The 60461-nt window shown below is 38.1% G+C and overlaps 1 protein-coding gene across 2 annotated transcripts; it reads left to right on the top strand.

The window, feature by feature from the left end:
• The first annotated feature begins 21935 nt into the window (after positions 1 to 21935).
• Positions 21936 to 55570, top strand: LOC105072822 (argonaute RISC component 4). 2 transcript variants are annotated; one of them, XM_074376868.1, is made up of 18 exons: positions 21936 to 22352; positions 27678 to 27843; positions 32150 to 32270; positions 33413 to 33594; positions 33779 to 33915; positions 34019 to 34153; positions 34847 to 34934; positions 36986 to 37133; positions 37396 to 37515; positions 37643 to 37771; positions 38017 to 38150; positions 39177 to 39361; positions 40398 to 40557; positions 43208 to 43523; positions 43674 to 43808; positions 49070 to 49171; positions 49432 to 49631; positions 51701 to 55570. In XM_074376868.1, exons 1-18 carry the CDS (start codon positions 22334 to 22336, stop codon positions 51807 to 51809), a joined length of 2586 nt encoding a protein of 861 aa, XP_074232969.1. In that variant the 5' UTR covers positions 21936 to 22333; the 3' UTR covers positions 51810 to 55570. The 2 variants fall into 2 exon arrangements, with proteins under 2 accessions (XP_074232969.1, XP_074232970.1); XM_074376869.1 differs by lacking the exon at positions 21936 to 22352 and adding an exon at positions 32715 to 32736 and having other exon boundaries at positions 27686 to 27843.
• The last annotated feature ends 4891 nt before the right edge of the window (positions 55571 to 60461 follow it).

Below are 60461 nucleotides of genomic sequence, written 5' to 3'. Positions count from 1 at the left end.
AGGTGCTGGGTTCAATCCCCAGTACCTCCTCAGAAAATAAATAAATAAATAAATCTAATCACCTCCCAAAATAAAATAAAATGAGAAAGATTAATAAATAAATAATAAATAAGACATGGGAATGTAATGTACAGCATGTGGACTATAGTTAGTAATACTGTATGGCATATTTGAAAGTTGCTAAGAGAGAAATCTTTACAAAGCTCATCACAAGAAAAAAATTGTAGCTGTGTATGGTGATGGATGTTAGCTAGACTCATTGTGGTGATTATTTCACAATATATATATATAAATATCAAATCATTATGTTGTACACCTGAAACTTATATAATGTTGTGTGTCAACTATACAATTTTTTAAATGTTTATTTTAGAAAGGGGGTTAGAGGATGACAGGTGTGGTTGGGAGCAAAGGAAAAGAGATGCTATTTTAGAAAAATAAATCCTTTGAAGAAAATATGAAAATATTCTAGAAAAGAGATTTTCATGCCTGATGTTAACTATCAAGAAGTTTTTCTGTTTTCTAACCCCAATCCTTCTAACTGCATTAAAATCCATTTATAGATTCATGGAATAAACTTTAGAAGTCAGTTCATCCTATCTCCTTACATAAACAAACTGAACCCCAGAGAAGGTGTTATGGTGTCTATAATTTACATATATTAAATATTATAATATGTAATATAAAATAGATGATGTATAATATGTTAATGTGATATGTATTTAAATATTCTGGGCTAGAAAGTTTGAGATACATGTGTGTCAACTCCTTTTAGTGTAAACCTTGGAGGCTATTAGTTAACATTTGAAGTACTCTAATAAGAAATACATACTCTAGGAGTTAGTATCTAAGAAATTCTAGTCAATAGTCCACATTCCAGTAGCAGTTACAACAAGAACTTCAACTACCTTCATCTTAAATCAGCAGTAGAAGGCTGTTAAATATGGTTAGAAGTTAGATGTGTTTTCTTCATGGGTGAGATAAAAAGTGTCTAGATATGTGATTTGGCTAGAAGTACTGTATTATGTAGGTACCTCCACCCTTGCTTGGCCAAGGTATAAGAATCTAGTGAGCCCAGCAACTAGGTTCTTCAGAGTGATGTTATGAGCTAGGAACTATTTGGTCCTTTTCTTCCTCTTAGTGGAGGATCCGGTCATCAGATTCTAACTAGCAGGTTAAATGAATCCTGCTGCTAGAATATGGTCTTATTTACTTACAATAAACCTTTCATGCAAAGTACTTGGCACTGTGTCTAAAAGGATGAAGGGCTGGGACTTCATTGAGCTTACAAGTTGTATGACTGGTTTTGCCTGCTTATTAATAAATATTTTGAACATGTGGCAGATTTCAGTTTGAGACTTGCTTTCATTGTAACACACCACTTGGCAGTAAGGTTTTGAGAAAGAACTTATGGCCTATCTCTCACTGTTAGGGGCTGCTACTATCTGCCCCTCACCTCTGCAATAACAACAATCCAAAATACCACTCAATAATGAATAAATAAATGTTTATTAATATAATATACTTAATAAATGAGTAAGTTGGCTTGGGTCAGTTTGTGACAGGAGATGATCTGCCTAAGATCACATAGCAAATTGATTCTTGTCACCATCAAATGCCAAACAAACGACTTGGACCCACAGTACCAAAAAGAAGCCAACCAGTGTTGAGTCAAGGTAGACAATGCAGTGTTTTAGGAAGTTCAGTTTGCTGCCATCAAAGAATGGGTTGGGAAGAGAAACCCTGGAGACAGGAACACCAGTGCTATATCACTGCTATATCGCCCAGGTGAGGCACAGGCCAGAAGGGCAGCATGGTGCAATGGAGCAAGTGTGGGCACTGGCATCACAGAGATCTTTCTTTGTTCACAGTCTGGCTCTGCCACTTATCAGCCATGCAACTGGGAGGAAATCGCTTCCCTTTTCTGAGTCCATTTCCCCAAATGAAATAACCATTAAATGAGATGGTATATGTTAAGACCCCTAACTCACTGATTGGCACGTGGTAGGCATTAAATAAATGCTAATTCCTTTCATCATCATTAAACCATAAGGTAGAAAGATGGAATGGATGCAGAAAAAAGACTAATCTAAACCTAAAGCAAGGGCTTAACCTCTTGCCTGTAGCAAACATTAGAAGCAAAACTTGGGCTCTAATTTGCTAGAATTCTATTGTTCTTCTTGCTTGACAAGATCATTTCAAATAAACAAACTTTTGTTAAGCAGAGTACTTAGTCTTATTCAAAGTGCAGAGATGATAAATAAAAATGACGTCTGTCTTCAAGGAGCGTCTAGTCTTAATATTTTCTTTGTGTCTATTAATGCTTTAATTTCTCCCCCTTTGAGCTACCACTAGCCTTCCAAATACTGTGACATCAGATTCAACTATTATTTTTTAGAAAGAACTGATGTGCCAGGCACTAGACTAGACCTCTCACGTACATTGTTTAATCAACACAACAAACCTTCAAGGTCTGTACTGTTATTATCCCCATTTTATAGATGGAAACTAAAACAGATAGGGAAAGAGGGTTTATTATCCAGGGTCACATAGTTAATTAACAGCATAGCTAGGATCCGAATCTAATCTAACTCCAAGTCCAATGCTCTTTCAATGGTTCCAGGATGTTTCTTTTCTGTATTTATAGATACATGACTTCACTGTCTTATCAGAAGTCAGATATCAACTCTGTTAAAAATGCCAAGTTTTTAGGGGGCTTTTAGATATAAGAGTTCCTAGTATAACAATATGTATTTGATCAATAACCCCAGAGCTACCAATAATACTTGAATAAATTACCAAATGAAATATCTGGCTTTGCTATAATTTTTTTCTTCTCATGGAAGCAAATGAGACTTATACATTATGATCATTACTCAAAGTACAGCTATCACAATCCTCTACCATTTCTTACAAGGTATCCGCATGAATGAATGAAGAGAGATAGATGAACAAATGCAAATACCCTTTCTAAAGGTCCTTTATTTGGAAATCCTGGCTTTTTTATTTTCCAGCATGAAAAAAAATGTTTAATTGGAGTGCTTGATCTGTTTACATTTAACATAATTATTAATGTGTTTGAGTTTAAGTCTGTCATCTTGGTATTTGATTTCCCTTGGTCTCATCTGTTCCTCATTTCCTGCTTTCTTTTGGGTGAATTTAATATTCCATTTATTTCCTCTACTTTTGGCTATAATTCTTTTAACATGCATTTGTAACTTATCACAATCTACCTTCAAATGATACTGTACTCTTTTATGAATAATGTAAGAAATATTACGATAGTATTATTTCATAAACCTACATCTCCCCATTGAATCTTTGTCTTATATTTGTAAATCCCACAATACATTATACACTTACATTACATATATGTTATATATATAAATAAAATTAGATATTATTTTTGAAAAAGTATTCTATATTTATTCAGATATTTAGCATTTCTGGTGCTCTTCATTTTTTTCCTGCAGATTTGAATTTTTACCTGGTATCATTTCCTATCAGCTTCTAGAACTTCTTTTAGCGTTTCTTGTTATGCAGGTCTGTCTGAAATAAATTCTCTTAGCATTGTGTACCTGCAAATGTTTTTATTTCATCTTCAGTTTTGAAGAATATTTTGTTTTTTATTTCTAGCACTTTAAAGATGTCACTCATTGTCTTTTGGCCTCCATTTCTGATAAGTCATCCATCCTTTGTATCATTACTTCCCTGTATGTAATATGTCTTTTTTCCTTCTGGTTCCTTTTATTTATTTATTTATTTTTATTTTTACTTAAAAAAATTTTTTTTTGTCTTGAGGGGAGGTAGTTAGGTTTATTTATTTATTTTAATGGAGGTACTGGGGATTGAACCCAGGACCTTGGGCATGCTAGGCATGTGCTCTGCCACTGAACTATACCCTCCCCCTCTTTCTGGTTCCTTTCAAATGTTACTTTTATGTTTGGTTTTCAGTAATTTGAGTAGGATATGTCTAGGTGCATTTTATTTTTTGTTGTTGTTGATGATTTACAATATTGTATTCATTTTTGGTATACAGCAAAATGATTCAGTTATACATATGTATTTCTTTTTCATATTCTTTTCCGTTATGGTTTATTACAAGATATTGAATATAGTTCCTTGTGCTATACAGTAGAACACTGTTGCTTATGTATTTTATATATAGTTGTTTGTATTTGCTAATTCTAAACTTCTAAATTATCTCTCCCCTCTACCCTTTCCCCTTTGGTAACCATAAGCTTGTTTTCTATGTCTGTGGATCACTTCTGTTTTGTAAGTAAGTTCATTTATATCATATTTTAGATTCCACATATAAGTGATATCATATGATATTTGTCTTTCTGTCTGACTTACTTCACTTACTATAATAATCTCTAGGTCCATCCATGTTGCCGCAAATGGCATTATTTCATTCTTTTTTTATGGCTGAGTGGTATTCCATTGTATAAGTATACCACATCTTCTTTATCCATTTGTCTATCAATGCGCATTTAGGTTGCTTCCATGTCTTGTTATTGTAAATAGTGCTGCTATGAACAGTGGGGTGCATGTGTATTTCCAAATTAGAGTTTTCTCCAGATATACGCCCAAGAGTGTGATTGCTAGGTCATATGGTAGGTGTATTTTTAGTTTTTTAAGGAACCTAGATACTATTTTCCATAGTGGCTGCACCAATTTACATTCCCAACAACAGTGTAGAAGGGTTCCCTTTTCTCCATACCCTCTTTAGCATTTATTATTTGTAGACTTTTTAATGATGGCCATTCTGACTGGTGTGAGGTGATACCTCATTGTAGTTTTGATTTGCACTTCTCTAATAATTAGTGATATTGAGCATCTTTTCATATGCCTATTGGCCATCTGTAAGTCTTCTTTGGAGAAATGTCTATTTAGGTCTTCTGTCCATTTTTTGACTGAGTTGGGGTTTTGTTGTTGTTGTTGTTATTGAGTTGTATGAGCTCTTTGTATATTCTGAAAATTAAGCCCTTGTCAGTTGCATCATTTGCAAATGTTTTCTCCCAGTCTGTAAGTCGTCTTTTTATTTTTTTATGGTTTTCTTTACTGTGCAAAAGTTTTTATAAGTTTGATTAGGTCCCATTTGTTTATATTTGCTTTTTTTACTATTACCCTGGGAGACTGACCTAAGAAAACATTGCCTCAATTTATGTCAGAGTATTTTGCCTATATTCTCTTCTGGGAGTTTTATGTGTCATGTCTTATATTTAAGTCTTTATGCCATTTTAAATTTATTTTTGTATATGGTGTGAGGGAGTGTTCTAACTTCATTGATTTACATGTGGCTGTCCAGCTTTCCCAGTACCACTTATTGAAGAGATTGTCTTTTCTCTATTTATATATTCTTCTTTTGTCTAAGATTAATTGACCATAGCTGTGTGAGTTTATTTCTGGCTCTCTTAGGTGTGGTTTTATATGTATTTATCCTGCTTAGGATTTGCTAAGCTTCTTGAAACTGTACATTTTATCTTTCATCTATTTTAGAAAAATCTCAGCTATTACCTCTTCAAATACTTTTTTGTTGTTGATTTTTCTCTCCCCTCTTTGTCTGGGACTCCAATTACACATATGTTAGAATATTTAATTTTGTCTCAGTTCTTGGACACTTTGTTCCATACTTTTTGCTCTTTTTTCTCCTGTTTGTGTTTAGTTTGGATAATTTATACTGACCTGCATTCAAGCAACTGATTCTTTCCTCTGCTGTGTTGTGTCTGCTGTTAAGCCCATTAAAAAACATTCTTCATTTCTTACATCTAATTTTTCATTTCTAGCACTTCCATTTGGTTCTTTTTTATAGTTTATATCTCTCTGCTAAAATTCTCCATCTGTTCATGCATTTTATCCACCTTTTCCCTAGAACACTCACTTATTTATCATAGCTATTTTAAAGTCCTATCTGATCATTTAAAATCTGAGCTATCACTTTATCTGCTTCTAGCACTATTAACATTCTTAGCCATGGGTCTTTTTTTTTTTTTTTGGTTCATTGTGTGTCTCATAATTTTTACTTATATATTTTTGTGTAAAAGAACTGTAGAAATGAATATAAATAAAAAAGTGCACCCCTTTTTTGTCAAGTTACTAGTGTGGGGGAAATTAGTCAATCTACCTATAGTTGAGCTGGGTCTGAGCATTGTTGTAGCTCTAGGTCAGTTCACTACTGGTTTCAAGTGTTTTGAAGGTGGATCAGGGCTTTCCCTTCAGCAAGACTTGGACTGTGAGCATCAGTGATATTCTGGTAAACTCCTTATGCTTTAAGCCAGTTCCCAGCTGAAATGTGGGAGATCTCTTTCTACTTTACAATTTAGATGATAGATTTGGGAGTTACTGGAGAGTTAGTCTCATGTCTGATTTTCTGTGCCTCAGGAGATCTCTGCTCACCCTGCTGCTCTGTTTCCAGTTTTTGTAAAGTGGCCGCAGTATCCTTTGTTGAGGCCTGCAGTACTCCTGCTCACCCCCCCTCCCCCAATGGATGCATCCATAAATAGATGAAGATAAATTTTTTCCTTTTATATCTCAAATAAGAAAAAAGGAAATTATAATTGACTTTTAGTATGGGCCTGCAAACTCTGCTCCTGGGAAAATATTGAAAATGATCAGAATGACCCTTCCTGCTTGTTGGAACTGCAACCTGAATCAAGTGCTTACATACTCAGAGGCTGTGTTGTAAGGTTGCAGACATCCATTCCATCACTGACTCCAATTGCAGGGAAGTAATACCACCTCTAGGGGCCAGGACTATTCAGATGGTTGACAAATCCCAGTTTAAAGCAGAAGGCTAAAATCATGGAGAGTACCATCAAGACGTGGTCTGGGTGTCAAATTTAATAATACATAAATGGTATTGAAAAACTTTGATTGGTTTCTGAGACTCAGCAGTATAAAATTTTTCATCGGATGAGTTAAAGAAGGCAAAATATGATCTTGCCATAAGAAGAGAGGCAGCATAGGCTAATGGTTGAGCATCTGGGCTCTGGAGTTTGAATGTCTCGATTCAGTTCCCTTCACCTTAGCTTTGCATTTAACTCCCATGTGCTTTAGTTTCTTGAGTGGTGAATTGGAGAAAATGGTAGAACCTACTTCATAGGGCTGTTGAGGATTGTGTAGTTAATACATAATTATTTATTTTACAAGTTAATAGACAAACACTTAAAATAGTACCGGCTCATAGCAAGCATTATAGAAATGTTTCCAGTTATTATTAGCACCAACTTTAGCAGATTCAGAATCACCAGGATGTGTAGATAATGATATGAAATAAAATTTATGGCCTGAGTCTCACACTCTCAACCTGTAGTTTCCAAATATTTTCCCCATATAACTTAGAGATTCCTTTTCATGGCTTACCATCACTTCCCAGACTTAACAGACTTGTGCATGTATATTCTTCCTGTGTGCATATCACGGGCATAGAAGGATTGATAAAAGGGAGAAATTAACCTAAGTTGGCTCTTTGGCAAGTAGGAAATGCCTCCACAGTCAGGCAGCTGGGAAATAGATGAATTAAATAGGCAGAAATACTTCTGGTCCAGTTCTAGCCTCTGGAAAAAATAAAATAAGAGATACTCTAGAAGACCAGAGACATGAAGAATTCAAGTAATGTGGCTTCTCCAGGGAAGAATTTACACCTCTCTTGAAATTCTGGTCTGAGAACCTAGAAAACTGCTATATATTTGATGGTCTCAAAATACTATTGTTGAGAAAGAAAAATGGTAGTTTGAACATGTGTTTATCTCTTTTCCTTCTTAGAACCCCACACAAATGAAAGCAAGTGAATCAGACCAGAATAAACCCACAAGGATAAAGAGAGTGGGACAGGAGACAGAGTATGAGAAGGTGGGAAGCCACTTGGGAAAGTTAGCAGGGCTGAGAAAGCTGCTTGCCAAGTGTCTGCAGAGGTGGTGCTTGTGAAAAGCAAGCCATTTCCCATCATTCAAAAGCCCACAAACAATAAGTGCTGGAGAGGCTGTGGAGAAAATGGAGCTCTCCTACACTGTTGGTAGAAATGTAGTTTGGTGCTATGGAATACAGTATGAGGACTCCTCAAAAAACTAAAAATAGACCTACCATATGATGCGGCAATCCCATTCCTGGGCATATATCCAGAGGGAACCTTAATTCAAAAAGATACATGCACCCCAATGTTCATTGCATCACTATTTACAATAGCCATGACTTGGAAACAACATAAATATCCATCGACAGATGACTGGATAAAGAAGTTGTGATATATTTATACAATGGAATACTACTCAGCCATAAAAATAGTAAGATAATGCCATTTGCAGCAACATGGATAGCCCTGGAGAATGTCATTCTAAGTGGAGTAAGGCAGAAAGAGAAAGAAAAACACCATATGATGTCACTCATATGTGGAATCTTAAGAAAAAAAAGGACAAACAAACTTATTTACAAAACAGAAATAGACTCACAGACATAGAAAACAAATTTATGGTTACCAGAGGGGAAGAGAGTAGGAAGGGATAAATTGGGAGTTTGAGATTTGCAGATGCTAACTACTATATATAAAATAGATAAACAGCAAGTTTATACTATATAGCACAGGGAACCATATTCAATATCTTGTAGAAATTTATGGGTAAAAAGAATATGAAAATGAATATATGTATGTTCCTATATGACTGAAGTATTATGCTGTACACCAGAAATTGACACAACATTATAAACTGACTATATGTCAATAAAAATGTTTTTAAAAAAACAATGTATTTTAGGGGTCCTTCCATGTCAATACATGTAGAAGTATCTCATACATTTAATACATACATTTTACTTATTATTCCATATGAATGTAACCTACCTTTTAAACCTTTCCCTTTGATGAATGTTAAGGTCATTTTCATTTTTCCTATTGCAGTCAATGCTGTAGTGAACAAACATGCCTGTTATACGTTACATATGTACAGAAGTTCAAGTAGTTTCTCAAGAACAGAGACCAAGAATGGAATTAAAGGTTTGAGGGAGGGCACAATTAAATTTTTCATAGACACTGACAGGCTATCTTCCAATAAAGTTGTCCCAATTTACAATCCCACTGATGCTGTTTGAGAGTATTAATTTCCCTCATTATTACCACTGGATTTAATCAATTTAAAAATATTCTTCAAACTATGAGTTTTAAAAAGTTAATTTTTGTACTTTGCTTTTCTGATTGCTGATGATTGCATACCTTTTCATGCTTGTTAGCATTTGTATTTTTTTCTGTAAACAACCAGTTTTTCTACTTACGGATTTGTAAGGGCTCTTCACAGTTAATTTTACAGTGGTTTTGTGAGAAGTTTTAATTTTTCATGTAATTAAATCTATCAGTCTTTTTCTTTGTGGTTTTCAAATTTTATGTCTTGTCAAGAATGCCTTTCCTACTCCCCCACCACAATTTGGAAATATTATATACTTTCCACTGTTACGTTGTTCTTAGAGTTTATCTATTTTAATCAAATTGGAATTTATTTTTGTGTATGGTGTGATGAATGATTGGAACATATTATTTTCCCCAAATGGATAGCCAGTTGTCCTGACATTTGTTATAGACATTAATTTCCCCTCTAATTTGAGAAGACATCTTCTTCATGTACTAATTTCTAATAGAGACAGATAGATGAGAGAGGTGAGTAGAGAGGGAGAGAGAAAGAGGATATATCTGGTCTTGGACCCTCTATTCAGTTTTTTTTTTAATGTTTGTCTACTCCTTGGCCAATTATATCTTATTTTAATAATTATAGCTTCATAGCACATTTTGATGTCTGATAGGGAAGTCCCTCTTCCTACTTGGTCACTCTGGCTATTCTCACATTTTTTTTCAACCTGCCAAATTTCAGTTTAAAAAACAGATTAATTTCAGTAGGGATGACATCTTTAATATAAGCAATCTCCCATATGTGTTTATTTATTTGGATCTTCTTTTATATCTTAGAGTAAAGCTTCATAATTTTATTCATATGGAACTTTCACATTTCTGGTTAAGTTTATTTCTTATTTCTTTATAGATTTTCCAGCAATTGTGAATTAATCCTTTTCCAAGACATATTTCAATAAGTTATCACAGTCTATAGGAAAGTTATTGATTTCTATACAGTAATTTAAAATGTAACCATTTTATTAATTCTCTTATTCATTCTAATAATTTTTTCAGTTGGCCCACTTAGATTTTCTAGGCAGTATTTTTTATCTTCAATAAATGCTTGTATCTTTTTTCTGATATTTATACCTCATCTCTTTCTCTAGTCTCTCAGTAATAGTTAAGTACTTCAAAATGATATGGACTAGTAGAGATGATCATTGGCATGATTTTCTTGTTCTTTATTTTAATGGGGTTTGCCGTTTCCCATTTTTCTTGTAAGAGGAAATTTGGGGCATAGACTTTCAATTAATAGAAGCATGAATGTATTATCTAAACAAATTGTTTACTTAATAGTTGCTTGATTCAGCAGACAGCAATACATCACAGAAGAGATTCTACAGCTGAACTCCCTTGGTCCTATAGAAATATCTTGATCAGGGAACAAGATGTTACCAGTTTATATGAGGTGCGTTTTGTTGAGACTAAGTTGTTGCTCAGATGCTTTCTCAGTTACTCTTTTCTGTGCATGGGTAGCACAGCTTGTGCATATTACAGTAACAGGTTCAACTTAACAGGATACATCTGTATTTAATATAAAGTATTTAATAGAACACATCTGTATATAACATTTACATATTTGTTTCACTCTGGATGATTGCCTTCATGGGGTGTTGTGGGCATCCCCTTATGGGGAAGCTCCACTACAAGTAAAATGTTTGCCCCTGGTTTCCGGTGGATACATTTTTTTTTAAATCACATTACAGAAAGATAGTAATAATAATAAGAGCAAAAGTTATTGTACGTTTAATTGTGCTAGTTACTGTTGAAAGTGCTTCATATATATTAACTCATTTAGAAAATTTACCTTTATTCTCAGCTTACTAATAGTTGCGTTTGTGTGTGTGTGTGTGTGTGTGTGTGCGCATTAACAGGAAAGAGTGTGGAATTTTACTGAATGCTTTTTTCAGTGTCTATTGGGATAATTGTATGATTTTCCTCCTTTATTCTGCTACTGTATGGTATAATATGAATAGGTCTAGTGTTAATGCAGTCCTCTAATCCATCAACATCATCACTTTTCACTGTCTTATCCTCCTCAAGTTCTCATTTTTTTCTTTCCTCGTCTAGATTCTATGGTAAATCGTTGCAATAACCATATTGTTAATATTCTTAATTATCTTGTCACTTTCTCTTCATTATGCTCACTGACAAAACTCCAGATCCTCCTAAACCTGATTAACTCAGTAGTCTATGTCTGCACCTGAGCAGCTGGAGAACATCACACAACTGGGCTGTCTCAACTAAAATTTCTGACTACAAATGAGCACTCTTTACTGCCCAGCAATCCTGCTTTATGCCCTCAGTTTTGTTTTCCCACTGTCCAATACGACTTCTCCTCTCCCTTCAAGCCTCCAACATACTCCCCCCACCCCCCACCTCATTCTCATATGACCTCAACTTACAACTCACTGAGAAAACAGAAGCATTCAGGTTCATTTTCCTCCCATCTAATCTATCAACTTTTCTGACTTGTCCCAGGATTCATATTCTCTGCTTTTTCTCCTCAGTCTGCCCTACATCCCATATCCTTCTGCCTCTTCTGGGATCAAATTCGTTCTCTCTGCTGCGTCATCAATTCCTCTTTCTCTACTGGATAATTTCCATCCAGCAAACACACATGACTTAGAATCTCACCTTAAAACACACGTGCAAACAAGCAAATCCCTCCCTTGACACTATGTCTCTCTTCAGCTACTATTCCATTTATTCCTACTCATAGCAAAACTTATGGGAAAGTTGTCTATATTTGCTTTTTGTGCTATTTAACCTTCCATCATCTCAGCATGGTCCAACCAGCCTTTTAACCCCTTTACTCCACTGAAATCTTGTCAAAGCTATCACTGACTTCTAGTTTACCAAATTCACTTGTCTGTCCTCTTGTTATCTGACCTCTCAGAAGCTTTCAAAATGGTTAGCCCCTTCCTTCTTGAAACCCTTTCTTTCTTTGACTTGGGTAACATACCACTCTCCTGGTTTTCTTCCACCTCACTGGCTGATCCTTCTCAGTCTCTTTTGCTGGCTTCTCCTTGTCAAGCCAACCTCCAAATGTTGGAGTGATTCAGAACTCCATTCTCTGCCCTCTTGTCTTCTCACTCCTTTGGTAATTTCATCCAGCTCCAGTGGTTTTGAACACCTGGTGGCTGACAAAGACTCTCTCCTTGATTAAACTTTGGACAGGTTCGTCTGAGCCCTCTTTTTTCTAGGCTTCATCCTTCAGCCTTGTCCTCAGCCTGCCTAGCCACTTATAGCTAAGTCAGTTTATCAAGAATGATCCCACTCTTCATATCTGATCAAGTTTCTCATCCCCAAGCCTTGCTGTCTAAGTTCTTGGCTTGCTATTAACTACCTTGATGTCTCCTCTTAGTAATTTTCCATTAATTGACTCCTTTGCTCTGCTCATTGACTATAAATCCCCAGCTGTCTTTGCTGTATTCTCAGTTGAGCTCAGGCTCTCTCTCTCCTGATGCATTAGTCTTAAATAAAATCCGTCCTGCCATCTTTAACAAATGTCTGGTGAATAATACTCTTTAACTTGGCTTCCAAGTTTATATCTTCAGACCAGACAAGGCCTCTGAACTCCAGACTTATATACACTATTGCCTCTTTGACATCCCCTCTCAGATATCTAATAGGCATTTCAAACTAAACAGATCTAAAACAGATCTTTTGGTCTTTCCCTCTCACTTAATTAGAATATCTTCCTCAACCAGACAGGCTGGCTATAAGAGAAGCTAGACACTGAAAAGTCTCCAAATCTCCTAGTTTTCCAGTTTTCAGGCTCCTTCCTCTCCCTCCAAGCTTCTTTTTCCTTTTTTTTTTTTTTTTTTTTTTTTTTTTAGGTTACTTATTTATTTATTTTCAGAGGAGGTTCTGGGCATTGAACCCAGGACCTCATGTATGCTAAGCATGTACTCTACCACTTGAGCTATACCCTCCCTCCCTCCTCCAAGCTTCTTAACCATAGCAACTGTGGTGGTTTTAAACTATAGCAATTCTTTGACATCTCTCTCATCAAGAGGTAGTGTCTACATCCTCTCCCCTTGAATATGGGTGGGTTTGTGACCACTTTGACCAAGAGAAATGGTGGGAGTATACCATATGACTCGTGAAGCTAGGTCATAAAAGAACATGCAGCTTCCACCTCACTCACTGGAACACTTTCTGGGAGCTCTGAGCAGATACGTATGAAGTCTGATTATGCTGAGGCCACTGTGCTGAAGAGGCCATGTGTAGATGCTCTAGTTACCTGTCCCAGCCTGAAAGCATAAAGGTCCTATGCTATGTGCTAAACATTAAGGATGCAGTAATAAATGAGGCAGGGTCCTTACCTTTAAGATTTCCCACTAGCTACAATGTCAAGAAGAGAATATAATTGTTTTCTCTGACACACACATATTGCTTCGGTATCATGGGGTCTTACTTCTCTTTCTCTTATTCCTTGTCCTCCTTATGCTTTTCTTCTTCTTACTCATACTCCTCTTCAACCTCTTCCTCCACCTTTTCCACCTCCTCCTCCACCTTTTCCACCTCCTCCTGTTCTGCTTCCTCTTTATGGCTTTCTGTTTCCTCCTTCTCTTTACAACCTTCAGGTCATGTCTTCACTCATTTATACTTGCAGGAAGGAGATTCAAAATTGGGAAAGAAAAAGAAACTTATCTGTTGATGTTATGGTTATCTATTTCTGGGTATCAAATCACCCCTAAAATTAGTGGCATAAAGAAATGACCATTTTATAACAAGTTCTGGCAAAGATGTGTAGAAAAGAGATTCCCTGTGCACTGTTGGAGGCAAGTAGATTAGTATAGCCACTGTGGAAAACAATATAGAGGTTCCTCAAAAAATTAAAAATAGAAATACCATATGACCCAGCAGTTCCACTTCTGGGTATTCATCCAAGGAAAAAAATATTTTAAAAGATATATTCACTCTCCACCCCCATATTCATTGCAGCATTATTTGTAATTATCAAGACATGAAAGCAACCTAAATGTCCATTGGTGGACAAATGGATAAAGAAAATGTGAGATATATAGATATAGATATATAAATATAAATATATATACAATGGCATATTAGTCAGCTCATTAAAAAGAAGGAAACCTTGACATTTGTGACAACATGGATGGAACTTTGTGGGTATTATGCTAAGTGAAATAAGGCAGACAGAGAAAGACAAACACCATATGGTCTCGCTTATATGTGCAATCTAAAAACAAACAAAAACCAAATTCATATATTCAGAGAACAGATTGGTGTTTGCTAGAGATGGGAACTGAGGGGTAGACAAAATGGGTAAAGGGGTCAAAAGGTACAAACTTCCAATTATAAAATAAATAAGTCCTGGGGGTGGGTATAACTCAGTGGTAGAGCTCATGCTTAGCATGCATCAATCCCCAGTACCGCCATTAAAAAAAAAATAAAATAAATAAGGCTTGGGGATGTAATGTACAGCATGGTGACTGTAGTTAATAATATTGAATTGCATATTTTAAAGTTGCTAAGAGAGCAAATCTTAAAAGTTCTCATCAAAAGAAAAAATTGTAACTATGTATGGTAACTAGATGTTAACTAGACTTACTGTGGTAATCATTTTGCAATATATACAAATATCACATCATTATGTCATACACCTGGAACTAATATAATGTTTATATGTCAAATATATATCAATTAAACAAAGACAAACAACCATTCTATTATGTTCATGGATTCTGTGCGTCAGGAATTCAGAAAGATAATAGTGGAAATAGTTTGTCTCTGCTCTGCAATGTCTAGAATCTCAGCTAGCAAGACTCAAGTAGATGGGGGTGACTCAAATGGCTGGTGGTTGGAATCATCTGGAGGCTTTTTACTCATGTGTCTGGCACTTTAGCAGGAATAGCTGGAAAGCTGGTCTTAGCTGGGACAGTCAACTGGAGCACCTACACATGGCCTCCCCAACATGGTGGCCTCACGGTAGTCAGAGTTCTTATAAGGCAATTCTAGGCTCCCAGAGAAAGGCTCCAGCAAGCAAGACAAAAACTGCATGACCTTTTATAACTTAGCCATGGAAGTCCCACAGCATCAATTTTGCAGTTCTTTGTTGGTGAAGTGCTCACAAGCCCACTCATATTCAAAGAGAGGGGACGTAGATCCATCTCTTAATGGGTGAAATGTCAAAGAATTTGTGGCCATGTGTTAAAACCACCACAAGTTCTCAGCTCAAATGTCACTGTATCAGAGAGGCTATCCCTTCCCATTTTTTCTAAAATTGCCTCCCTTAGGTACTTAATGTCATTTGGTTTATATATTCCACAACTCTCATCACAGTTTGTAATTATCTATTCTTTTGTCTCAATTTGTCTTCTTTTTATTGTTAGTCTCACTTCAAGATTGTGAATTTCATCAGGACAGGAACCCTGCTTCTCTGGCTTGCCCTTGTATTCCCATGACCTAGGCATAGGGTCTGGCACATGGCAAGTACTCAATAAATAGTTACTTAGAAAATTGAAAAACACATAAGTCAATAAATATTTTCACATAACTTGATAGACTCTTACCTTTTCATCATCTCAAATATGCTTGAACAGCCCCCGGAGCCTGGAGTTCACTACCTCCTGAGAACATTTCCTTCTTTGGACTTGGGTATTGGAAAAATCTTTTAAAAATTAGTTGTTTTCCCTAACCTACAGATAAAGGAGGCTTATACAGGGCTAGGGAGAAAATCAAAGGGAATGGGCATTTCTTGAGCCTGTTCTAAGTGCTAAGCATTGTGTGAGGTACTTTCCACTCATTATCTTCTTTGAGTCTCTCAATAACCCTATGAAGCATCCATTTTACTGATGAAGAAAGCTAAGATGCAGAGAAGTGAGGTGACAATGTCACATGGTCTATAGAACTGAATTTTGAGAATTACAATATAAAATTGGAATTCAAGTCCAGGTTTATCTCATTCCCTAATTCATTCTCTTTATTTCACCTTGAAGAAAAGAAAGAAAAATCAATAGTCCTCATTAAAAAGTGTAGTAGAAATAAAGAGTGAAAGTAAAAGCAAACATGTTTATCTGTTTGTTTGTCAAAGCCTCATGCATCTCATTGCTAGCTATGCCATCTCATTGACAGAGACGGAAAAAATCAAATGGCTGCTAAACCATGAATATGTAGAAAGCTGCTTGCAAAATACACAAGAGGGTCACTTCTGTTTGATATTGTACTGGAGGTTCTAGCCAGGGCAATCAAGCAAGACTGTAAAAGGGAAAGCATGCATATTGGAAAAGAAGAAGTAAAACCAATCTCTATTTTTAGATAGCATGATTTTATATATAAAATGGTAAAAAAAAAATTCACACATGCAAAACTATTAGAGGTAATAAACAAATTCAATAAAGTTGTGGACACAAGATTAATATAAAATATCAGTTGAATTTCTATATATTAGCAATGAAAAATCCAAAAATAAAATTAAGAAAACAATTCCTTTATAATAGCCCCTCTAAAAATAAAATGCATAGGAGTAAATTTAACCAAAGAAATGTAAGATATGTACTCTGAAAACTACAAAACATTGTTGAAAGAAATTAAAGAAGACCTAAATAAATGGGAAGATATCCTGTGTTCACAGATTGGAATATTCAATATTGTTAAGATGGCAATTCTCCTCAAATTGATATAGCAATCCCTATAAAAATTCCAACTTTTTTTTTTTTTGCAGAAATGGACAAGCTGATCATAAAATTCACATGGAAATGAGAAGAGACCCAGAATCTTCAAAACAATCTTAGAAAAGAAGGACAAAGGTGGAGGACTTATACTGCCTGATTTCAAAACTTACTACAAAGTTACAGTAATCAGAACAGTGTGATAGTTGCAAAACAATAGACATAAAATTGAGGGACTAGACTTGAGAGCCCAGAAATAATCCCTTACATTTACAGTCAATCAATTAATTTTGACAAGTGTGCTAGACCATTTGTTGGGGGAAATAATAGTTTTCAATAAATAGTGCTTGGACAACTGTGTATCCACATACAAAGTTATGAAAGTGAATTTCTACCTCTCATCATATACATAAGTTAACTCAAAATAGATCAAAGACTTGAATGTAAGAGCTAAAACTATAAAACTCTTAACAACTTAGAAATAATTCATGACCTTGGATTAGATTTCTTAGATCTGATGACAAAAAAACACAAGCCATCAAATGAAAATTGGACTTCTTCTAAATTAAAAACTTCTGTATTTCAAGGGACATCATAAAGAAAGTGAAATGACACCCCACAATATGGGAGAAAAGTTTTACAAGTTTTATATCTGACAAGGGACTTAATATCTACAATGTATAAAGGACCCCCACAACTCAAAAACAAAAAAGATAAATGGCCTAATTTTTAAAAGGCCAGAGGATTTGAAAAGACATTTCTCCAAAGACATACAAATGATAAATAAGCACATAAATGGATGCTTAACATCGTTAGTCCTTAGGGAAATGCAAACCAAATCCACAATGAGACACCACTTCATACACATGAGGATAGTTATAATTTTTTTAATCTGAAAATAAGCATCGATGAAAATGTGGAGAAATTAGAACCCTCATACATTGCTGATAAGAATGTAAAATAGTGTAGCTGCTGTGAAAAATAGATCCTCAAAACGTTAAACACAGAGTTACCATATAACCCAGCAATTCGACTCTTATATATATACCAAAACAATTGAAAACATATCTACACAAAAACCTGTACACAAATGTTCATAGCAGCATTATTATAGTCAAAAAGTGGAAACAAACAAATATCCATCAACTGATGAATGGATAAACAAAATATGGTGTATACATACAATGGAGTATTATTCAGCCATAAAAAGCAATGAAGTATTGACACATGGATGAACCTTGAAAACATTATGCTAAATGAAAGAAACTAGGTTCAAAAGACTACAGGCTGTATGATTCCATTAATATGAAATATCCAGAATAGGCAAATACATAAAGACAGAAAGTAAATTAATGGTTACCAGGGGCTGGGGGTGGAGAAGGAATGGGGAGTGACTGCTAATTGGTACAGAGTTTCTTTTGGGGGTGATGAAAATGTTCTGGAATTAGATGGTGGTGATGATTGCACAACCTTGTGAATACACTAAAAACCAGTAAATTTTACACTTTAGAAAGGTGAATTTTATGGTATGTGAATTATATCTCAATTTTTTTAAATGCAAAAGAGCAAGGGTGCTGATGGAGTTGGGGCAGGTAGGCAGAAATTCCGTTGGGATGCCAGGCTCTTGGCATGCTAGTCTAGTTCAGGAATGTGCAATGCAGGTCCCCATCCTCAGCCAGAGTGGCTCCATTTCAGCTCCCACTTAAGATTTTTGTATGAATAAGGGGGTCCCCGGCTAGAGAGGCTAAAAAAAGCTCCTAGCCTAATTGATTGACTGCAAAGAAACTCCTCCTAAACTTTTTGAAAAATGTTTTCTTTCTTTTCTTTTTTTTTTTCTTTTTTTTTTTTTTTTGGTTTTGGGAGGGGATTAGGTTTATTTATTTATTTAAGGGAGGCACTGGGGATTGAACCCAGGACCTTGTGCATGCTAAGCATGCACTCTACCACTGAGCTATAACCTCCCCCTCCTCCTCAACTTCTAAAGCTCCAGACTTGTGGAAAGATAGTATGAGGAGAGGCTGGAGAGTCAACACTCCAACAGAGACCAGCAGCCCAGACAAGGGTTGGAGTGTCACAAGCAGCATGGGTGGCTGGAGCCCTGCCATCTGGCACAATGTCCACTAGCAAGGCTCCCTCTGGCACAATCTGGTCTCAGGGGAGGACTGACACATTCAGGAAGTCCAGTTCCATTCATAAACCTTGACTGAGCATGTTCTGGCTCTCACTCTCAGATAGGTGCGCCAAGTCCCTGTCCTCAGGCGGCTCAGACACAAGACGTGTAAACGGGCACTGCTGATGGCTCTGCTCCCCTCTCTTGAACTGAACTGGGATCATGAGTTCACTGTCTCTCAAGGGGCAGCAAGACAGCAGCAGGGGAGTAGTTTTTAGCTGGGGGAAAGGAGAGAAGGGAGGAGAATGAGTTACTGTTGGGCACTTACTCTGTGCTAGACACACAGGAACAGACACCTATATGGTTTAGCTTCCTCCTCACAACATCCTTGAGCAGTAGGTGAAGGGATTTGTCCCAGGAGCTTCGAGCTAGTATGTTGTGGAACTGGGACCGGAACCCAGGACTACCTGATTGGAAAGTCTGTGCTCTGGAGAAGCTGGGAGTTCACCCAGAGTTTTTCACATAGGCTCCTCCACTGGACAGTTTCTAGCTCCCACGGTTTACACATTACTTGCTCATTCATTCATTCCATAAATTTCCCTGAGTACGTATTTGGTGCTAAGTAACATATTAGGCAACAGAACACAAACCTGAATACCTGAATAAGGCATAAGCCCCGCCCTCAAGGATTTATAACATAATGGGAGCCAGGCCTGAACAGAGACATAAGACCAGGAGCTGAGTTAATTATACCACCAAGGGAGGACCTGTGGTAGTGTGGCCAGATGGCAAGTGGTTTTAATTTGAGAATGAGAATTCAAGGTTTGGTGCAATGGGGACAAATCGATTGCCAATTCTCTGCCCATCCCCCACCCTGTCCCGTAGCTGTGTGGGGTTTGGGAGAACAAGCAGTCACCATCAGAGAGAGCTGAGGGGAAGTGGTATTCTGGGGCACAGCTTCTCCACCACAGCAGGAAGTGGAGAGAGGGCTTGCCGAGCAGGCTGAGGTTTAGGGGGGTTTATTGGCTACAGAACTTTGGTTTGGGAGGGCTCAGTCAGAAGGGTCTTTGGAAAGCGGGCAGTGGGTGCCTGAGTGGGAGTGAGTTTTGGAAGGAGGATGTAGATAATCAGATCGGTCAAGGGTGACAGGGATGAGAGACTGAGGGACTAAGACATTGCTGTCCTGACGGAAACTATGGGGTTTCATTTCATACTCAGGTTTCTGAGGCTATTTTCAGTACAGGAAACAAGCTATGGTCTCTGCTCAGCATACCAAATAGAATACGGGGAAAATTTGTTAGGAAGTGTGAAGGGGAAAGTCAGCCTCAAATCAGGCTGGAAGCCACCAGCACTGTGTAAATTGTGGGAAGAATTTAGCCTGGGGTGGGGAAGGAAGGTGGCTACTAGGTTTAACTCAAACCTTGATGTTTAGTTGGTTTTTCTTATCCTCTTAACTGTCAACCTGTCTGTTCATTTAGTGAATACTTCCTCCCCTTCAAACTTTCTGTCCCTTATCATTGTTTCCAGTTAATATCTGGTTTAACAGAGAAGTGGCATGGTGCTATGGAAAGAGCTTGGAGTATGGTACCAGCAGACCAGAATCCAATTACTTGATTAAAAGTCCCAATTCCATAGTCAATCAGGGACGAAATCAGCTAGGGCTAGAATGCAGGATTTAGAACTCCAATTTTTCCATGCTCCTCTGCCGTATCATGTAATGCAGAGCCTGACTTTCTTAGCTTCCCTGAGCTTCAGTTTCTTCATCTGCACAAATACCTTCCTTAATAATATCTACCTTACAGAGGAGTATGAAGATTAAATGACATGTGAATCCGATAACAGAGTGCCTGGCCACTGTGTGCCCCAAAGATGTTTTTAAAATAATTTTTATCATACAAAAATTACTTGGTTCTATGGCTGCACATGATAGGTGTTTAAATGAATTTCACTATACATGTTATGGGCTGAATTGTGTCCCCCTCAAAATTCATATGTTGAAATACAAACCCCTACTATCTCAGAATTCAACTGTATTTGGAAAGTGGGTCTTTAGAGAGGTAATTAAGTTAAAATGAAGTCTGTAAGGCGGGCCCTAATCCAGTACGGTTGGTGTCCTTTTAAGAAGAGGAAATTCGGTCACAGACTTGTACAGAGTATTCCATGTGATGAGACAGGGAGAAGATAGCCATTTACAAGCAGAAGAGAGAGATCTCAGAAGAAACCAATCCTTATCTTGCATGTCTAACCTCCAGAACTGTGAAAAAATTAATTTCTGCTGTTTAAGCCACTCAGTCTATGGTACTTTGTAATGGCAGCTCTAGCAAAAGAGTACAACACATACAAGTTATACCTTTTAAACTGGTGGACAGAGAGCTCCCACATTCTGAAGAGTAGAAACTGTTTCTTGCTCTATGTTGTCCAAAGTTCCAACAGAAAGCACCAATGATGCTGGGCCTACTGGGCTGACCAGGCCACCTTGGAGGGAGTTATTTCTCCCTTGGCTCTTGGCTGCTAAGGTGAAGTCATCCGAAAAAGTAAGACTTTTCTTTTATGAAGCGACTGGTGACTTACTGAGCAGAAATGCTTGTCATGGTCAGCGAGAGAATGCATTATTCCTCATGGTCCATTCCCGTGCTGCTTTCTGGCTGGAAGGGTGTGCAGTCTTGGATGAAGAAATGGAGGGACAGCGCTGCGTCTGTGGTGTCCCTGGTGTTCTCTGTCCCAGGACAGTGGAGACAGAGGAGACAGAAGAGAAAGAAGTAGTTTGAGGTGGAAGGAAGGAAGAGAGATGCATGATGTGAATCTCAGGACCCTTTCCACTCACGGAAGTGGAGAGCTGTGTCTGTGGATCAGCGGGATTTGGAATCCGATCTTTTGCTGGGCACTGTGTGTCGGGAGGCTCTGGGAGAACCACATTTAGCCCCCCACAGCACTTTGCTTGGGAAAGCCGCCTAGGGCTACAGGGCAGTGTAGGCGGGCGCGCGCGCACCCGACACGTCCTCGGGGCGCTGGCCCCTCCGGGCGCGCGCCCGCCCCCGCCCCCGCCCTCCACCGGGCTGGGTGGACCCGGAGCCTAGGTCCGCTCCCGCCCTCTCCGTGAGCCGGGACCCCGGGCCGCGTGCGCCCTGCGCCCCGCGCCCCCTCCCCGCCTGGCGGGCGCGCGCGCTGTCTCCCGCTCCCGCTCCAGCTGGCAGCGGCGGCGGCGGGGATTGTTTTTGTTGTCGCTGAGGCCGGAAGAGCTGCGGGAGCCGGGTCCCCGTCCCCGGGCCGGGCGCCGCCGCCGCCCCCTGCCCAGCGCCCGCGTCTCCGCGGCGCCCCTCCAGCGCCAATATTCCGGAGATCAAGCGTTACGCGGCGGCGGCGGCGGCGGCGGGGCCCGGAGCAGGAGGCGCCGGGGACCGGGGCGAGGCGGCCCCCGCCGCCGCCATGGAGGCGCTGGGACCCGGTGAGGAGCGCGCTCAGGCTGGGCCCCGGACCGGGCCCCGGGACTGGGCAGGGCGGGGGGTGGTTCAGTGGGCCGGTCGCGCCTGGTGGCCCCTGTCGGCTCATGCGTCCCTGGTTTCGGGCCGTCAGGCCTGGGGAAGGGGACCCGTGCCCCACATAGCACAAGGCAGAGGGAGCTGACCCGGGCCTCTGGGGGGCGGGGACCGCACCCCAGTCTGGAGAGACTCGCAAATTCTCGAGGTCTAAGGGAAGGAGGTCCAGGAAGGTGACCCGCGTTCCCAGGTAGGGGGGAGACCTGATCCAACCTCAGGGAGGTGGTCTGGCCTCCAGTGTGGGCCTCAGTGGGGACGATCTGTGCTAGGTGCTGGCGGAGGCCTGGCCCGGACCAGTCCGGGAAGGACACCCTCCTCCCCTACTACCAGGGGCATTCTTGGCTCGGGGCCACACCCCTATTTTTCTTTGCACTGACAGGCCAGAGCCCTCAGATGAGGAAGAAGGAGAACTTCCCCTAAACACTTCTCATTACCCCCCGAAGGCCAAGGGGCAAAGCGCCCACCCTTTCTCAAAGGCCCTGAAGTCTTGGAGAATATGGTCCTATGCCTCTGTTTTTTGTCAGTCTGTGCGACAGACCCAGAGTAGTCTGGTAACTCGCCTTAGTGACAGGCGAGTTACCAGCCAGCGCGCTCCAGCACAGGCTTTAATGCCCCGAGTGTCTTCTAATTGGGTTATGGGTAGTTGTGAGGATCAAATGAAGGAGAAAGTGCTTTAGAAACTGTAAGTCCCCATCGTTATGAGTGGCCTCTGGTTATCTCCCTGACTGCCCAAATCGAAGGAACCATTCCAGGTTGTAATAGATGCCCTGAAGATTGGAGGCAGGTGCTTCTACCTGGAACTCCAACAAGTTTCTAATGTCTTGGCTAAGCAGGGTAGGGTTTAGGGGCTGTGATAGAATTAACTTATTAAACCTTATCTACAGTGGACTTAGTTGTAGAGCATTTCATTTTTTTAACGCATAGAAAATTCAGGCTACCATTTGAGTTTGGAAAAACTTTGCAGATTTACTTAACACTTGTTTACATAGCTGAATGATTAAACCACACCTTAATTTGCCCCTTGAAGTATTTCTTAAAGGCCTTCATAAATCAAATTTCATATGCCTTTAAAAAATAAATTGGTTTTGCCACATTAATATTATTTGATAAACCTCAGTGTGAGTATTACACTGGGTTACTGCAGCTATGTCCCCAGGCTAAAGGCATGATCAGGTTTTTAGGAATGTAACAGACTTCTGTTCAAATACAGTCTAGTAATTTAATAGTTGTAGAACCGTGGGCAAATTACTTGTTCCTTTAGACTTCCATTTCCTCATTTATAAAATGGGGGTAATAATAATTATGTGCTACAAGTTTTTTGTGAGAATGAAATGAGATAATCTATGTGAGAAGACTTGTTGTAGAGAATAATGTGTTATAGATACTCAACAAATATTTCTTCCCTCTCTCCCCTTTTAATAACTCATAATTGAATCAACTGTTGCTTTTATGAACTGATAATGAAAGGGACTATGTAAGTGTGTATACTAACTAAATTTCATGGAAAAGATCAACCTGGTGGTGTTAGGAACATCCCAGAGACTCTTTTTATTTTTGGTTTGATTTTAGCTTTTGCAGGTTTGAGGGCTTATCAGTTCACCTAGGATTGTGGAAAATTAATTCTCATTTATAAGACACTAGTGAGTAAACCAAAATGTCACATAGATATTTTCTGTTGACTGTAATATTTTCTTGTCTGCTGTCTAGCAAACTCCTTTTTTGGTGTCACAGTACCTTGGAAACCCAATTAATAACAAGAAGCTGCTTGCTGAGCATGGAATCAGAGCAAAGGGAGTTGGTAATCTTGTGGGATATTTCATCCAGGCTGTTTAAGAACCCAGAGAAGCTTTTCTGCTTCTTTGTTAAAGCTCATGGATGCAGTGCCAGTGCCCTCCCTCTCTGGAACAATCACTGAAGCATGCTTAGTCTTGCTCTGCTCTCCCTCGTCCAATTTCAATTTCTGACAACAATAACTTAGAAATAGATTTAATTAGATTACCATTTATTTTGCTTGCATTAATGATAACTTTTATTTTTATACTGCTTTACCATTTGGAAAGTGCCTTCACAGCTGTTAGCTCATTTGATCCTCTGTGAGATAGGCAAGGCAGGTATTATCCCCATCTTACAGATGAGAAAAGAGGTTCAGAGAGCTTCAGTGACTTTACCAAGGTCTCAAGGCTGAGTGATGAAATGAGGATGAGTCTCGGTCCTCTGGCTCCTAGTCTAATGCCCTCCTCTTCTTTTTAGCTGACTTCATCTGGTTTATGTTGGGTTGTATTTGTTACCTTTTTGAAAGATGTAGTTCTCTGACTTGGTCACCAAATTTTGGAGATGCTCCCAATATAAAGACCTTAGAGCACTGGCTATAACATTTATGCAAGTGCAGTCATAATAGCTAACAGTGATCATGTGCTTACTATTATGAGGCACTGTGCTAAGCCTTTTGTATACACCATCTCATGGGATCCTCACAGTAGCCTTAGGAGATAGATGCTGTTCTTACCACATCTTCTCCACTTTAGATGAGGCCACTGAGGCACAGAGAGGCTAAGAAACTGGCCCTAGGTCACGCAGTTACGGAGTGGTAAAACCAGGATTGAAACCCAGGTGGTTTGCTTCCAGAGCCTTAGTCACTGTGCTTTGTTTCTTCATAAATACTTTTGATAATTCAAATAAACCAGCTTTTGGAAAAGAATATAGAATATAGTTTTTAGAATGTAGTTTTCTAAATAAATCTTCTAAACTTATGAAAAGAAATGATCACTCACCTTCTAACTTTTCTCTCTTGCCAGGGAAAAGAAACACACTATTTACTTTTCTCTGCTTCTTAATCTCTTTTCTTTCATTTTCTCTGCCTCTGTCTCTTTGACATAAAATACTTCAGAGAGGTATAGATGCCATAGGATTGTGAAGAATATTGGGGGGAAAAAAGCACTGGACTGGGAATTAGGAGACCTAGATGCTAGTCATGATTTAAAATCAAAATTGTGTATCCTTGGGCAAGTCACTTGATCCAGATTTCTGTTTCTAAATGTATACCATAAAGTTGGATTTGTGATTCAATGATTACTTAAGTGTATCTTGGAATATGCAGGACTGACTTATCTATATGATTTAATTGGGTTAGTTCAGCATGCCTGTCCACCTCCGATACTATTTATTACTTACCTTTTACTTTGTTTATAAACACCTTATCACACCAGAGTAGATCTTGTCCACCAGAAGAGGAGCTCAACCCCAAGCTATAATAATATTTTTATTATGAATTATGTCCTTTTGCTTTAATGAAAAATAATTGTCAATTCTTTTGTTTTAGAAATGACTAGGCTTCTGTTTGGTTTCTATCTGAAACTGCTACTCAGATTGTTGGTGCTGTTCAGTTCAACATTTGTTGAATTCCTACAATGTGCTCGTCTTTGAATTAGGTATTGAGAAGGCAACAATGAACTAGAAGTCAATTTCTTCTAAGAGTTTACAGTCTAGTCGAGGAGATAGTAGTTTAACAAGTTGTTTCTACATACTTGTGCAAGTGCTCCCTTATACAGAGGGTCTTGGAAACACAGAGGATTCATCGTCCAGTTTGGGAGACTGTGGAAAGTCTTTCTGAGGAGGTCACACTTGACGTGAGTTTTGGAGGATGAGTATAATTTAAGGGAAGAATGAACAATGAATTTAATACATGAAAAGATTTTCAGTACTTTAAGAATTAGTATGTGGTGATCTGTCAACACAAATTTCATTGAAGTATTTGCTTTGATTTTCCTGTGATGTTGGACCAGAACAGCTTCTTGCTTCAAAGTTTTCTCTCCTTAGTGAATTATCTTTGTTCTTGGTGAAATACCATTGCAACAAGAGAATGTGTTGTAACTTTCCTTTGCAATCACAGCTCACTTTACTCCACACCTATTCATAGCAGAAAAGATGTTTATTTTTTAGGCCACTGTCCATTTGACATTATCATCAAAAAGGAGTAAGATTTTCTGTAGACAGATGTTTACCAAACTGTGTTTCCCTAAATCCTTATCTACTGAAAATTGATAGATGTTGATTTTACAAACAGAGAGAGTTAGTGTATGTGTGTGTGTGTGTGCATGTGTGTCTGTGTTCTGGAGAAAAATAAGTTGGGTAAATGATGAGTTAAACAGGTTATTTATTACATGACTTATTAGAGAATTTAATATGATAATATATATTGGAATTTTAAGAAGGGGAGAGAATAGGCAGTTTCTTTAGCTTATGGGATCCTTTCTTTTTACAGAATATCTTGTGAGCCATCAGTGGAATGATTTGGAATGACTGCTCTGTCTAGACCAAGGTTTCTCATCCTCAGTGCTGTTTGATACTTTGGGCTGAATGCCTCTTTGTTGGGGGTGGCTGTCCTGTGCATTGTTGGATGTTTAGCTGTATCCCTGGCCCCTACCCATTACATGTCAGTATCACCTCCCCCTGCAAGTTGTCACAAACAAAAAGGTCTCCAGAAGCTTGCCAGATGTTTACTGGGAAACAAAAACTCCCCCAAGTTGAGAACCACTGGTCTCCACTGTAAGTTCCTTGAAGGCAGAGGGGGCTCTTTTTCCTGAGTCCACAGTACAGGTTAGACATGTAATAAATGAGTAAATGTCTGTTGAAGAAATAAACTGGACTTTATGATCAAGAAATATCAGATTGTCCAAATTTTTAAAATATCAGGTTATAGACAAGAAAGTCTAGCATTATTGGTGTTGTTTCACTACTTAAATTAGCAATTAAATTGATAAATATAGCTGCTGCTTAATCTCCTACAGTCTGTGCAAACTATAATAAAGTAGATTAATTTGTGGAGGATTAATGGATCATCTCCAGCCTTAACAGGTGATGGCCCCCAGAGTTTAGAGATGGTACTAAGATGGTACTATTAAAATGCACATAATTTTATAAGCCTAGCTATGGATCTACTGATGCTGATAAAAGATTTTATACAGTAGACTGCCTCTGAGATACAGTATACCTCATCATACTATATCTAATGTTGATGTCCTCCATATTCAAAACAATAGCAACATGGCAAAATATTTAGAAATCTAGAGAACCTTAGGTCAAAAGACATTCCAAACTCTTTATATCAGATTATGTTCAGTGAATAATAAGATCTCAGTGATTGTAGCTGTTATCAGCCCATCGTCATCATGATCTGAAGGGAATATTATCCTTCACAACCAAAGAGCACATCAAATGTCTTTCAATCTCTTCAGGGCCTCCAGCCAGCCTGTTTCAGCCACCTCGTCGTCCTGGCCTTGGAACTGTTGGAAAACCAATTCGACTGTTAGCCAATCATTTTCAGGTTCAGATTCCTAAAATAGATGTGTATCATTATGATGTCGACATTAAACCAGAAAAACGACCTCGTAGAGTCAACAGGTAAGGCTTAGAAAGAGTAGACTTCTATGTGTATTTAAATACGTATAATTTATTTATTATGAATCATATTGTTCCCTAAATTCTTATAATATGTAGACTTTGTTTTTCTTAAGATGGTAAGTTTCCTGATAGCAGTTTTGCTGTCTTATACTTGGGTATCCTCCACAGATTCTAGCAGAGTGCTGGAGACATCATTGTTCAATCAGTACATACTTAATGAATGAAGATGAAAGGCCTTTCTTTCATTGTCTAAAGGCAGCAGAAATGTATAAACATAGATGAAGACACTGATGTCATTGGAAAATAGACATCTGGAAATTACAATTTTATTATTGTGTTGGATATGAGAAAAATATAAATGTAAAGACAGAAGAATTGTTTTGGCATATTGAACAAAGTAAGCTCAGAGAGAAGCTCTGTTTAATTCTAGCATTATCCCAGAGGGGTCTAGATGAGATTATTTAAGCCTTGTGGTCTGTGTGCCAGGAACTTACCAAGTATGAAGACATATCCCTGTAGCAGATAGTCTTACAGTGTTCTGAGATCACCCACTGTCCTTTGTTCTGTTTCCACATTGGGATTTCAGGCAGTCTTTAATATTACAGTTCTTGTCTTTCCAATCTTTCCAAGGATACTCTTGCTGTTAAGTGAAATATTTTTTGCTGCTTGATTTTTTTTCTCATTATAGATTATTAATTTGGCTTTCTGGTATAGTTCAATCTCATGCAAGCCCTTTTTGGCTGTTGTATAACTGAGAGTGATAGTAATAGAAGTGGTGGTAGTGGCTAACATTGATCCATTCAACATGTGTTCTGTCGGGTGCTCACTGTGTGTCAGGTATTGTTCTGTGTTCCGGGAATACAACATGAACAAAACAGACAAACATTCCTGCCCTTGAGGAACTTTAATGAGGGAAAAGACCAAAAATAAATGAATAAGCAAACAAAACGTATTATTTGATAGTTGGTGATAAGTGCTGTGAAGAAAAATAAAACTGGGATAGAATATGAGGGTGGGAGTGAGCCACTGGTTATATGTGTTGTAATTGTATATATAGTGTGTATGTATATGTTATGCATATGCATATATATTGCACATATTATGTAAGATGTGTAAGCATATATACATATATATGTACATGTGTGTATATATATGTATATACAGATAATGTTTTAAAAGAGTAGTTAGGGAAGGTCTCACTGAAAAGTGGTATTTGGGGAGAAACCTACAGGAGGTGAGGGATATCTGCATGAAGAGAATCCTGGACAGAGGCAGCAGCTTGCACGGTATATTCAAGGAACATCAGATAAGGCCTGTATTGCTGGAATGAGTGAGGGGGAGAGTGATGCGGGTTGAGGTTAGAGAAATTCTAAAGGGCCCTCACATGCAGAGTCTTGTAGGTAGTCATGGGACTTTAGTGTTTACTCTGATTAAATGGATTTTGACATTTGATGTGACTAACTTAGATTTTTAATGGATCATTCTGGCTGCTGTGTTAAAAATGAGCCCTAGCAGGTAAGGGTGAAAAGCGGGGAAATCAATTCAGAGGCACTTGTAGTGATTCAGGTGAAAAGTAATGGTGGCTTGAACTTGTGTGGTACAAGTGGTAGTGAAAAGAAGTGGTCAGATTCTATAAATAGTTTAAAGGTAGTGTCAACAAGATTTGTTCACGGATTGAACATGAGGTGTGTGAGAAAGTAATGAGTCATGGTTGATTCCAGAGGTTTTGTCCTGAGCAAATGGAAAAATGGAGTTGCCGTTTATCAGGGTGGGGACAACTAAGGGAGAAAGCAACAGGGGTGACAGATTAGGAGATCTGTGTTTTGGACATGTTAGGATTGAGATGTCTATAAGACATCCCCTTCGAGATGTTAAGCAGGAAGTTGGATGTTTTGGACAGAACCAAACGTCCTGCGAGGAACAGGTTTATTGTGTGACAAAGCACCTCATAAAAATGTGAGGTTGGATTCAGGGAAGAGGTCCAGGCTGGAGACAAATATTTGAGGGTCATCAGCATATTGGTGATAAAGCCATAAGCTTGGTTGAGAACTTGTAGAAAGTGAATGTGGTTAGAGAAAATAAGACTCCAAGACTGAGTCCCAACGTAACCCAATATTTAAAAATTAGGGAGATGAGGAAAAATCAGTGAGGAGACTGGCATGGAGAGGCCACTTGGATGGGAGAAAACCAGGACAGAGTGAGAAGGCAAGAGAAGATGTTTTAAGTGAAAGAATTGATCATCTAATGTTTGAGGAGTGTTGAATTTCACAATGTGAAGCTCACTGGGGACCTTGATAAGAGCAGTTTTGATGGAGGAAAAACCTCACTTGAGAAGATTGAAGAGGGAAAGGAGAAGAACAATTAGAGACAACTCCTTCAAGGGATTTTGATGCAAGGGAGAGCCGAGAACTGGAATGTCCAGATTAGGAGGATGTGGGATCAAGGAAGTTTTTTTTTGTTTTGTTTTGTTTTGTTTTGTTTTTTTTAAGATGAGAGAAATTATAGCATATTTGTATGCTAAAGGGAATCATTCAGTAGAGTGGAAAAAAATTGATGGTTCAGGAGAGAGGAAGATTCCTGGAGTGATATCCTTGTGCATACCAGAGGAAATAGGCTGGTTAGCAGACATTTTGTCTTGTCCAAAACATCTATAAAACATTTGTTCCACATCAAAAGGTCCCTGAAATTTGGTCCTATTCAAAACATCCATGAGCATATTTGACCCATGCCAAATGGCTTTGGACAGAACTGAATATCAAGGACCCTTTGGTGTGGACCAAATGTCTCCATGGACATTTTGGACAGGACTAGGAATGACTGAATATTAAGGACCTTTTGGCGTGGACTAAATACTTTATGGACCAAATATCTTGTGGGTGTTTTGGACAGGACCAAATGTCCCGCAAGGAGCAGGCTTATGTAACAAGCACTGTTCTATGTACTCAATGTGTATTTATTCGCTTAATGTAAGAACTTTGGTGGAAGATATTATGATTACCATAATTCTACAAATGAAGAAACAGATGTGGGAGATTAAGTAACTTGTCCAAGGTCATACAGCTCTGCCATTTAATCATTGTGTGACCAGGGGTAGGCCTCTTACCCATTCTGAATTTTTATTTTTTCTCTTTAATATGAAGATAATAATCATTGCCCTACTTGTCTCACAAGGTTGTTGTGCAGGTTAAATGAGAATAGAGGTGAAAATATGTTTTTACTGTAAAACTCTTTATGGTTATATTTTAAGAATGTAGGATGAGAAATTACCCTTCCACTGAAAATGTATTGTTCTTAAGTCAGCTTTTTATAATTGGAATGTATAAGACTACATTTATCTATCAGTTTTTATTTTTAGTTGCCTGGTGTGTTTTGAAAACATGTGGCTTACCCAAAGATTTCATTTGTAATAATACTTATGCCTTTAGCTAGTTGTGATATATTTTGGCTTTTAAGATACAATCCCCACACATGGGGCTCACTAGTGTTGCTAAGACATAGCACCTGACTTTTCACTGACTCTGGCATTCCAAAATCTCACAGACTCAGACCTGTCCAACTTAAACTGTAGACTCTTGTTTCCCCACAACTGCGTTTATTTCAGGTCCTGCATACAGTGTGATCTGGCATATATGCAAAAACACTTAAATAAAGCTCTTTGTGCTTGATTGAGAGCAAGGCTTTCATTCTAAAAAGAAAGAAACTACATTGGTAATCTTTATGAACTGAGGATATTTTATCACGTTCTCTTCTCTATACTACTTGGAAGCAGTTTAGAATAAAACAAGACAGTATGCAGAATAATAAATTACTAACATTAGTCAAAAGGGTTGACTTATTCCTTTGCATGCATTCCGATGCATATTAAATTTATTGATCCTCAGATTTCTGAATTTCTGCCCACTTTCTTTTCCAAAGCCAGTATACTTGAATAAGAATGCTTATTTGATAACAAACTTATCCTTCAGTTATGAGCATGCCAAACTTGGATACCTAAGATAGGTTATTCTTACAAGGCTATGTTTATGATAGAAGAGGATTTTGGAAAGCAGGAATTGGGAGGATGCTATAAATTTTATTCTCATTTTCCTTTTATTCCTCTCTTTCTTTTATCTTGTAGTTGCTTTTGTTCACTTGCCTACCTTTCTTTAGTTAACTTTTTTTTTAATTACTTGAGTCAGTTGTAACTTTAACTCTTACTTTTTCCGAAGAGTTGTGAACTGAATGTAGATGATTAAGTTATGGTGAGAGTTTCCTTACTGTTCGCCATTTCTTAGCACTAACCTCTACTGTCTCCATTACCGTTAAGGGAGGTAGTGGATACAATGGTGCGGCACTTCAAGATGCAAATATTTGGTGACCGGCAGCCTGGCTATGATGGCAAAAGAAACATGTACACAGCACATCCACTGCCAATTGGACGGGATAGGGTAAGAGTTAACAGCAAGAAACATTTATTAGACTTAGGTCACTTAGTAGTAATTACATAGGACAAAAATGTTTCCCTTCCTAGTAACAGTTCAATTCTTAAAAGTTGTTTCTCTTGGTGATGGTAGATTTGTTATTCTGTTTGTATTCTCTTGTCCCTTAGTTAATGATTGATTATGCCATCTTTCCATATATTCTAAATTTCTCACGATGTTAAAGTGCTACCTAAATCTGAACAATGGAGTTTGTATTACTGGTAGATTATATAACACCCTCTTATGAAAATATTTATAATACCACAATAACTTTTTAAGACATCTATTTTTAAAATTAGAAAAACAATGCATAAATATATACTCATTATAAAACTTATTCAGGCAATCTAGGAATGCTATGGTTTCCTGCCTCCCCACCTGCCCGCACCCTAATCCCATTTTTCTTTTCAGAGGAAACTACTACAGTAGTTTGGTATGTATCCTTTCAGATATTTTTATGTACATTAGCTATTTATGCATATGTTTATATATATTCTTATTTGTTTGCATATTGTTCTATGATTTATTTTCTCATTTAATAATATGCCTGGGAGATTTTTCCATTTGTATACATTTTAATCTACCTTATTTTTTAACTTACATTTTTATTATGGTTAAGTATTTATGACATAAAATTTACTATTTTAACCATTTTAAAGTGTACAATTCAGTGGTATTAAGCATATTCACGTTGTTATGCAACCGTGACCACTATCCATCTCTAGAACTTTGCATCATCCCAAACTGAAACTCTGTACCCATTAAATAACTCCCCATTTCCTCCTCCCCCAGTCCCTGGTAACCACTATTCTACTTTCTGTCTCTATGAATTTAATTATTCTAGGTATCTTATATAACTGGAATCATATAATATTTGTCATTTTGTGCCTGGCTATTTCACTTAGCATAATGTTTTCAAAGTTCATCCATGTTGTAGCATATACTTTGTTTTTAACTGTTACATAATATTCAATATTAAATTATTCCCCTACTGATGGAACACAGGTTGTTTCCAATGTTTTGCAATTACAGAAAGTGTTAAAATAAATATCCTTATGCATATACTATATTGAACAGTCTTTCAGGTATGTATATGTACTTTCCCTTAGGTTGATATGGAAGTGACCCTTCCAGGTGAGGGTAAAGACCAAACGTTTAAAGTGTCTGTTCAGTGGGTGTCAGTTGTGAGCCTTCAGTTACTTTTAGAAGCTTTGGCCGGGCACTTGAATGAAGTCCCAGATGACTCAGTACAAGCACTTGATGTTATCACAAGACACCTTCCCTCCATGAGGTTAGTACCTTAGTTTGAATTCTTTGCTGTAAATGTCAGACTCTTTTTGGTAGGTTGCAGGAAGCCATTGAAAGTTTTCTTCATAAGTCATAGATCAAATTTGGTTTCAGTTTATGGAACTGAGAATGAAATGAAAGACCTTTCAAGTTTTTATTGTGAAACATGCAAACTCTTGTTCCTTCAGGTACACTCCGGTGGGGCGCTCCTTTTTCTCACCTCCAGAGGGTTACTACCACCCTCTGGGAGGGGGCAGGGAGGTTTGGTTTGGCTTTCATCAGTCTGTGAGACCTGCCATGTGGAATATGATGCTCAATATTGACGGTAGGATGGGATTCTTTTTACCCTTTATTCTTTTGACTTTTTTTTTTTTTTTTTATCCTTTCCCTTTCCTGGAAGCTAAGTATCCTTCTTCTTTGTTTGTTAGTATCTGCAACTGCTTTCTATCGGGCTCAGCCTATCATTGAGTTCATGTGTGAGGTTTTAGACATTCAGAACATCAATGAACAGACCAAACCTCTAACAGATTCCCAGCGTGTCAAGTTTACCAAAGAAATCAGAGGTAGGTGTTTGCATTACTGTGGTCTTCAGAGGCAGCTCAGCATGTTGCAAGGAGCATGGTCTTGGAGTCAGACATACCTGGGCTTCCATTCCATCCCAGTCAGTTCTATCATTGCAACCTCAGGCAAGTTACTTAGTTGCTGTAAGCCATAGTTTATTCATCTCTAAGTTTAAGATAAGTATCTTGTAAGATTGCTGTGAGAATTAAATGCAACTAGATGTATAAAGCTTCTAGCACAATACTTGACACATATCAGGTACTTAGTAAGTATTATTCTTACTTCCTTGAAAACTTCCATTTTAATGAAATAAGACAAGTTCATTTATTCTCCTCTGAGAAATTCTTTTTTCCCTTACTTGTTTTTAGCTGTCTTCTCTTACTAAACTGCAAACTTCGTTAGGGCTGTCTCCAGACCCAAGAATAAGCACAAAGCACAGCTGATGCTTAATAGATATTTATTGAATGATGCAATACATTAAAGTAGGTTGCAAATCTTAAGTCATCTGGGTTCTAATTTTTTTCTGCTTGGCAGAAGCTTTTTTGCCTATACGTGATGAAATAGTTCCCATATCTTTGCAACTTTTGTCCTGTGCAATGTCAAACCTTTCCGAAGACAACATTCAAATCATTTTTTTCTGTCTCTGTGATTTTAATTAATATTGTTTTGACCTTTTTTTTTTTTTTAAACTTCAGGTCTTAAAGTTGAAGTAACCCACTGTGGACAGATGAAACGAAAATATCGAGTTTGTAATGTGACTAGACGGCCAGCCAGTCATCAAACGTATGTTAACCGCATCTAAAATAATACCATTACGTTTTTGGTAACAGAGGAAGCTAGCATAATCATTTGAGAAATTAGTATCCCATATCGTAATTTTAAAAATCACTGAGATCTTCACTTTTAAGCACTCAAGCTTAAAAAAAGTTTTAAATATTTTTGTTAGAGCTCTTTATAAAACGTATTTACTACCTTTAATTCATTTCGCCTCTTAGAGTATGCTGAAACATAGATTAACTTTTATATAATCATGCATAGTCATCGTTATAACATCGTTTATTATAGTGTCGTAATTCTCAGGGCATGGCCGGAAGGATCTATTAAGTCATAAAGGCTGTCATGAGAAGATATGTATTGCTTTATGCTTTATGTGGACTTTTCTTCCTCCTTTTGTAGCTAGCTGTCACATCTTCCTAGCTGTCCGTGTGTATGGAATGCCTCCAGCAGCACACTCATTTTCACTCCTCCAGTCTCATTTTTCTAATCACTCAACCTCTAATTTACTGTGAACTATGCCTAATGAGAAAATACATAAGCAAATGCTTTTTAAATGACCATATCTGTAAGTTTTACTCCTGTAATCAATATCATTAAACTCATGTCTGACAGAAACATAAATATTGGCTCTTCTAAGTAAAAAGCATAAACTTGACTATATAAACTTTACACTATTTTACTTACTCAGAAGACTTTTTCAAACAAGTGTACATCAAAATCACCTGGAGGGCTTTGTTCTAGATAGTTGAAATTTTGAGGTGATATCTGAATAGATACAGTATATTAATTAGTCTGATTTGAATAAATTATTCAGTACAAACTCATGTACACATCATTTGAATTTCTTGAGTTGTAAAGTGACATTTCTGTATTCTTCATATTATATCATTGACTTTATTCTCTAGGGAAAAAAATGCTACCAAGGCCTTATGAGGTCACTATTGAGAATTGGGCCATTTGTTTCAAAAAGAACTGTGTCATAGTCATTTTAAATGACTATAACTCAATAAAAAATGTTAATATATATATATATTATATATATATATATATATAAAGCTCCTGGCATAGAGTAACCATTAAAAAAAAACAACTGTATCTTTTTCATTATTTAATTACTTCACATAACCCTGTAAGAATAATTATACTTATGGAACTATGTAATCTTTGCATGAAAATTAAAAGCACATCAATTTAAAAGTCTCATAGATAATCCTCAATGCATTGTTACTTTGTGGGGGGCATTAACAGGTAAAAAAGCAAAGTTAAAGTTATTATTATGCCAAGTGTTTGAGATAATTTGTCAACTGGAAGAGCCAAATAAGGAGAGTTTCTTAAATCATGCTCCCCAGTTTATACCAAATATCTTCACACAGTCTCGAGTTCGTGTATTTGGTCTTGTGGCCTCCAAATACACATATATTTGTCCTGGTTTGGGGATCTGAATGTGTGGCCCCAGTAACTATGATATACCAAAAGTTCTCTTAAGCAAATGAAACATATGTGGATGATCCAGGACCTTATTTGAATCTAATCATCTCTAAGAAGCCAGCAAGAGATTTTACTTGAATCTAATCATCTCTTAAGAAGCCAGGAAGAGATTTTATTTGTATCTGTAGGTGTTAACTGACCTCTAATGAGTCTCTATATTTTTCTGGTTCTGCAGCTTCTTCTTGTATTAAATTCTTTTTCCATTTTCTTTTTTTTAAGGAGTAGTAATTTGGTTTGTTTGTTTGTTTGTTTGTTTGTTTGTTTATTAATGGTGGTACTGGGGATTGAACTCAGGACCTCATGCATGCTAAACACACACTCTACCACTGAACTGTACCCTTACCCCCCTTTTCCATATTAATTAAAAATTATTTTCCTCCTAGCTTCTAGAAACATGGAAAATTCCAACAGAGTTGCTGTCCTGATTAAATACTAGTGAAAATGGCCAGATAAAGATTGACTTGTTTTTTAAGTGATTAGTCAAGGTAGAAAATGTTAGTAGGCTTTTGTTTGTTTGTTTAAAAAAAAAAAAGTGAAGAAATTTCTAAAAAAGACATTCTCTCCTATAGTTTTCCCTTACAGCTAGAAAATGGCCAAGCTATGGAATGTACAGTAGCTCAATATTTTAAGCAAAAGTATAGTCTGCAGCTGAAATATCCCCATCTTCCCTGTCTCCAAGTGGGACAAGAACAAAAGCATACATACTTGCCACTTGAGGTAAGCTAAACAAAATTTTCTTTTGCCAATCTATAATCTCTTGAATGAGTTTAAGAGGAAAAAAGAGTCATGTTCTAAACTAATTTTAGAATTTAGTATTAATTTCTAAAATATATTGCACAGATAGCTTCAGTATATAACAGAATTTTCTTTCTTTCTTTTTTTTTTTTTTTCGGAAATGGAAGATGTAAGATACTGTTCAGCAAAGGCTTAAGATACAGAAGCCCATTACACAAACTGATTCCGCTTTGCCTCTTGGTAGGTCTGTAATATAGTGGCAGGACAGCGATGTATAAAGAAGCTCACAGACAATCAGACTTCTACGATGATCAAAGCCACAGCAAGATCTGCTCCTGACAGACAGGAAGAAATCAGTAGACTGGTCAGTAAGGCATGGTCCTTAAGATAAGCTAGCTTTCAGATGAAAAAAAAAAAAAACAATAGAAAACTCCTGATGGGACACAGGTACTCTTTGGGTTTTTATATATGCAGGCTTTCCTGTTCTTTAGGTGAAGAGTAACAGCATGGTGGGTGGACCTGATCCATACCTTAAAGAATTTGGTATTGTTGTCCACAATGAAATGACAGAGCTCACAGGCAGGGTACTTCCAGCACCAATGCTGCAGTATGGAGGCCGGGTAAGCCTTTTATTTTATTCAGCAAGCTTCTTCCAACAACCAGTCAAAAAGAGATCAATCCAGGGTTTTTCCACAACACCACAGTGAATTTACCCATAGTTTTACTCATTATTGCTTTTTGTCTTTTGACTAATACCAAGTAGAGTTTTGTCTATCCCCTCATCAACTTTAAAATGGCCTTAGATTGTAATGTCTTTTCTCTTTTCTTTTGTTTCTTTTTTGTTTTTTGTTTTTTGTTTTTAAAGAATAAAACGGTAGCCACACCCAACCAGGGTGTCTGGGACATGCGAGGAAAGCAGTTTTATGCTGGCATTGAAATTAAAGTTTGGGCAGTTGCTTGTTTTGCGCCTCAGAAACAATGTAGGGAAGATTTACTAAAGTGAGTATCTTCATATTTTCAGCTTAGTAATATCCCTTCCAGATATGAAAATACCATCTTTATGTGAATGTGCTGTGTGCACTGGCACTGAATCCCTGACTCCTATAGTGACACCATCTGGCTGTAGGAAAAAGACCTTGTTCTTATAGTAAATTGCAAACGGGAATTACGTTAAGAATCTGACTCAGCTTCCTACATTTAGCGCAGAAATTTGTGACTAACAAGGCTGAAGCAGTGCCGGATGGCAAATCCTTGAGTTCTTAGTGAAGCTTTCTTTGGGATTAATTGTATCTTTTCAGCTAAGAGAAAAACTAGTTCATTTTTAATCATTATAATTTACTAGTGAGCTTGTTTTCCTGCAAGGTCACTGACTAAGATCATTGGTTCAAGTCTTACAGATGCAGTTATCTATATAAAGGAAGTTAATCAGAATGGTGGAAAAAATCAAGGCAGGAAAAGGGAACTGGGATGAAAGAAAGGAATCCTACAAAATATTGGCAAATGCACAAAAGAAATTATTCTGAAAGCTTTATACATAGATTGAAGTAACTTCTCAGATCCAAATTAGAACTTCACAATGAATTTTGCTTTTTCATAAAGTGGTGATTTCTTTTGACATTGTTATTGAATCACATCTTTTACAAGTTTGAATGTAATCCTAAATATGCTAATTTTGTGACCATGTGTTTCCATGTTCTCAGTTGAACACAAGCTTACCCAATTATTTTTGTACCAGACTTACCACAGTACACATTATCTGCAATTTTGACCTTGCTTTTTTTCAGTCCAGAATTACTGACTTGAATGTTTTTTTAAAAAATCTTTCTGCATTGTAATTGCAGTGATACAACTGCCAGTCTATTTTTGGCAACCAGTTAAAGATTTTTTTTTTTTTGATTTGTTTATTTGTTTGTTTCTAATTTTGGCTAAGAATTTACAGAACTAAAAGAAGTATCTTAGGGGAAAATAAATGCTAAGAATATACCCTGAAATGAAAGCACTGTGCCACTGGTTCTATTTTAACAGGAGTTTCACTGACCAGCTCCGTAAAATTTCTAAGGATGCTGGAATGCCTATCCAGGGTCAGCCATGTTTTTGCAAGTACGCACAAGGTGCAGACAGCGTGGAGCCTATGTTTAAGCACCTGAAAATGACCTATGTGGGCCTACAACTAATAGTGGTTATCTTGCCTGGGAAAACACCAGTATATGGTATGGACCCCTTTAATGTTGAATGAGATATAGCAGTCAGGATACCTAACTAGGTTATGGTCCAGTCACAAATAATCCTGAACTCTCAGTGGCTCAAAGCAACGAAGTTTATCTTTTGCTCTTGCTGTGTGCCCATTGAGGGTAGACTGTGTCCTCTGCTCTGTATAATTTTCACTCTGAGACCCAGTTGCTACTTGGAATGTTGCTAGCCCCATGGCAGAGAGAAAAGAGAGCTCTGGAGGGTTCTTAACTTCTGCAGTTTTTGGCCGTGACTAGCTGAATGGCCCAACCAACCTATGTGGGGGAAGTGGGAGGGAGGGCAGGAAATGCAGTGGAAATGAGGGCCAGGGCATGCAGGGCAATTCTACCATCATCCCCAAAGCAGGGAGACTAGGACTGTCTTGTGGAAAGCACTTAGGCATATTAGCGTGGGGGAGGCTACCACGTCCAGAAAAGGAGCTGCTTGGTTTGTATCTCTTTCAAGAAGGATGATACAAAGTTCTTTCGGCTATCATCTAAGTAAAGGATTTGGAAACTACATAGACCAGCCATTTGAACTTTATAAAATGTATTCAACCCTCTCTATATTTGTTTCTTTTGTTGCCTTCTGTTTATCTTCAGTGTTTAGAGGGGGGGAAAAGGAAGAAAAAAACCCTTAAAATTCAAAGGGCTGGTGTATGTACTGAGAGGGAGGAGCTGGGAAGATTGATTCCTTTGCTAGACGGGTCCTGTGGGAAGAGGAACCTCAAGGGACAGAGTGAGTGGTGGCAGGCAGTGGAAGAATAAAGGAAGTGGGCTGGCTTTCAAGGCATACAGGAGGGAAGAAAAGGAAATGGGGAGGACCTACCCAAACTCAAAAAAAAAAAAAAAATTGCCCTTAGGGTTTAGCAGATGAAAGGACCACAGATGAAAAGCCTCTAGCACAGTGTACAATATATAGTAGGCACTCTGTAAATGTTAATCTGTGGGAGGTTTCCCTCTACTTTAGGAGAATATATAAACATTTTAAAATTAATTAATAAACTTATTTTTGTAGCGGAGGTGAAACGTGTTGGAGATACTCTCCTGGGTATGGCTACACAGTGTGTCCAGGTAAAAAATGTAGTGAAGACCTCACCTCAAACCCTTTCCAACCTTTGCCTGAAGATAAATGCAAAGCTCGGAGGAATTAACAACGTGCTCGTACCTCATCAAAGGTAAGATCCTGAACTCTGTTTTTCCTTTTTTTCTTAAGATCTAACTTATGTAATTTACAATAAAGTGCACAAATCTCAAATATGCATCTTGATTACCTTTATATACTTATATACTCGTGTAACCACCTGCCAGGTTAAGATATAGAACACTTCCAGCACCTATTCAGGCTCCCTTGTGGCCCCTCCCAATAGATAACCCCCAAAGGTACCACTCTGACTTCCAGCTCCATAGATTAGTTTTGCCTGTTTTTGAACTTCATATAAATGGAACCACACAGTATGTACTATTTTGTGTCTGTCTTCTTTTGCTCAGTGTTATGTCTCTGAGATTCGTTCACATTGCTGTTTTAAGTGGAAGTTTATTCTTCTTTGTTGGGTAGTATTTCATTATATGCATATACGACAAATTCTTAGTTATTCCTGTACATTCATTAGACAAGTCGTCTACATTTTTGGTGGAATTAAGTACTCTTTCTCTTGTGTATTTATCTAAGAGTAGAATTGCTCAGTTATAGAAAATGTATGTATTTAGCTTTGATGGATACTATCAAATACAGTTGTCCACCTCCCCCCAATCCACAGTTTCACTTCCCATGGTTTCAGTTACCCGCAGTCAACCTCTGTTTGAAATGAAAAATTCCAGAAATGAACAGTTCATAAGTTTTAAATTGCATGCTGTTTTGAGTAGCATGATGAAATCTCGAACTGTCTCTCTCTGTCCAGCCGTGGATGTGAATCATCCCTTTGTCTGGCATATTCACACTGTATATGCTACCCATTAGTATAGGAGAAACTATGGTATATTTAGAGTTTGGCACTGTCTGCAGTTGCAGGCAGCCACCGGGAATCTTGGATCATATCCCCTGCAAATAAGAGGGCACTGTAGTATTCCAAAGTGGTCATACCAATTCACCACTTCCACTGAGAGTTCTAGTTACTCATGTTCTTGCCAACACTTGGTGATATCAGTCTTTTCAGTTTTAGCCATTTTGGTTAGGGTAAGAGTATTTCATTATGATTTTAATTTCCATTCCTCTGATAGTTAAAGCATATTGAGCACGTTTTCATATGCTTATTGGCTATGTGGGCATCCTCTTCTGTGATGGACATGTTCAGTCCTTTGCCCATTTCTTAGATTGGATTGCTCTGCATTAATTTGTAGTGTTGTTTATGTTTTGAAGTAGTATCTGACTTGTCAACCCTAAAATGTTTTTATGTGAAATCCTGTATGTGAAAGTGATTCAGAAAGTTAAATTTGGGCTGTGATCTTAGTCATTTCCATGCTTGAGAAGAAGGTGAACTTGATTACCTTAGTCTTGCACAGTCAGGTCACAGTTCTCATGTGTGTCCTTGAATGAACTTCTAGGTAAATAAATTCTTCCTGAAACATTGGTAGATGAGGTGTACAGGCCATAGGGGAAGTTAACCTAAAGCATGATTTAACTTTACCCCAAATACTGTAACATAGCGGCATAGAATGCATACGTTTTTGTTAGACTTCCTGGGTTTGGATTCCAGTTTTCTCATTTCCTAGCTGTATCATCTTGAGCAATTTCCTTATCCTCTTATATCTTATTTTTTTTAAATCTGGAAAATTAAGATGATAATTGTACCTCCTTCATAGAATTGTTGTAAGGACTAAATGAATCCATCCATGTAAAGAACCTAGCACAGTGGCTGGTACATAATATATGAAATATATGTTCTGTATATGTATGTTTTATATACATATTATTCATATATTATATATACACACACACTCTTATACCATTCTGTACCAAGCCCATGTTGTATGATGATATAGAGAAATACAATACAGTCTTTGTCCTCATAGAAGTTCATCTTTAGTACCTATTAAATGAGATTGTGAGATTTTGGGTGCCTCCTAGATTATACTTTAAAAATCAATACTTGCAGTCTCAAATCTTACCTTTAAGAATTCACCAAAGAAGCATGTATGATATTTTTCTCCTTGGTTCCCTCAATGGAGAAATCAGTGCCAAATAAATGAATTTGTTCTTTCAACAAATATTAGTTGAATGCCAGCTGGGAGCTAGGCAGTGTTCTAGGCATGAGGGATACATACAGCAGTAAACAAGACAAAGCAAAACAGAATTCCTGCCTTCATGGAGCTAATATTTGTATGTGTGTGGGGGTGGGTTAATATAGTAAATAAATTACGTAAGTAAAATATGTGGTAAAAATGATAAACACTACAGAGAAAAATAAAATAGGGAAGGAAATAGACTTTATTATCTTCCTTAAGTCTCATATCTTGGGGATTTTGTCCCAGTGCCATGTGCATCCTGCAATTCTGTATCCATTGTAGAAATCCTAGGATCCCAAGAGAGCCTCTTCTGGGAAGTTTTTTCCTTTACACACAGAGATTTTGTTAAATTTGGGTTAAGTCCTCTTCTTGATTCTTCCCTTCCTACTATTACAGAAGAACCATGTTGGCTTCTTCAGTCAATTCAGATTCATTGTACTGGGTGACACAGATACTCAATGGGCCTTAGAGTTCTCTCTCAAAGAGCACAAGTCTTCATTCTCTCTTGTAAGATTGTATCTCTGATTGTATCTGGTGAGCTTGTTAAACGAAAACACTTGCAACTGTATGCCTGAGTGGCAATGTCTCCTTAAATCTGAGCAGGCCCTCGGTGTTCCAGCAGCCTGTCATCTTCCTGGGAGCAGATGTCACGCATCCCCCAGCAGGGGATGGGAAGAAGCCTTCCATCGCAGCAGTGGTTGGCAGTATGGACGGCCATCCCAGCCGGTACTGTGCCACTGTTCGGGTGCAGACTTCCCGCCAGGAGATCTCTCAGGAGCTCCTCTATAGTCAGGAGGTAATCCAGGACCTCACTAACATGGTTCGAGAGCTGCTGATCCAATTCTACAAATCCACACGCTTCAAACCCACTCGGATCATCTATTACCGTGGAGGGGTATCCGAGGGACAGATGAAACAGGTATTCTCATTATCCTGCACTTGCCCCCTGGGGCTTCTAGGTGTCTGACGGAGCTTCCTTCCATCTGCCACTCTGGGTAAATCAGATCTGAGAGATATCTGAGAGATAAACAAGTTCTCAATTAAACATCATTCCATTTCTAACTCCTAGGTAGCTTGGCCAGAACTAATAGCAATTCGAAAGGCATGTATTAGCTTGGAAGAAGATTACCGGCCAGGAATAACCTATATTGTGGTGCAGAAAAGACATCACACACGACTCTTCTGTGCAGATAAAACAGAAAGGGTAAGAACACATAGGATAAGCTTTATCATCTGATGCAAGTGAGTGTGTTTTTGAGTAGGCATACATACAATTTTTTTCCTAAAAACAGAAGTGCCTAATAATATTTTAATGAATATACTGACTCCAATTGAGCTTAGATGAGCAATTCTAAATGATACAGGTTTCAAGACTGAGTATTTCTCTTATGTGACATAAATACTTGTTTCTAGGGTTCTTAGGTGGCGGGGGGTAGGAGGAAGTTGGAGGTAAAAACATGCCAGGTACACTATGGTGATGCAGGCAGCCTCCAAAGGGAAGGTTTATCTATTTGGACTTTATTGCCATTTGCTTCTTTTTCCTACCAGTGCCTAAGGCATGGTTCTAGGATGTAAAGAAGAATTTCTCTTCCAAATGATTTTACATTGGTGCACGGGATTCTTAGGGTACACACTCCGAACACCTGTGATGTCACACTTATTAACCATGGGCGAGTTAACTTCTCTAAGCCATAATGTTCTCAACTGTAAAGTGTGATAAGACCAATCCCTATCTCACAGGGTTGTTATTAAGGATTAAATTAGTAAATGAATGTCAATTAGGGGTACAGTTTCCAGCATTTGATAAAAGGCATTTTGGATAACCTACTTATAATCTGATATTGTGTATAAACTAGGAAAATTTTAGGTACATAATGTTGGATGACTTTACTTCAATGATCTTTTCTATGACATCATCTTTTCCAGACCCTCCCTGATCCACCTCAAGAGAGACCAATTCTTTCTGTTACCTAATCTTGTGGGTCACTCCCACTATTTTCTAATACATTCTTAGTTTTTGTCTCTAATCCAAGGCTAAGCTGTTTCTTCTTGTTTTCAGAACCATTGGAGAACTAAGGTTTTCTCCTTGGGCCCCAGTTCCGCCAATCACCCAAACTCTGACTTGGTAATACTTCTTAGATTCTGCTAATACAAATTCTCTGAACTCCTGCCCGAGCTCTGAGCACAGAACATCCTGGCACCCCTCCTTAACTGGGTTGTCACTCTCCATCCCTCTGTCAGTTTGCTGTTAATGTAACTTTAGGACCTGGATTATCTTTCTGAAACCCCAAGCTATCTCATAGCTTTGTTCTTTACCATCCAGTGTCATTCCTGACCTTTGAAGATTGACAGTCCCAATCCTTGGTCTGCTTTGTACCCCTGACACTTACTAACGTCTTCAGTTCTCTAAACATGCCTCTTGCCAGTCTCCAGCTCTGACTTAGTACACTTGCCCTTTCCTTTGCTCCTACTCTTAGGCTGATAGAGGTTGCTGAGGAAGGAAATTCATTTATTTAACAATGAACCATATTACAAGTTTGTGATGGGAAATCATAGCCAGGCCTTTGATGCTGTAATTGTTTTCATTTATTATATTTCCCCATAGCATCTGTTCCAAACCTTTATCCTCTTCTCAAATCCCCAGCCTTATCCATAAGGGCTTCATTGCCAGCAATTTACATTGCCATCAATAGAACAATCTTCTGTTTCCTCCAGAAAACAAAATCTGGAAGACATGGATTTTTCTCACCTTCTTCTCCTCTGCATTCAAATTTAGCTAAGTCTTGTGTTTTCTTATCTTCTTCCTTGAATCTCTGAGGCTAATCTCTCCACCTATGTGTTCTGCCCTCCCACCTATGCTTTTCTTAAACTTTCTGCCTTCTCTAGAGCCTCACTTCATTAATAACCCATTATTTTTCAAAATTTTTATTTTCCTCAATCTATTGCCTCCCTCTCCTCACTCTCTAAAGTTTCTCAGCCCTTCCACAGGCACCCCCAAAACTTCCCTTCACTCTGCTTCTCCTTCAGCCTACCTGTCATCTTTTCTTTCCTCCCTTTCATGACCAGACTTTTAGAAAAAAAAAAAAAAAAAAGACGATTTTTTTTTCTGTACTTCCTCACGTCATACTTCACTTCTCTGTAGCCTAACTTTGATTTCAGCGACTCCACTGAAGTTGTTCTCTCAATGACTTGCTCATTTTGAATCCAGCGATGTCTTGTCAAGTCTCCACACTGACTTCTTCGCATCACTTATGGACAGTTGCCTTCTTTGGCCTTAGCAGTGTGACTTTCCAGGTTCACTAGCCACCTCTGTAATTAGGCTTTCTTTGACTCCTCTTCCTCCTCTGTCCATTAAACCTTGATGTTACCTGGCATTTCATATTTCTCTCTGACTTCTCAATTTTGACTCTCTTTAGTATATGAGACTTATTTACTTATAGATTCCTAAATCTGTACTTCTAGCCCCAGATTTTCTATGCAGCTCCTGCTCTGCCCTTCTAATTGTCTACCCGTTTACTTAGATGCTCTGTAGGCATTGTATCAGTCAAGATAGGCCAGGCTGTGCTGTGGTAACAAAAGACTCCAAAGTCTTAGTGGCTTACAAAGATTTGTTTCTTGCTCATATTACACATTCATTGTGGCTGCAGCTGTGACTCCACTGTCTTCCCTTTGGAGCCTAGGCTGACAGAGGAGCATCTCTCTGGAACATCGCCAGTCATTGTAACAGAGGGGAGAAAAGATACATGACAAGCCACATGCTGGCTCTTAAAGCTTCTGCCCAGAAGTAACACATTTCAGGCTACATTTTATCAGCCAAAGGAAGTTTCATGGCCACTCCTGAGTTAATTGGGTGGGGATGTATAATCCTCCTCCAGGGAGGAGCAGCAGAATATTTGGCACCAGTGATACAATCCACCACAGACATTTCAAGCAAAACACGTCTAAACCTTCTCCTTATTGTTTTATCCTCATCTGAAACCTATTCCTCCCCCAGTTTTCCTCTTCATCTATTGCTTGGCATCACTGTATATTAGTCAGCCAAGCTAGAAACTTCAGAGTTGTCTTTAAATTCTTCTCCTCTATTCATGTCCCCCCTTTCCATGCTCAGTTGGTCAAATAGTCCTCTGTGTTCTACCCTGAAATCTCTTGTCTCAGTTGTTCCTCTTGTGTGTTCCATCTGCCCTAGGCAGAACTCTGCGGCTTTGCAGGCATTCGACACCCTCCACCAGCTGTCAGGGCTAGGTTTTTTAAATACAGGTTTTGTCCTGTCACTCCACTGTTCAGAAAATCTTCATATATCCCCCATTGCCTACCAAACGCTGTCTTATGGTGTTCCATGTTTTCCCAAGGTAGCCAAAATGTAGCATTTTAGTTTGATCTTTCATCATGTCCTCATTCACCTTCCATTAGCAATATGACTGTTTCCATTTCCTATATACATTGTGTATTTTTATCCCTGGAATGACCACATCCATCCTACCCTTTTTTCCCATTGTTTTTATTAAGATATAGATAGAGTAAAGTTACTATTTTTACTGTACTGTTCTGTAAGTTTTGGCAAATTCATATAGCTGTGTGACCACCAGCTTAAAAAACATATAGAATGATTCCATCACACACAATAATTTTCTCATGCCCTTTGGTAGTCAACCTTTCCCCCCACCTACAGTCCTTGACAACCACTGATGTATATTCTGTCTCTGTAGTTTTGTTTTTCCCAGGATATCATATGAAAAGAAGTCATAGCCTTTGTCTGGCTTCTTTTACTTAGCATAATGTATTTGAGATTCATCTGAGTCATTGTGTGTATCAATAGCTTGTTCCTTTTTGTTGCTTTGTAGTATTTTATGATACAGATGAACCACAGTTTATCCATTCCTGACTTTAAGGGTTATTTGAAATGTTTCACATTTTTATTCCATCCCCACTTTCAACCCTACTTATCCTATAAGGCATGGCTCAACCATTCCCTCCTACCAACTTTTCCCAGTGCCTTCCATAAGGCCCTTATTACATTGCATTGCAGTTCATTGCATATGGTTTTCATGAAGGGCAGGAGGGCAAGTTCATTAGTTCTCTCTGTGCCTTTGTCTCTTATCCCCAACATTTGCTGCAGAGCCTCACACGTGGTGTTCAAGCGATAATGATTGAAATGAACATGCTGGACCACCCCCCACTTTTGCCCCAGGGCAGCCCCTCTTTAGGCTCTCATCTGTAGATTCTAGAAGATTTTTAAAAAAGGGATTCTACAATCAAATAAGTATGGGAAATGCTTTATACTCTGTCTCCCTATTAAAGATTATACATTACTAGATAAAGGTTCTAAGAAGTCATATAATAGAAAAGCCTTTTAACTTTGGTTTAGCCCAGTATTGCTCAATTTTATTTGACCGTAAAAGACCTAAACACATCCTGCAGAACTAATATTCCTAAGTCACACACTTTGGGAAACAATGCTAGAACAATTGTAACTGACTTACATTTCCCCTTGTCCAGCTGGGTACCCAAGATCACATATGGAATTTGATGGAATGAGACTTCTCTATACTCATGTATATTATTATATGCATTGAGGTATGATCTTCAGCTGACAATAGTTAGAATGGAGCCAAATAAATTCCCATCAAATTTGTGCCAGTATGCTAAGTGAACTTCCTCATATAGAGCCCTGCCGTGCATCAGAAGTGGATGCAAACTCACCAAATAAAATAGCAAGATTTAATTCCTTTCCTTGCAAATATGTTTCTGAAATTCCCCTCTCTGCTTTTCCAGTTTGATTTTAGAGTTTGACCGTAGAAGAACTTTAGAATTTTAAAAGTATAAGAGATAATCACCTAATTTTACAGATGATCAGATTGAGGCCCAAAGATACCATGCTTTGTTCAAGGCATGTAGTTGCAAGGCTGGGCTCAGAACTGAAACTCTGGTTTTCCTAGTTCTCATTTCAATATACTCTTCCTGATAATGCATGTGTCAGTGAGTTCTTTTATTGATCCTATGAAAGTACTAGTTTTATGGAACTTGGTGAATCAGTTCAAAGATTCCTTCATCTTAACTTTTACTGAAAAAAATTTTTTCTTACTCCAAGTAAGGAATAAAACCAATTTTTTTTTCCTCAGAAAGCTTATCCATCTTAAATATCTCCCCTCTCCTCCACCAAGAACATAGCAATGTGTCGTTGGTAAAATAGATAGCAATAATGCAACCCAAAGCCATAGGTAAAATAATTCTTTGTCTGGATTCCCCTAGAGTATATTTGTTTGGGAAAATATTTAAGGATGAAATAGTAGGTCTAAGGGAAAATTACAGAAATTTCAACATCTTGAATTAAACTAGTTTTCAAGAGTTCACTTAAGAAGAGTTTACTAACTCATTACTAATGAACACATAAAAGAAAAAAATGGTGTGAGCTCAGTTTAGCAGTTTGATGACTAATTATACTTTTTTTTTTTTTTTTTTTGGTAGGTGGGGAAAAGTGGCAATGTACCAGCAGGCACTACCGTGGATAGCACCATCACACATCCATCTGAGTTTGACTTTTACCTCTGTAGTCATGCAGGAATTCAGGTAATTTGGAAGCTGGTCCAGATCTGTGACTTGATAGGGAAGTGTTTGCAGATTCAGCAACCAGCTTGAGTAGACTTATTATTAAACACCATATGTAACTTTGTTAATGCTTGCATCTTACAACTGTTATCTTTTGGCCTAGGTATCTGCTTATAGGTGTACTAGACGGGAATACTTATGAATTTAAGAAGTGTGTTCCAATTCTTCTCTCAAGTAGTCAACCCATGTTGGAAACATTAATCATAAAACTCTTTCTCCAGGGAACCAGCCGTCCTTCACATTACCAGGTCTTGTGGGATGACAATTGCTTCACTGCAGATGAGCTCCAGCTACTAACTTACCAGCTGTGTCACACCTATGTGCGGTGCACGCGCTCAGTCTCTATTCCAGCCCCTGCCTATTATGCCCGGCTTGTAGCATTCAGGGCAAGGTATCATCTGGTGGATAAAGATCATGACAGGCAAGTTTCTCAGGCAAATAAAATCTTTCTATCTATGTTAGCAGCATGCTAAAAAAAAATATTAACTACTACAGAAAGCTTTTTGGAAGAGTTAAACTTCCTTTTAGAGTTTAAAGTTCAAGGAACAAATAAAATTGCATGTGCCTTTGAGAGCTGATAATGGAGCTTTTGGTCCAAGAAAGGCCCAGGCTTGTTTGTACTTGTGTGGTGTGTCTAAAGTCTTCCCCCCAAAAAGGAGTCTAGTTTAGAACTGTCTGTGGTTTTCCCATAGAGCCAAATGCATTTCTGTTCTGCTTGGGTTGTAAGCAGCCTCAAAACATGTCCAGCTCAGTGTCCTGGCTCGAGTCAGAGCAGTCGTAGGCCTGTGGATTCCACTTCATGCAAGGCCTGACTAGTTCACTTTGCTTTCAGTACCATCTGGGAGAAAGCACCAGAGGGAACCTGAGTGTGTGTTGGGGAAAGATGGGGTGCTAGACCATTCTTATCCCCAAATAAGGATCTCAAGAGAATCAGACGTTTTGACCTGTTACTGAGCTACTATTAAATAACTAAACAAGTTCTCTGCGTTAATTTTTTTCTTCTCCCAAATGACCATCTGCGAAGTGTAGCAGTTTCTGGGCTCTTCCCCAAGTATGAATTCAGCTGCTAAATAGTAGACATTCCACTGCAAGTCTATTTCTGTAAGGGTTGAAAATACGCTATTATGGAAAATGCCCAGCTGTGGCTTTGTACCTTCCACTCTGCAATATACAAATTCATTCAACACATTTATTAGGTATTGACTATGTTGCCCAGCACTGTGCTAGGTACTGAAAACACTACATTGAGGAAGACATGTTTCTTGGGATTTTATATTTCAGTATGGGAGACAATACAGGCAAACATAGAACTGACAGTTAGCCCAAAGCAGTATAGATGAAAGTGCAATTGAACGTCAGAGGAAAGTCTGTTAGAGGAGATTTCATAGCTGGATGGGTAGGATTTGGCTCTACAAAAAAGAGAAAAGGATTTTCGAAGCAGAGGGAGTAATGGACACAAAGAAGAAAAGTGACATGTTTGGACAATAGCAAGTTTTTCTTGGCTGGAACATTTGAAAGGGGAAGAGCAGGCACGAAGCTGGAAAAGTACATTAGAGCAAGACTGTCTTTGTTAAAAATAAAAGGCTATTCCTGGGATTAAAAAAAATTATTCAATAGTTAAGTGGGTGTGAGTGGCAGAGAAGAGGATGAAGTAAAAGATGACTAAGACTTTGAGCCTAGATGATAAGGGTAATAATAATTTAAGTAGAGAAATCAGAAGAGGGATGGTGATTCCCCATTTACTGAGCCCCTTTGGATCCCATGGTGCCCTGAAGAGGTATGTCCAGAAGTTGTTATTGTCATTCTAAAAGATCATAGTTCAGAAGAGTTGCTGCTTGTCCAAAGTTGTATGGCTAGTGAGGGGAATACAAGAAAGTCTCGTGGCAGAGTAACATTTGCTGAGTATCTACTATGTTCTAGCACTGTGCTAAACACATTCATTCATTCATTCATTCAACAAATGGTTATTGAGGCAACGCTGTGTGCAAGGCACTAGAGATTCAATGGTAAGATAAACAAAGTTGCTGTTTTCTTGGCGATCACATCCTAGTGGGCAAATAAATAATTATCCAAATAATTATCTTTCAAATGAAAGAAAAGTACAGGATTCTATGAGTGTATATTCTAGGTGGCTCTAATCTGAACTTTGGAGTCAGGAAAGATTTCTTTGGGGGAAATGATATTTGACTGAAGCCTAGAGGACAAGTAGGCATTAGCCAGATATAACAGGCAGTGAAAGTCCTTATGTAGGCACTGTTAAAGATTTGGGTCATTGCAGACATTATTCTATTTAAGTATTGCAACAGCCTATTAAATAAGTTATATTGTATTTTTCAACTGAGTGAACTGATGTTTAGAGAGATGTTACAAGTTATTTAAGGAGCCACAAGCTGAGCCTCATCTTGAATCCAGGACTATGCATGCTATTTGAAACATGTGCAGTTTGAAGTGGTCTTTTGTGATACATGGTTTTTTGCTTTCTTTTTGCAGTGCGGAAGGCAGTCACGTGTCAGGACAGAGCAATGGCCGAGATCCTCAGGCCTTGGCTAAAGCTGTGCAGATCCACCATGATACCCAGCACACAATGTATTTTGCCTGAGAGTCTCAGAAAAAAAACTCAACCAATTTGACACCCCATGCAGCCTCAAAATGTTTCAAATGCCTACTGCCTCTAGAGAGCCAAGTTGACTTCAGATGGTCTTCTACCAGCAACTCGAAATAGTTGCACTGAATCTATACTTTGCAGCGCTGTCTGATGCATCAACAAAATTGAGCCATTTTTTTTAAAGTAATAGGTACTCATAGATTGTCTTTTCTGATGCACTGGACTGAATTTTTACCTCATCATGCAAAGGCTGATCAGCCTGAACTTTCTAAAGGACTTTACAAGAAAGGTTTCTATGGAATATTTTGCTAGCTGTGGTGTTCACCGCATCCCTCTAGTCTTACAAGAGAAGGTTATTTCTTTTTTTCTGTATTCATTGAGTGGGGTGTGTGCATAAATGGGAGAGAAAAACCAAACAATCTACTTCAGTTCAGTGTAACTATTTAATTGTGTGGGTCCATAGAGTTTTTAATGGAGATTTCTGACTTTGCCACTGTAAATGCCTTTAACGAGCATTAATTTTTGAAAGTTTTACAGAGTTTTATTAGTTTTACTACTTTATCTTTTTATCTCTACAGACTTGTGTTGGTGCAAGTACAGGCTGCCAGGCAATTGCACTAAATTTGGCTGCAGATTCAGACAGGCAGTTATCTTATTTGGTTGACTTTTGTGAATGTGTAACACAAACCGATGTAATGCATGTCACGGTGACAGATAACACTGCCATGGTAAAAGTACTCATGTTTCCCCCACTTTGAAAAAAAATTAGCTTTTAGTGTTTTTCAAAGTTTTCAAAAGTGCCCATTTTATGCTGCTGTGTGGTTTGTTAGAGCTAAATGATTTTTAAACTTTTCTCATAGAAAGTTAACTTTGGCAATAAACATTTTTTAAGGTCCCTCCTCTTCCTCCCCCTGATAATGTAGTTTTTTAGATGAGATTTCAGTATGATTTTTATCAGCTATTTCTTATAGATCATAATCTGGCAATTTCTGAAACCGATCAGAAAAAATATATATTTCCTTCTTTTTAAAGAATTATTTTTATCTGTTTTATAGTCACAATTGGTGTCCTGTCACTTCGTTTTAAAATAAGCTAGAACCAGGATGCTTCCTTATTGGATAGGCTTTTGTCAATCCTCAAGGTACATTGAGTGATGCTGCAACTTGCAAAAGATCTACCAGCATTTAAAACCTTTTTCCCTGGGAATCAAGGTTACTCACACAACTACTTGCAGTGCAAATTTTCTGTTTCTCTTTCAACCTGAAATATATTTGGTGGAATTTCCTTCCTTTTATTAAACAAAAACTGCATAGAAAAGGTTGATTTTTCTTAATAGATTCTGGATTCAGTTCACAGGGAGACGGGATTCCTTTCTTGTCCAAACAAAAAGAGTTGATGTAAAGCAAGCATCAGTTAAAATGTAGGGGTAATGTATTTTGTATTTAGTGTAGATAACACTTTGTGAATGGACAACAGTTACATAGAGTCTTGATAGTTCCAGCCAGTGTTTCCCAGCCCAAATTTTAGTGACTTGTAATTCTTTGTCCTGGAACATCAGGAGTGAAAGCTGGAGAGGAGGATAAAAGGCCCAGAGCCACTCCATATGACTGAGGAAGGTGCTGGGGGAAGAGATAGATGCTACACAGTAAAACGATTTTGCCACCTCTGTCTGGAAACTGCTGGTGGGGAAAACACTGGATCTAACGGTGAAGGATGTTTGCTTGAACTCATTAGCTAGTCCAAATCTCTTAAACTAGCCTTCTCAAAATCCCAGCAATATAAAGCACTGTTCCTCTTCAGTCTTTTAAACATGCTTGTAAATACATTAAAGTTTACATTTCTATGTGCTGTTGATCAGCGGCTCCACCAGTGTTTGCTGAGACTGGTCTCTGAGAGTTTTATAATGTATATCAAGTCCTAAAGCTCATTAAGATAGGAGTGCAGACGTCCTTGTTCTCTGCATAGAGTGGGATGAAAGCAAGCACTGTAACTGAGGCACAGCATAGGCAGGAGTGCAGAAGATGGCAGATGTTAATTTCTTAAGATTTTCCTTTTTTGCAAATACCTCACTTGGATACTACAAATCAGGACATGTTGGTGAGGGGCTGGCTGCTGCTTTTTATTCACACTTGTTCAGGGAGAGCACAGAAAATGCCCTTCAGCTTGGCCACCGTGGACCCAAGAGGAGGAAGAACGGAAGCTTTTTTAGAAGAACTTGCTGGAGTCCAGGATGTGAGGAACTCTTGGTGGCTGGCTGGCTGGCCAGCGGGCACCACACCTGCACTTGTGTGCCTCGGACTTGCTTGATAATAATGCACAGAAGAAGCATCACTTCTCACCATCTCCTGGCATGTATTGGAGCAGGGAGCGAGGCAGAGTGCCACGAAGCCCTGACTTGCTTGCCTGCAATTGGGCTATACGCTCGACCTTGAACTATAGTTTATATGAAACTCAGTCAGTCCTAGTACACTGTGGGCAAATCAGTGTGGCAGAGGAGGAAAAGCCGGGAGGCCTATTTTTATAGGAAAACAGTACCTTTAAGGGTGCAATGCTGTCGTTTGGACAAAAGGAAAGAAATATGGAAGAACTAGAGTTGTTGGGAAAAACTTGCTGAGGGGTGAATCTTTAAGAGGGAATCACTGCAGAAACAGAGTTGCAGCAATACTATTGCAAGCAAGTCTGAATGCATGGTTTTAATTCAGCTTGACAATTTGAATACTTTAACCTCTTGGGACTGACAGAATCATTATGCATGTGTCAATCAATGGGATGTGTGCATTCTCTAGAAGTAGGTTTAGGCTGTTTGTTTTTTTTAAAATGCAGCCTGTTTAGGCACTGTCATGTGGTATGAAAGATTTAAATGTAGCAATGCTAAAGAGTAACAATTTGGGGCTAAGGGGCAGGGGACATTAAAAGAGTGGTGAAGATCCAAATGTTGAATCAGTTATGTTTTGTTGTTGTTGTTAGCTGTAAAATGAACTAGCTGGCCTAACACAACCAGCAGTCTGGGCAGGCAGAACATAATCATTCTTACTGTAAATTCTATTTGCTGCTTCCAAAGGTGATGATTTACAAGCAGACATATTCTATATGGTCTGTATTTTAGGATCTGGTGCCCAGCCTATATCAGAGCTTACCTACCTGGCTCAGCTACCTACTCTTCCTGTGGGAAAAGGTAATGCACTGTTTAACAAGGCTCACCCTCTCCGCTCTGCCCTAGCTACCCTTTGTGGATGTGCTGTAAGATTTTCTTGCTCAATAGCGAGGCAGTAGCTCTGCTTTCATTTTAAGAAAGTGGAGGCTGAGGGCATTGTATCAATACTGCTTCAACTCCAAGGATTTTTCCTTGTAAAGTTAAAGGGAAGATCTTGTTATTGATTAACCATTTTCTTATCCCTTGCTATTGACATAGTCATTCTCTTTCTATGTCTAGTGGCTGAAAAATGTTTGCATTTGTTCATCTGACTGATGGTGTCATTTTTGTTTCTATATTGTTAGGTCTGTAATGTTTTAATATGTATTTTATTAAATTTGGACTGGATGTCTCTAGCAATACGAGGTACTTTCTAAACTATTGAGGGATGGGTGGTATCCCCATGTTGAGGTAAGATGATGGTTGTTTCAATTTTGCAATTTTTTTTTTTGGCCTGCAGGGATATTTTGTGTTCATGTGTCCAAAAAAGAATAAATTGGCATTCTTGTGCCAAACGTTGTTCTTCTTGTCAATTTTCTAATAAATATGGAGTATACTGTAATAGCAGCACACATGGTTGCTTTTTAAAAACAATTCCCTCAATTTAAGAAACCTGAGAAAAAAGAACAATGGGAAAACTGTGTTTTTAAATCCTAGGGCTCCCTATTTTTAGAAATTGTTATTTGGAAATTTTAGAAGAGAGTCTCACAATATTTCACGTGTAAGAATTTACAAACTTCATCAGGGTTCTGGGTACAGCTCTTAATGGGATGATTTCAGTAATGTTTTGAGAAAAATCTGCAGTCTTCAGAGGGCAGTATGGCCACATACTTTGTAAGACTACTTCTCTAGAGGAAGAGCTGCTCAAATTCACCTGTCTTGGGGCGATCCAATCTCATGTCTTTAAATTCTTACCAGCAAAGCTTTTTTTGTTAAGTCATGGCAAAGGTAATGAAGAAATTTATACAATATAGCCCTTATCCTTAGGAAATTTATAGTTTACCAGAGAAGCAAGTCTTAACATACAACCAACTTTACGCAGGTAATTGTTTTTTCCATCACTACAATATCTCCTTCTCCATATTTGTCTGTTATCAAACATTTATCATGAACCCAATATATCCCTAGCTCTGCCTAGGTGCTGGGAACACAGAAGAGTAAAAACTTAGTTCTTTAAAGGATTCATTCTAATATGGCATAAGGTGTGAAGGAGGAGGCAGAAAGATTAACATTATCTGAGCACCTAGTATATGCCAGTCACTTTATATTGACATCTTTAATCCCAGCAACAGTCCTTTGAGGTTGATAGTTGTATCCCTGTTTTAAAGATAAGGAGTCAAAGCTAGAATTTGAATCCACGCCTATCTAACTTCATTATATCTGCTACTGAGCATGAAATTATAGGAATTTAAAAGGGGAACAGCAACTCTTATCATGGGGACTCAGAAAAGACTTTACAGGGTCATGAAATTTGGAATAGATTATGAAGCATGAGTCAAACTTTGCCAAGTGGACAAGGAGGGGACAAGGGGATTCTAGACGCACTGTTTGTTCCCTTACAATAGATTATAGCAGCTATAATTTCCATCTACCCAAATGCTTTCCCTTATTACTTCTTTGGGCGATAGAATCCTTCTTTCTTATGGGAACCCCATTATTTTGTGTATTTCAAATGAGTCCAAATGGCCTTCCTCCCACTTCATCCCCCACTATTTGTATCATGTGAATGTCCATCCTTGAACCAGTCACTGAAGGATGTGTTACACCATCCATAACGGCTCATGTGCCCACTCCTGTGTCAGGGGCATGGCCAGCAAGTAAAGAAGTCGCAGACTGATCAGCACCATTATAAGACATGGGCCTCTTCTGTCTCTTTTCTCCATCTCTTGGCTCTGATTTCCTCTGTGTTGACTTTATTCTCCAGAAGCTATTGACAAATCTATAAGAAGAAGAGAGACAAAATTAGATGGGGAAACTAGCAACTATATTACAAACTGAGTGGAGAAAAAAAAGAAATTATTTAGTTTAACAAACATTTCTGGAGCTCCTATTATGTGTAAAGATGAAAGACACATATGCTAGCCATTGAAAGGTTCACTTGTAAACTTGGGGGCCACATGTATAACAAGGTAGCTTTGAGGGTTAAGTATTATGAGAAATGTAAATGGAACCATGGGACCACTTAGAAAGGTTGCTAACTCAGCCTGGGGGATCGAGGAAGTCTCAGAAGAAATGATGACTAAGCTGTTTTATAAAAATAAATGAGTTTTGTAAATGAACAAGGTGGAAGAAGGCATTCTAGGAATTCTTGTCATGGGCAAAGTCACAGGAGGGAAAAAGATCATGACTTGTTTGGATGAATTACAAGTAATTTCAGTACTCTTAGATTATAAGGAGGGCTTAGGGGAAGTAGAAGTGATAAGTTTGGACCACAGAGGCAAGCACCAGTTCCCATCAGGACAGGACTTGAATGGAATTCTCCGGAGTCCAGAGTTTGTCCACAGGTACAGGGGAATAGCAGAGTCTGATCTGTGTAGTTATGCTGACAGTAGTGTTGTATGTAGGTTAAAGCTGAAGTTCTGAAGGAAAGTTAGATTTTTATTTTGGTAACTCAAGCAGAAGATGATGAGGCTTGAACTTGAGCAGTGATAGTGCAGTTGGAGAGAAGGAATGAATACAAGAGATATTCAGAGAGTAGAAAAAGCAGCACTTGGCAAAAGTGGACATAGAGAGTGTGGGGAAGGAAATAGTCTCATTAGAAGGGCTCTCAGTTTTCTGGCTTGGGTAGCTGGGTAGATGATAGTGCCAGCATGAGAAAGAACACAGAGAAGGAAGCAGATTTGTGATTTGCTGGAAGGAGGAAGGTGGTAAGTTCAGTTCTGGACATATTAGATTTGAATGTGGTGTATGTGGACTGGAGAAAGAGATTGGAAGCCATCAGTATATAATATCTATATATATCTATCTATATCTATAACTATATCCTATTGGTTCTGTTTCTCTGGAGGACCCTGACTAATACAGGCTGCTCTTGGTACCTTCTCTTTGATTTTCAATTTCAAAATTTTTACTTTAATAGGCCTAGGTATCTTTGTGTTTATCCTGTGTAGGACTTTACTTATTCATCTTTGTGAAACCAGCCCACAATGTCTGGCATATAGTAGGTGCTCAATAAATGTTAGCTAATATTATTATTTGAGGAAATTCTCCAACATGGAAGTTAGAGAACAGAACAGTAAACATGACTCAAAGGAAATAGAGACCATGCAAATGGATCACAAGAAAACTTCTTCCCCAAATTGTACTTTATATTCTCAGAAAGATTTTAAAAAGATACTGCAGTCTTTAAACAAGAGGAGATTATAGCAATAGGAACAACTTAATTAAAGGAAAACAGTAACAAAAAAATTAAAACTCATACATGAAACAAATGAAATCCACAGACTCCCACAGATAATTGAGGAAGTCATGTTTGAACTCCCCTCCACCCTAAACTTTGCCCTCCAGTGATCCTGTCTCTGCTAATTCTGAACTCCAGTCTCTGTGGTCTTTTTCTTTGACCCTGCTCCTAGCTCCTGGACTTGGTTGGCATTTGGACTTGGTTTCTCTCGTGTTTAACCTTGCTTTCTCCAATTGCCTTCACTTGGCTGCCCTCAGAGTCTCAGTGTCCCATGTGACATTAACCCTCACCCCCAACCTATATGTGTATTAGGGATATAGATTCAGATATTAGAAATAGTGAAGAGTTTTTACGTTCTTATTAAAAAGATACCAAACACATCAGCAATTTATCTTACATATCACCTTTCAATGTATACATGTTTTTATATTGTTGTCATCTTAATGCATACAGGATTTTGTACTCTGTTATTTCATTAACAGTTGCATAATGAACAGTTATCCTTTTTTGGAACTGAAGTCATGTCATTTTATGGCCATAATAATTCATTAGGTAAGCATTATTGAATACTTATTGCCTGCCTGACATTGTGTTAAGCATTGAGGCTGCAAAGACAAGTAAAGTATGGTTTTTCTTCATGCTTTTGAGATTTTTACACACTTAGAGCAGGGAGGAAGGAGAAGGCTATATCAACAAAGGAGAGCAGCTAAGCGTTGCCACATGAACCACAGGAAATGCAAGCAGGGACACAAGGGAGGGAATGTCAGGAAGTTGTCATGAAGGCAGGAAGCCTTGAACTGAGTTTTGAAATACAAGTAAGTTTCACCAGTCAGATGGAGGAGATGTTGAGGTTTTAGGGGGTTAGTAAATCATACCCTTTTCCCTACAACAGTTCAGAATCAACTGAAAAATAGACACCAGATATCAGATAGTTGGACCAAGGACAAGATGTGAGCTTTATTATTGCTGATAACACTTAGATAAGAGGACTTGCTTAGAAGTGAGGGCAAATGGGAGTGTAACATTCCACTTTATTTAACATGCTTTCCTTTGTAGTCACAGTAAGCACAGGTTTTCCACACAGGGAAGAATCTACTTTTTAAATTTTATTAAGTACTTCAGAATAAAATGGAAAATGTTTAGATCCCATTTAAATGACATCAAAAATTAAAAATGCTTAGGAATAAATTTGAAAAAATGTGCAAGATCTGTACACTGAAAACTAGAAAGTATTGCTAATAGAAATTAAAGACCTTCATAAATGAAGAGATGTACTATGATCGTGGATCAGAAGACTTGATAGTTTTGAGGTGTTATTTGTAACTAACTTGATCTGTATATCAGTTCTGATCAAAACTCCAGCAGGCTTTCTTGGTAGAAATTTACTGCTAATTCTAAAATTTATATGGAAATGCAAAGGACCTAAAATAACCAAAAACAACTTTGAGAAAAAGAACATAGTTAGAATTTATACTACCTGTGGAGTAAGGATTCTAAGACACTTTAGTGAGAGCAATCTTTTCAACAATTGGATAGACTTGTGCAAAAAAAAAAAAAAAAAAAAAAAAAAGAGCCTGAATTTTGCCTCTCACCAAACAGAAAAAGTAGCTCAAAATGGATGATAGAATTAAATGTAAAAGCTAAAACTATAAAACTTTTTGAAGAAAACATGGAAGAAAATCTTAATGACCTTGAATTTGGCAAAGATTTTTAAAACATAACATGTAAAGCATCAATTATTTTTTTAAAAATTATCAATTAATTACATTTTATGAAAGTTAAAAATTTTGCTCTTCATAAGACAGTTACGAAAATTAAGAGATATGCCATAACCTGAAAGAAAATATTTGCAAAACATATATCTGATAAAGGACTTGCATCTAAAATATATGAAGAATTTTACAACTTAAGAAGACAACCCAATTTAAAAATGACTTGACAGATTTGAACAGACACTTCACCTAAGAAAATGTACAAATGGCAAATAAACACGTGAAAAGATTCTTTATATAATTTGTCATTAGGAGAGTATAAATTGAAACCACAATGGGAT

Source organism: Camelus bactrianus, chromosome 13, assembly GCF_048773025.1.
Source record: "Camelus bactrianus isolate YW-2024 breed Bactrian camel chromosome 13, ASM4877302v1, whole genome shotgun sequence".
Taxonomy (NCBI): domain Eukaryota; kingdom Metazoa; phylum Chordata; class Mammalia; order Artiodactyla; family Camelidae; genus Camelus; species Camelus bactrianus.
The sequence above is the reverse complement of the archived record's forward strand: the minus strand, read 5'-3'. Positions and strand labels throughout refer to the sequence as shown.

Excerpts from the sequence above, each read along its gene's own strand:
- LOC105072822 (XM_074376868.1), top strand. Across the intron at positions 32,271-33,412 it reads TGCCAATTGGACGGGATAGG|GTTGATATGGAAGTGACCCT; the intron begins GTAAGAGTTAAC and ends ACTTTCCCTTAG. Across the intron at positions 43,524-43,673 it reads CCGAGGGACAGATGAAACAG|GTAGCTTGGCCAGAACTAAT; the intron begins GTATTCTCATTA and ends TCTAACTCCTAG.